This window comes from Lycium barbarum, chromosome 10 (genome assembly GCF_019175385.1).
Source record: "Lycium barbarum isolate Lr01 chromosome 10, ASM1917538v2, whole genome shotgun sequence".
In the NCBI taxonomy this organism is placed as follows: Eukaryota; Viridiplantae; Streptophyta; class Magnoliopsida; order Solanales; family Solanaceae; genus Lycium; species Lycium barbarum.
In genome coordinates this window covers 109911402-109972349 of record NC_083346.1, presented here as the reverse complement: position 1 = coordinate 109972349, position 60948 = coordinate 109911402, and the positions used below count along the sequence as shown (strand labels likewise).

Here is a 60948-nt window from a genome sequence, read left to right as displayed (position 1 = left end):
TCAATTCTAAAAAAAATACTTTCTCCGGATAAAAAAGAATCGACTTAGCCTTTTTTTGTATCAAAAAGTGTGTCCACTTATTAAATCAAGAAATAATTAATCTTATTTTTTCAGATTTGCCCCTATTAAGTTTTATGTGATCAAATCCTAATACCTATTTAATTAAGGATAGTTTAGTCAAATTACCTTTTTTTTTAAGAGTTAGTATTTTTTTAAAGGGTGTGCAAATAGTTAAGTGCACACTCTTTGTGATTCGGAGAGATTATCTAATATTAAATAAAAATAATTGAATAAACTTCGTATTGTATTTATGATTTTTTAACGGCCTGATTTTTATGACACTTATTTTGAAGTTAATAATAATTTCTTATGTTTATTCGTGTAAACTAAGCGAACCAAAAAGTGTTCTTTGCTGTCCCAAAAGGACCTTAAAGTTTCCATCTCTTTAGCTTCAAAAGACAGAGCATCCTATGTTTTAATCACAGCCGTTAGATCTCTGACAGCTACTTTTATGTTTTTCTAGACTTGGAATAAAATCTATGTACATTTCAACTCACTCTAGTTTACTCTTGTCTATTTACTCATATTTAATCACCAAACAGCAACCCCCACCCCCCGTTTTTGCTTGAGGGGTTACTATGATTTTACAAGATTGAAGGTTTACAATGGAAATAATGAGTTCAATGTGTTTATTGCTTCTTCTTCTTTTTTCACTTTTAGTAGCTTCTGCTCTTTCTGCAAATGAAGGTAAGTTCTTTGACTATTTTCTTGCTTCCATTCTTGAGTTTCCAGACTCCCCCTTTCTCTTAGCTCCTTGACAATTGTGTTATTTGGAGAAGCACCTGAGTGGGTGACGATCTGACCATTAATTTCCTGCGAAGACTCAGCACTACCGTAGGATCCGCCACCAAATTCCCTTTTCAGCTTCTCAATAAATTGTATGGCAGCTTCAGAGCTTTTAAAAATCATACCATTTGTATCTATATATGAAATTGAGCCTTCAAGGTCAACCTCTTCATTTAGTTGACCGTCGGCTTCTCCATCTGCTTTCAGTATTTGATTTGAGCTAGTGATTGACTCTGATATGGCAGATAATTGACCAGAGACTTCAACCTCCACTACAACTCCCTCAATGCTTTCTCCGGAATGGTCACCATTGCCATATATAGTTTCAGACACTTTATGCTCAGGTTCTACTTCAACACCCTCTATGTCCAGACTTTTATTACCAATTTCAGGATCTGCTTCCTTGATTTCCTCGGTAGCAGCTACCACATCACTAGTCTGAACGTCTTTGGAATCTTCTTGCTTTTTGTTGATGACACCAATGCCTTCCTTCTCCACGTGATAGACCGTATTATCTCTTGAGTCCATAATCCAGTCTCTTTCGAAATTGAAGGAAGCCATGGCGTCTACTGCTCGAGTCTCAGCTACAAAGCACTTTCCCCAGTCTTCTTCTTCTTCAGCAACTTTCTCAGTTTGAGCCATATTACTCTCTTTGACTCGGCAATATCTTTTTATGTGTCCTATTTTGCCGCACCGATAGCATTTGGGAGGCTTCTTACCGTGATTGTTAGAAGACTCTTCCTTCTTTCCTGGCGAGCTTGAACCACCTGAGGAGCGAGAGTGTAGCCTATCTCTTGCTTTTCCTTTAAAGTTCCTCTTATCGGCTACAAGAGCATTTCCTTCACCTTCTTTGACAGATACACCAGCCAACTGTTTGGCTAATAACTCCTGTGACGATAACAAATTCTCAAATTCCTCCCAGGATGATTGTTGAGCCCATCCTTGAATTGATGTAACAAAAGGAATATATTCTGACTTCAAACCATGAATAATAGTTCTTCTCATCCGTGCTTCAGAGATAGCTTCATCCGGATTTAATAAAGAGATCTCTAAACATAAATTTTTAATCCTCAAAAAGTACTCGGCAATAGAAAGATTACCTTGAGTGGTGTTCGCCAATTCATTCTCCAATATTTGTAGCTGGGCTTCATCTTTCTTGTTGAACAAACGATCAAGGGTCCTCCAAATTTCATGAGCTGATTTGCACCTTATAATATGATCAAACAAGTTGTGTGAGATCGACCTCTTTAGGATGAACTCCGCCTTCGCATTAATCTGCTTCCACTTCTTGTATGCACTGCTATTTTCCGGTCCGTCAGTAGGAGGACTTGTGTAACAACATTCCACAAATCTTCTCCCACAAGGTATGACTCCATATATATCTTCCATACCTTGTAATTGGACTGATGTAACAACTCCATCCCCAGTCCATTAACACGGCCGCTTAAATCCATTTAGAGAAACCAGTTGAATCTACCACTAACCCGATCTTGAAACAAAATCTAGAAGCCAACCTGTGACTATGGCTCTGATACCATGTAGAGAAATATAGCAGAAGAAAAGTAAATCGGGGAAACCTTGTGCTAGCCCAAGATCGTCAAATAAGATCGGAAGATTCAACTAAAGAAGAGGAAGCTTTGGAAAGGAGAACTTTGTAATGGAAGAAGACTCTCTTGAATTAACTTGTATTGGGTTTTTATGGGTTTAACTTGGGTTGGTTACAAATGACTAAGGCCACCCCTATTTATACTTGTGTAGGGATGGTTCTAGAAATACTTCGGATACATTCATTAGAAAAATCTAGTCATCTTTATCTCCTACTACTACTCTAGAATATCTTGATATTATTCTAGATACAAAAGGATCTAGACATTTCCTAATACAATATATATCAAAGATATTACATTACAACTTTCTAGAAACTCTTCTAAATATCTATGATATTTATTCTTCCAAAAAAATAACTTTAATTTTTCACAAATCTATTTAGGTCTTTGTTGAGCTTTAATGGCTATTTTATCATTCTTAAGAATTACGTAACATATTAGCACATGGCATGGTTGTTTGCCTTATAATATTCATGTGCCTATTATTGCTGAAAGTTGGTCAGTGCACATGGACTTTCTCGTCTTATTTGAATCAACTGTCAGGTCATGTCAAGCATATTTTAACCCATTGTTATTAAAATAGTGAGCATAATGTCCTCCTGTGTGGTTTGGGAGCTATTGCACAGGAGCTGGGTTTACCCTGTGCGCACCCGAAGGTTTGGGTAGCGGCTGAGGGTTCCCATGTCATAAAAAAAATAAAAAATAGTGAACATAATGTTATTGTGAATCTTCATTGAGCATCATCAGGAGTCACTTCATTTGGTTTCTGTCTTTTGGCTGAAACTACTGTTTCAAATAATATTAGACATAAAAGTCCCTGAAATAGAAAGGTGGATGTGATTGGCTTATATAGAGGCTTCCTTACTCTCAGTAATTCTGATTTATCATTGATTATTGTCTTAATGATGCCTTATTAGTGGTCTCTATAGCTTAGTTCAGGTGTAACTGAATTCAAACTGTTGATGCTTTGCACTTAGGCACGTGCTACATTGGCCCTAAATATAAGTAGTCATGTTAACTTGCTTTGCACCATAAAAAGGTCCATTTGGTTGGACGTATTTATTCGTACTAACAAAACCATATTCTAGAATGATAATCCAAGCTTCAATGGTGAATCAAACTGAGAATTCCATAAGGGAGAAGATGAGTGAGTGGCTGCTTGGAGAAAGATGAACACACGCATTGTGGAAAATAATAATGCTTCTCAAATGAAAATATCTGATGTACAAAGTATGTATAGCCTAGACTAAGAATGAAAACTAACCGACTAACTGCTAATAACTAACTAACTGCTTGCTTAACTACTAATCTGTAACTAACAAGCGTTGCCTAATACAAATGTGGAACTGACTGGTTTCATTTGAATTATGGCTCTTCTGATGATTATCTGGTGTGTGAATCGGTGATCTAGTTACAATGTAGGGTCTGAGGAGGGTAGTGTACGCAAACCTTGCCCTATCTTGGGAGGTAGAGAGGCTGTTCCGGTAAACCCTCATCAAAATTTTGAGAATGGAGAAACTTCTAATATACTGTTTTATCTTTACTAAGCAAAAGACTATATGGAACTAGAATAATTAGATTAATAGTAGTAAATTTCAAATACCTAATACATAAAGAAAACGGAGCAAAATGGTCTTTGTTACCAAATAAATCACAATTGTGACAAGATATATATAGGAAGAAGTTCAATTTATGGGATAGTCCCATTTGAGTATGCCTTTCAATTTTCGAAGCATCTAAACTGGCCTGAATGAAGTCACAAAAGTTATATCAGACTACTCACATCAAACAGTCCATTTATTAAAACTCTTAATCCTAATTTCATGTCAACTTATCTTACACCATCTCATATTTCAATCTAATAATGGGGCTAACAGAATTTAATTAAATACATATGATACGTACTATGTCTGACTGGTTTCATTTGAATTATGGCTGTTATGATGGTTATCAGGTCTGTGAATTGGTGACCTGGTGTCGAAACTCATGTTATCTTACCATAAATAAAATGTAACGTGTTGTGGCTTTGTGACCATCTGAAATTGTATACTTTACAGAACTTTGTGATTTCTTCTGTTTTTATTTCAATCAGAATTACTGCATTCATTTCTGCTTAACTAGACTCTAATTAATCTTTCTTCTTTCTGTCAGAGGCTTTCGTTGGTGTAAACATTGGCACCGATGTCTCAGACATGCCCAGTCCAACTCAGGTGGTGGCTCTCCTCAAAGCACAGCGAATTCATCATGTCAGGCTATTTGATGCTGACCAAGCTATGCTACTTGCACTTGCTAATACTGGGATCCGCGTCACTGTTTCTGTACCAAATGATCAGCTCTTAGGAATCGGTCAGTCCAATTCCACTGCTGCCAATTGGGTTTCTCGGAATGTCCTCTCTCATGTTCCCGCCACCAACATCACAGCCATCGCCATCGGTTCCGAGGTCCTTACCACGCTTCCCAATGCTGCTCCCGTCTTGGTCTCCGCCATGAAATTTATTCACTCCGCCCTCGTTGCTGCTAATCTCGACTCCAAGATAAAAGTCTCCACCCCACATTCTTCTTCTATCGTCCTCGACTCCTTTCCACCCTCGCAAGCTTTCTTCAACCGCTCATTGGACCCCGTCATGGTTCCATTGCTCAACTTTTTGAAGGACACTGGGTCCCATCTCATGCTCAATGTATATCCATATTATGATTATATGAAATCCGACAGTATGATCCCATTAGACTATGCTCTCTTTCGTCCCCTTCCTCCTAACAAAGAAGCTGTTGATCGTAACACACACCTCCACTACACTAATGTCTTTGATGCCGTTGTTGATGCAGCCTATTTTTCCATGTCCTACTTGAACTTCACTAACATTCCCATTATGGTGACTGAGTCAGGTTGGCCATCCAAGGGTGACTCATCCGAGCCAGACGCCTCTCTTGACAATGCTAACACTTATAATAGTAACTTAATTAAGCATGTTCTTAATAATACCGGGACTCCCAAACATCCTGGGATTGCAGTTAGTACGTATATTTATGAGCTTTACAACGAAGATCTCAGGCCTGGTTCTATTTCAGAGAAGAATTGGGGGCTCTTTGATTCCAGTGGAATGCCAGTTTATACCCTGCACTTGACGGGTTCTGGAATGGTGTTAGCAAATTACAATACGAACCAAACCTATTGTGTTGCAAAAGAAAATGCGGAAAAAAAGATGGTACAAGCTGCTTTGGATTGGGCTTGTGGGCCGGGGAAGGTTGACTGTACTCCTTTGTTGCAAGAAAATCCTTGTTATGAACCCAATACCGTGATTGCTCATGCATCGTATGCTTTTGATGCGTATTATCACAAGATGGGCATGGCTGATGGAACATGCGACTTCAATGGTGTTGCTAGAGTCACTACCTCTGATCCTAGTAAGTTGTCAAAATTGTTTTTTTTTTTTTTTTTTTTTTTGTGAATGCTCATCTTACATGAATTTGCTGACTCAAATATTTGAACCCAAGATCCAACACCACAAGTGTCTTGTCCAATTGGAATGCTTCTGCAAACTTTAATAATCGTCTATGTAAAAGTTGATGCGTATTATCACAAGATGAACTGGTTTTTGGCATAGCGTATGTAAAATTTTCGGCTTGTTTGGCTTCGTAGTGCTTCCAAAATTATGGATGCAAACATGTATTTCTTCTGCATGCAATGCATCAACACAGATAGTGGAGTCTTACGGAACTCAACAGCAAACTTACACAGTTAGGCGGTGTTGGAAAGATTGATGTACAGTGATTTAACTACTTGACTTTTTGCTCGAAATCAGATCACAGTGGTTAATTTAAGCTATTATGAGATACTGATTGGAACTTGTTTTCAAGAGTATATCTGCATATTATATCCCTGGCTGTTGTTTTGCAGACAATGTTGTGATTTGCATGATTATTGATACCTAATGTTTGTTTTCCTGTTGCAGGTAATGGTTCTTGTATATATCCAGGAAGGTATGGATTTACTTTTGTTCCTTTTATCAGCTACTAATTAGTCATTTCTATATTGCCTTTTTTCTGCAATTAATAGTGTCTCATTCCTTGTACCCAAAACTTATTTTTCTTGCTCTACTATTTATGATTTGTTTCTTTTCATTTTTCTTATAGTGGAGGAAGAAACGGAACCTTCAAAAACAGCTCCCCACTTGCTCCATCATCAAATACAACTGCATCTGGCTGTCATTCACAATATTCCAATGATCATATTTTCTTCAGCTCTTTCATTGTTGGTTTGATCATCTTCTGGACGGTAGTTTCCTTGTAGCATAATGTGGATTGCCTTACACAGCATATTTGCTGCATTTATGACACTGTAAACACAGTTTCACTCTTTCCGTGGCTTAACGCTCCCAATTTTGTTCCTCCAATGAGGGTTATAAGGGGTATCATGGAATCTTGATCGGGACAGGAACTGGCATTGAGGTGAGTGCTCTGGATTTGTTCCTATGTGCAATCGCAGCAGAGATAGTTTGTGATGGTTGCTGTAATTATCTTAGGGTAGAATCATTCTTTTCCTTCTGAAGCTTAATTCCTTTGTCTCGAATGACATTCATAATGTTTCTGCATAGAATACTCTTTGTTCGATTTATGTATAATGCAAGATTCCTCTTGCCTTCAATTAGGGTGCTTTCAAATGCTGTTACACTGGCCCTGGTGCTTTGCATGTACTAGTCTTTATGCCTCTGAGGCTCTGAATCTAACCCTTGAACACTATTGGCTTAGGCCAGTCCAGATTTGAACACTATGACTAAAGTATAGTAGTAATTGGGTTCTGAATTTAATTTTGTATATATTTAATAAATTTCTTGACACATATATGAATTTAATTTTGTATATATTTAATAAATTTCTTGACACATATATGTCTAGGCCAAAGCTACTAAGTTTTCATTTTATCTGAGCATTTCCCATAACATGACAAACCTTCTTAAAATCTCCTCTATTTGAAATCAAAGATGTCACTGATCGTTAGAAGACGTACAGTTTTAACAGCTTATCTCCAAGAATATTACTATGATTAACATGACATTTTATCATCATATTGATCATCATCTCCTAGTGACATATGAGATAAGGACAGAGGTTAAGATAAAGGAAAGCAAGCCTAAGCCAAAGAAGAGATCTTCTTGGGGTGGTTCTTTATGATACTATTCAATTTGTGCGAACAAATGACCATATAATATGCATGAGATAAGCCGCTTCAATGGGATCTTTTATCCTGCTCGGAATAACCGTGGACAGGACTTGCTATTGATCCCGAGAATACCTTTGTCAAGTTCCCACATAGCAACAACATACCCAGTATAATCTCACCATATGAGGTCTGGGGAAGGTAGAGTGTACGCCCACCTTTTGACGGGTAGGGAGGTTGTTTCTGATAGAGCCTCGGCTTAAGGAGAGATGAAAAGGCATCAGTAATAAGTCATAAACAGTAATAGCAGCAAGATAATAGGAATATGAAGTAAAAGAAACAATTAGATAGTGCTATAGATAAAAGTTCCCACATAGCATGATCCAATTAAGAGGTTTGTCTTCCAAAGAACTACTAAAATCATCGAAATAATGCATTTCCAGATTTTCCTCTTCTTTAACATTTTTCCTAGTGGTACCACTCAATATAACAGTGGGACTACTTCTTGATTGAGGTTTTTCAAATTATATACTCTTTCGATCCCTTTTTTTACTTATCTCTTTAACACCCCCCCCCCCCCCTCCCCCCCCACCCCAAACAAACAAACCAAAAAGACAAAAGAATGTACAAAATATTTTTTTACCCACAAGGGTGGCTTAGTTGGTTGAGCACGGAGCTTCCATAATGGAGTTTCAATGGTCTATACATTCACTGTTAAGTTTCATTGGTCTAGACATTCACTGACATTTTAGAAAACAATTTTATCGAAAATGAGAAGGGTTGAAGGAGTAGATAAATGGAGGTAAACAAACTAATTAGGTTCTATAATAAGTACAACTTAAGATAATACAATCATTATTAGATAAAAAGCATTACAAAACCATTAACATTAATAAACATGTACAATGACTTTACATATCTGAGCACTCACACTTCACTAACAAATTATAACCCGATAATATGACCAATAGTCATCAAAGGTCGTGTCATCTTTTTTCCATTTTTATCAATTGGATATTTCGTTTTTGACAAAAAAAAAAAAAAAAGTACTTTCATTATTATTCATTGGTAATAAACAAGAGTTTTTCTTGACGCCGTTTTTACCCCATAGAGATATTGAATAGAAAAAGGAGGATCACTGTGACTATAGCCCTTGGTAAGTTTACCAAAGACGAAAATGATTTATTTGATATTATGAATGACTGGTTACGCACTATATTAAACTCTCTCATGATTATTATCTGTTCATTCCTCCTTCAACTGTTGGTGGCATAATCAATCCACGATTTTGCCTCTCCACATTTCCATGCCAACCTGTGCATAAAAAGAAATACTACCAAAAGTTAATCAAAAGACAGAACTTCCATATTAAATTATACCTTTGAGACATATAACATGTTTGACCAAGCTGTTGAGAAGTCAAAAATATTTATTTTAGAGTGTTGAAGTGTTTGGCCAAGTTTTTAGGAAAAAAAAGTAAGTGCTTTCAAATAATAATAGGAACAGTTTTCGGGAAGCTCATAAGGTTGCTTTTTCGGAGAAGTACTTTTGGTACCTAGGCCAAGTACAAATGCCTACTCTAATATTAACAAAAGTGATTTTCGAATTGATTAGCCAAATACGAACTGCTACTCTCCAAACGTATTCTTTTGAAAAATACAGCTGACGAAGAAACACTTTTCAAAATAAACAGATTTTAAAAGTTTCGCCACGTAGAAAAGGGCAGCCCGATGCACTAAGCTCCCGCTATGCGTCTGTCCGGGGGAGGGCCGGACCACAAGGATCTACTGGACGCAGCCTTACCCTACATTTCTGCAAGAGGTTGTTCCACAAGTTTCGCCATGTAGGTTAATACATTTAACCTGACTTTACTTTCCACATTTATCTACTTCCAAAAATTAAAATAAAATAAAATAAGGGAAATGGTGAAATAAAATACTAGACAATTTGAGTTTTTACCAATGGACATATCAACTCCACGATTTTTGAGCTCACGATACTCTTGGCACAAGGCACACGCTTCACAAAAACAATGAACTAAACAATCCCCACAAGGGCTTTCTTTCAACAAGTATTGTTGTCTCATCTTGGAACGATAGAAACAAGAATAACAACATGGACAACCAGTCACACATATTATTATTGCGTATAATGCTCCATTTACTCCACAAGCTGCAACATGAAGGAAAAAATTAGTATAATTATGAAATTGAAGAAGGAAGATTTATAAGCAGAGACGGATTCACAAATTTAAATCATGACGTAAAGAGTTCCACTATGCTATGTGAATGAGTAAGTGGAGATTCTTATAGCTAAAACCTTTAACTTGTTTGGGATTGAAGCGTATTATTGTAATTTAGCATATCAAAAAGGAATGTTTAACATAAATAGATTTTTTATAGGGTAATTTGGACTACATAAATAATCTAAATTAACCCAACACTCAAATGAGCCAAATTTGAAGAAGTCAAGATAGACTGAGTTAAAAAATAGACAAAATAGACAGCCGTTGACCTGCCTAAACTTGGACGGATTATATCATTCAAGAACTTGGTCAACGCACTTACTTTTCGTTCTTTCTATCTTCAAATAAAACTGAGCTCATTATTCAAACAAATTAATATCAACAAAAAAGAAATGAGATATACTTACAATTAGAACCCTTGTCAATAATCTCAGCAACCTGTCCAAAAGTGATGCATGGACACCAGAATGTTATGCAACCTGATCAAACAAAACAAACAATAAAAGAAAAAAGTAAGCAGAGAGAAAGAAATTACCCTGTAATAATTACCCTGTAATTCCAAATTCTCTAATAAAGTAAATCCTAAAAAAATTAATTAGTTAATTAACAAAAAAGAAAAAATTACTTTTGTTGTTCTAATTTATATGACTCACTTTTTTTATCTGTTCCAAAATATAATATCTTTCCGTCCTTCAGTTATTGAGAAATCCTATTTTCTGTCCGTGTGATATATGCACTAACACATTTAACATTCAACTACTTAAAATGTGTTCTTTTAGTCCTATAATGTAGGAGATATGTTTATATATGGATTATTTTTGAAAATATTGCCCTCAATATGGAGCAGTATACATAACACATGAATTATTAAACAGTGAAACAGAAAATAATTCTAAAATTTTGTCAATTAATAAGAAAAGGAATCAAATGTGCACATCTTAAGGAATTGAAGATTAAACATGCTTAGTCAGATATCACAATGACTAAATTAAAATCCATCAATATCTGCCATTTATTCTATCCTACAAAACATACCCCTTTTTTTTTTGGTTAAATTTCATACCCACTAAAAATGTAATAATTTCACAAATCATAAAAACTTACAATTCTTGGGGTCGGACATGCAGTCACATAAGCCAGTTGACCATGGAACGTCATTCTTCTTCTTTCTATACATAGCCGGCTGCGGATCCATGGTCTCTACGTAAAACTGAGTTTTCGAGCTCATTTGAACGCCATCTGGCAGCGGCGTTTCGTCGCCATATGAAGATGAAAATTTCTGGTATTGATCACTTGAACTTGTTGAAGACTTCATGATAAAAAGAAAGGGAGCTGAGTTCTTGTTTTGGTTTTTGGATATAGAAAAGTGATGATATTTTTAGAAGACTTCGACTTATTATATGGTGTTGCCAAATTGTGAGTGGTCTAATAAATAAGTGGTCTAGTCAATTTTGACGACTCACAGTGAGGTTATGATCGTTACTACTAGTAGTAAGAAACTTCCTATTGCGCGTTTGTTTTAAATATTAGTTTAATTTATTTTTTCTCTTTTTGTCGAATTGTTGAGTTAAATTGATATGGTGGGATCGAGGTTATTGATAACGACTAATATGAGTAATGATTGAAAGTTTGCCTTGACTTGGTCATCATCTATGTGTTAGATTCCTATTTGCCTTTATTTTTGGACAAAGGTGCAAATATAGCCTTAATTTTGCGATTTATAACATATATGTCCCTCGTTAAAAAGTGGTGCATATATATTTCTGCCGATTGTTGTTATACAAATGTTGCAAATATATCTCTAGCGCTACGCAAATTGTGTAAATATGCCCTTTGTGCTGACAGAAAAAAATCATTTAGCTTATTTTTTTAATTAAGAAAATGTCACGTGACTTTAGAAAAATAAATTTACCCATTTTTTTAGTAGACTTATTTTTTTCCGAAGAGGATTGAAGATGTTGTTCTACAGAGTTTATGTTTTACAATTCTTGAGTCTAGAATTCTGTATTATGTTGTTTCTCGAGTTGTACCTTTGTTCGCTTTCATAGAAGCATAAATGACAAGACAATTTTTTTTCCTAGTGGGTTGTCTTGTTCGTTTAAAAAAAAAATTTGTTTGACTTTTTTTTTAAAAAAAAAAAAAGTCTGCCCATTTTTATAGACGAATCAGACCCAACACACTAGGAAAAAAAATTACCAAGCGGATTTAAAAAAGTAAGTCTACTAAAAAAATAGGTAGACTAATTTTTTTAAAGCCACGTGGTATTTGTTTTTATTAAAAAACAAGTTAAATGATTTTTTTTTTTAAAATCTGTTAGCAAAAAAAGTATATTTGCTCCATTTGTATAATAACAGGGGTATATATGCACAACTTTTTTAACGAGGGGTCTATCTGCTCTTAATCACAAAGTTGAGGGGTAAATTTGCTCCTTTTACCTTTATTTATTTTTTTGTTTAGTTTTTCATCCGGTGTTCAATAGTAATTTTCATCTAGTGTTCAAAATGACCATGCAAGCTAACTAAATAAAGTTGAGTAAACTTTTGAAAAACAAAATAAAATTGAATGATTATGTTAATCAATTGTCAATTACCAATTATCTAAAATTGAGTCACCATTCAAGTTTCTAACTCTTTTTAAATATTACAGTTTGATTTTTCTCACTTGTTGAATACTTAAAATTGATTGGGGATTACGGTTAGTCATCTCTGACTTAGACTTAACATGTCATGATCGGAAGTTTTCCGATTTGCCTTAGTCATCATCGATGTATTAGCATTTTATATGCCTTTATCTTTTTGTTGGTTTTTTATCGAGAATTTTTGAGGTTCGACTAATTAAAATAGGAACCGAAAAATCCCACTTCGACAAAAATGGTTTTTATTAAAGGCAATTTCATTGCCGAGTTATGGGGTCATTTGGTTTATCGCATTAATAAAATAATTTCAGCAAAATTTTGCATCAGTAGCTGTCAATACAAGGTTGGTCATACAAGCAAGTATAATTGCCGTATTTCTTAACAATACTAAGAGCCCGTTTGGCTTATAAGTTGCTGAAAACAGCTTATAAGTCGTTTTCAGCTTTTTTGAGTGTTTGGCTGGCCAGCTTATAAATCATTTTGTGCTTAAAATAAGCTCAATTTAATTTTTTTGGCTTACAAGCTATTTTCAACTTATAAGCTGATTTCTTTAATCTATGCCAAACGGGCCCTAAGTGTAATTGAAGACAAAATATATTAAGAATCCCTGGAAGTAAGCAATTCTCATATAATAGTCTTTACATTATTATTCACCATAATTATATCTATACTACTCCCTCTGTCCCATATTACTTGGCCACATTATTTTCACTCAGGGGATTCAAAAAAATAACAAAAGCTAAATATTAAAAACTATGTTGCCCTGGGGATCGAACCCAGGACGCTAGAGATAATTTTAAACACCCCGGACCGCTTGAGCTAACCTTTTGCATTTGTTCAAGATGTTCAAAAGTTAATATATGTACATAAACACGAAAAATTTACCCTATATATACACTGTAGTTTTTTACCGAGGGTGTTTAGGTGAATACCCTCACCGCCATGTAAATCCGCCCCTGCATCTTACCCTTAGTATTAAATGTTTTTTAAAATAGTCAATATTGATTAGAACGTATTTATTGGAGAAAGATAACGATAAGGTAATAAAATACATCTCGTATTTATGATTTGTTAAGAGGCGTACAAAAGGGAAAGTGGTCAAGTTATATGGGACGGAGGGAATATTAGTTATCCATCTTATAAAGAATTTCTACGATATAATTTATGCATTGCTAATTTGTGAATCAAAGGGTTATATGGATTAGCTAATACACTATCTTTTTGTATGGGTTTAGCATTATCTGGACACATGAAGGGATCATATCCGCCCCCATTTTCAACGAGGTCTTTTTTATTGTGGCTTTATTAGAAATGGCGTGAATACTTTCTAGTCGTGAAAACTATTTTACAATATATAAAAAAAATTGACCAAGGATATAATCGAAAGATCCATCAAACATTCAGTAAATTCATACCCTAACTCATTGGATTCTAGAGTAGGTGTTAGGGAGAAAGTGAGAACGAAGAAAAATTCTGCAATTTCAATATTCTGGACATTCCCAAAATGTGTAACTCTTCCATACGTCATAACTCAAAAAATTGCGTGGATTTCCCTTCATACGGACCGGTCTTTAATTTTTATCTCTACTTCTCATTTAATGAAAATTTGTGGGCTTAAGTACCCTTTTCGCACTAGAAATTCTGGGTTCGATCTCCAGTAGAGTCGAAAATAATAATAATTTCGCAAGGCATAGGTTTCTATGAACCCATGCCTATTCGGGCGAAGTTACATAGAAACTATGCCTTGTCCGACAAAGGTTTGTGGAAATGAAGTTCTGCTTTAATTTTGCAACTTAGCCTATAGGCATAGGTTCTATGTAGTTTTATAGAAACATTTGTCGTGTCCGGCATAGTTTCTGTGTAACTACATAGCGAACACGCATAATTTCATATGAACTTATGCCTTGCGATTTTTTTATTTTTTTTGACTGAACAGGATTCGAACATAAAATCTTGGTATATTCTTAGTCACTTTTTTAAACGAAGGATAAAAATTAAAGACCAGCAAATTGAGGAACAAAAATTAAAAACCAGCGCCTTTGAAGCCCAATCGGGCAAATTACACTGGTCAACATTGTATGAAATATCTATTAATGATGATGAAGCTAAAAACTAAATTGGGCTTGTTTGGTATGGACTTCTAGCTGCTGCAGAGTCTGGATTGGATTGGGCCAGTCTTTTTCATGACCCTTGGACCAAGAAAATCTGGGTGATTTGAACAAATCACGCGCCGCTATTTAACTTTTGTCTCCTTCTAAGAAATTTGTATAAAATAACACAGCGCTATAGTCGCAAAATGATAAGACTTTCACAAGTCATGTCAGATAGTAATGAATATAATTACAATCTTCATTCTATCTATCTTAAAATTATTCACAAATAATGCCCGATTACAAACTTGTTTTGTTCACAAATCATGCCGTGCATGACTTACAATATTAATTCTACTTATCCTTACATTTATTGCACAAGTCTAGTTGATGTTGTTCAGATTCATAAATAATGCCAGATTAATAAGATTTAATATTATCTTCGTTCTATTAATTTTGTTAAATTATTCGCAATTCGCACGATATTGGCATGCCTTGTTTGTGTTTGCAAGACTGAATTTTAATGATAATTTGTTGTGATGTTCTTATTGTTAATGTAGTTCCCATTTATTCGAAAGATTTTAATAAATATGTAGTCCATTCCTCTTTTCTCAAGTTAGCAAAAAAGAAAAGTTGATCTAAAATGCCTACACAGTGCTCATACTGCAAAAAAAAAAAAAAAAAGTAATAATTGTTTCATACTTTCACGCTATTTACTGTGGTTTCCAAAACAAACCTAACACTTACAGCCCCTTTAAATCCCTACCAATGAAAATTCCCACTTTTATATCAAACGTATAAAAAAGCCTTTGGACAGCTTTCTTTTTTTCAACTACCGAATATTTCATGATATGTTTCTGCAAATCTACAACTCTTCCTCGACCAAAATAATACCCACCATTTAGAAAGATTATTTTGGTGGTTGAAAAGTTGTATGATGAAGCATTTGTTAAATTAAATACTATGAACCCGTTTGGATTAGCTGGAAAAAAAATGGCTTTTAAGCATAAGTACTGAAAGTTATTTTATAAATAAGCAGTTACGTATTTGGATAAAAGTGCTTAAAGGGTTTTTAGAAGTAAGGATAATATTTAAAATTAATAGAAAATATAAAAGATAAAAGGATAAAGTTATTGATCAAACCAAAATGGCTTTTAAGCCCAACAAAAAAGTTGGGGCTGAGCAACTTCTTGGTTTTGACTTATTTTTTAACTTAATTTAAGCTGTTTTCTATTTTTATCAAACACCCAAATAAGTTAAAAATGGGTTATAAGTTGATTTGACCAACTTATAAGCCAATCCAAACGGGCTCTATAGCTCGTGTTTTCAACTTCAAGTTTCGGCCTTGAAGTTCTCTCACGTTTCAAACAAATTTAATAAACTCTTTGATAAAGTTGAATTGTCTCAACAGATTAGACTTTTGCTGCACAACAAAAGGCACTCAATTCATCCATGGAGTGATCACGGTACTCTCAACAAATACAGCCATTGATTTTATTGCAATATATGGGCTTCACTCTATACAGGATAGAACACCACTTGGGGATGGACTTGAGAGACTTAGGGTTAGGGGTCAAATACAGGGGCCTTGGCTACTCATGGGAGATTTTAATACACTGCTAATGGAAGAGGATAGAGTAGGGGGAGCCACTGTACAACATGGGGAAATTAGAGACTTCAAACACTTTCTTGATAATACTGGCCTATCTGAAATGAAGACTGTGGCAGGAGATACACATGGACAAATTCTCATATACATAGCAAAATTGACTGGGCGCTGGTTAATTCACAGTGGCTAATAAACTTTCCCCACATTGGAACTACCATATTAAATCCCGGATTCTCAGATCACTGCCCACTTAGTGTCACTATAAAACCTAACCCTCCTTGCTCCAAAAAATCCTTCAAGTTCATAAACAGCCTAGCAGATCATGATGAGTTTATGAGCAGGGTTTCTAATGCGTGGAATACTCCTCTGCATGGGCAAAATATGCAACTGGTATGGAGGAAACTTAAATTAGTCAAAGCTGAAATGAAAATCCTCAATACTAAGGAGTTTACTAACACTGATAAAAGGATCACGCAGATTAGAGAGGAGTTGGAGGCTGTCCAAACATTGCTGTCTGACCCTCGGCATTCTCCTACATTATATGACACTGAAAAGCACCTAAAGCAACAACTTGACAAATAGAGATTGGTGGAGGAAAGCATTCTCAAACAAAAGGCTAGAGTCCATTGGCTCAAAGTGGGTGATTCTAATGCCAAATATTTCTTTGCATCCATGAGACAAAGGCAGATTCAAAACCAAATCAGAAGACTAATTGACACTAATGGCACTGTCCTTGATACCATTGCTGGAATAGAAGGTGAAATTCTGAACTTTTATCAATCTCTTTTGGGAACTGCTGCTACATACCTGCCTGTTATTGATCCTAGGGTGATGAAAGAGGGGCCCATACTAAATAGGAACCAGCAACTAAGGCTCATTGCTCCAGTTGATCCTGAGGAAGTATTATTGGCCTTAAAGGGAATGGATGATTCCAAGGCGCCAGGCTGTGATGGCTTCAACGCCTGTTTCTTCAAGCGAGCATGGCCTATTATTGGAACTCAAGTTACTGCTGCTGTCATTAAATTCTTTGACACTGGAATTATGTGCTACCATTACCCTGGTTCCAAAAGTCAAAAATCCCTCGACCATTAGAGAGTTCAGGCCCATAGCCTGCTGCACTACACTTTATAAGCTGATATCCAGAATCATAACCAACAGAATGCAAGGACTGATGAATTCTTGTCACGACCCAGCCCCGTGGGCCGCGACTGGTGCCCTATTTGGACACCCCAAACAGACTTACATACCAAATCGTCATATTATAGCTTAACTAAAAGTTAATATTCATCATTTTAATAGACTGAAAACAATTATTACCTGAAGCGGTCGCGCGTACAAAATATCATATCAGAATCAAAAGAGGCGGCGGAATACACATCGCCGATTATATGCACATATACAAACATACAGGCCATTTTGGCCGCATTCAAATCTGGTAGATTGGCGGAATATACATCGCCAGATACATACACGTATACAGACAAATGGGTCGTTTTGGCCACAATAGCAAACGGGACCGCAATAAGACGCAGACCATAAACAAACGAACACACACATGACCCATGACCCACATATATGACTACAGGCCTCTACAAATCATAACGGAATCATATGACGGGACAGGGCCCCGCCGTACCCCAAATGGTCAAATATACAGAAACATATACATCATAAAAGATATGTACCAACGCATGGGCTCTGGATCAAAAGGAGCACTCTGTAATAGTAGAATGGGTGGCCTACACTGGTGGATCACGAACCTCTGTACCTGCGGGCATAAAACGCAGCCCCCGAAGAAAGGGGGTCAGTACGAAAGATGTACGGAGTATGTAAAGCATAAAGTACAGAAATCCAAACCACAACTGAAGTGAAGGGTAAAGAGAGAGAATACCGGATCAATATATCAAAACTTGTACTGAAGACATATGTACATAATGCAAACAGAAATCATGCATAAGGCTCAGGAACGTGGTCACCACTCCGACGCTGGTGCCACAACACAACATACTCCAGAAGGTTTCAAATCTCCGTACAAACCCCGAACATAACATATCATCGCAACGTATCATAACATCAAAACATATCATAAGCCATATCACAACATAACTCCATAAACGGTACCCGGCCCTATGGCGAGGTCTCGGGAACCGTAACACATCATACTGCCGAATATGTCATAATACGCACGATCACAAAACCGGCCCGGGAACCGGCGAACGATATCATAGTAATAGGCACGAGCAGAGTAGTGCGGAAACCATATGCATATACACAATTAAATTCCAAGACTCGACAAATAAATACATATACATATATATATATTGAGATCAGAAAGCTCAAAGTAAGTATCGAGTCTGTCGGAATTAGTATACCAAAGATATGAGCCTTTAAATTTACAAAACTTTCAAAAAATACCTCATAAACCATTTTCTGAAAATTTAGTATCATTCACATTAAGGAGCTTTCAAATAACTTATGGAGCAAATCAAACGGAGCCTTAAATTCATAGGCAAAAGTCTCTTTTTTATATCATACAAAAATAGATCAAGTAAGACAAACGAAGGAAGTCTCGGGACTAGTGGGCCCACCTCAGGTAAAGTCGAGGTGGCGTACGAAATTTACAAACGTTAGACTCTATGGAGTCATCCATGAAAGTTTCAAAGCGATTCGATTACGTATGAGAAAGTTACGAGTGCTTGAGCATTTCTTTCCAACAAACATATGATTCTAATTCAATTTCATTGAATGAAATAGTACTAAAAGTAAACTCGGATTTCTAGGAACAGGATATTCCCCGAGGCTCAAATTCAAACCTAGTACACCTAGGACATGCCAAAAGAAGGAAAGGTAGGGCCTTACATACCTTATTCGCGTCCCACGCTCGTCCGAGCTCAACTCCCGTTTTCACCAAAATCTACAATTGGTTATAATTATCAAATATGAGTTACAAGCTTTTAAGAATTCAAACTTAAGTCCATATTTGTCTACTGAAATTTCGGCAGCATTTCCCCTATAAATTCAACATCCCCGAGAATCATCTCGGCCCAAAATATCAACAACAACAACACGACAATACCAACAACATCAACAATCATCACAAAACACACTATAACATAAATAGTCTTCTTTTCTACATAGTGCAACAACTTCCATTCCAATTTCACAATTCCAAGCTAATATCAACATTTCCATATTCATTTACTAATTTAAGACCATTTAAATACAATTCAGAACCATTTCACATTATTCCACCTGAATTCCTTCATACGCAACAAAACTACCACGACGCATCTTCTACTTTCAAATTCATAATCAACAACAACAATCCATACTTTAACACTTCATTTCCCTAATATCATAAAATCATACTAAATGACATAATCTTCTACAATCAATTTCAATGCCAACTTAGACCATTTAACCTTCATTTACATTATAAGGGTCACAACTAACATATTGAACAAAATTAATTCACTTCCATTTTATCTCCCACACTACACGGCCCCCTACTCCATTTTACAACTTCAACCAAATTATCAAACTTCCATGTCCAATATGGAACTTACAACAACCACAACTAGAATACTACATAAAATTCAACTCATATTGCCTATACAACAACACATATACACGGCTACATACACACATATACACCCACCATACAAACTTCCATATTTCCATAAGTTCTACCCATTTCTACATACTACAACATAAACAAGCCTTCATAACATAATTAAAAGGGATTAATTCTTACCTTTTTCCTCCCAACCTCTTCACTTGTCCAAAGTGTTAAATTGGCGAAACAAGTGGCCTATCTTCCGAAATAGCTACACCACGTTGTAGAGGGTCCTTGAATTAGTGGAAATACCACAAGAAAACAATTTTGGAAACAAAATTTCAAGGACCTAATTTCTTAGGGTCTTGGCCGAATGGCTTAGCTTATTTTTGCTCTTCTTCTTTTGTTCTCTCTTTCTCTAATTTTTCTTGAAACTTCTAAGGGATAAAGCTCCTTAATATAATTTATCACATGGGTTTTTAAGGGGCATGGGCTTGGGCCATGATGATGGCCAGCCACCCCTCCCTCTTTGGGCCCCAATTTTTCTTATTTTATTTGAGCCCAATTTATTATGGGTTTATTTGTAATTCCCGAAACTAATTTCCAAAATTCCAAATTTGCCCTTGGCCTTCCCCGATGTTTCCGCGTCAATATTTTTCATGAGCAACAACATATATATATATCAAATGAAATCAACATATGGCCTTATTCCTCACAAGTCACAATTATTTCGAAATTTTTGACTATGCGAAACACGGGATATAACAATTCTATTATTGATGGCAATCAGACTGCCTTTGTACCTGGCAGAATGATCACTGACAACTCATCCTTAGCCATGAATTGGTGAAGGAGTATGGAAATAAAGGAATCTCTCCTAGATGTATGATGAAAGTAGGCATGCAAAAGGCATACGACTCAATGGAATGGCCTTTCCTGGAACATATACTACACTCCTTGAATTTTCCTTCTAAATTTGTAACCTGGATCTTGGCTTGTGTCAAGACTGTGACATACTCTATTGTGTTGAATGGAAATCCTTTACCACCCTTTGATGCAAAGAAGGGACTTAGACAAGGGGACCCCCTATCCCCTTATCTGTTTGTCATCATTATGGAGTATCTTAGTAGACTGCTAAAGTCAGTGGATCAAGTGAAGCAATTTAAATACCATCCTAAGTGTGCCAGACTGAAAATTGTCCAACTGGGGTTTGCTGACGATTTGCTATTATTCTCAAGAGGGGATCTAACATCCGTCGAGGCAGTGTATAATTGTTTCAAGAAATTTTCAGATGGTTCAGGACTTAATGCAAACTTGAACAAAAGCTGCTTATTCTTTGGAGGGGTAAAGTCGGATGTTCAGGACCAAATATTAAACAGACTGGGTTTCACTAAAGGGGAAATGCCTTTCAGGTACTTGGGAGTACCCCTCAGTACCAAGAGACTGTCCATAGCACAGTGCCAATCTCTACTAGATAAGATGCTGAGCAGAATCACCTCCTGGTCTGCTAGATTACTTTCCTATGCTGGGAGAGTGCAACTAATCAAAAGTGTCCTTACTGCTATACAAACTTTCTGGTCACAGATCTTTATTCTCCTTAAAAAAATATTGGAAATGATCAATGCAATATTAAAGGGGTATCTATGGACTGGAACCACTGACAAAGCAAAGAAAGCTCTCACAGCCTGGGAACAATTATGCAAACCAAAGGCAGCAGGGAGCCTAAACTTCACTGATATTTTGGAGTAGAATAGAGCAGCAATTTCTAAACTCCTATGGAATTTGAGCCATAAAAAGGACAAACTATGGGTTAGATGGGTACATAGCTATTACATCAAAAATTAAGTCATCTGGGAAGTGCTACCTAAACAAGCATCTTGGGTGCTTGGTAAGATACTGAAGAGCAAGAAGTATTTTGTAAAGGTCGGGTATACATATGCAGATTATCTTCATATGCCTAAATTCTCAATTCAACACATCTACAGAACACTATAACCTATATACCCAAAGTCCCGTGGAGAAAGATGATTTGCAACAACTATGGTGTGCCCAAATGGATATTCACATTCTGAGTAGCGGCTATAGGAAGATTATATACCCGCGACAGACTTGCCAAATGGGGAATCACAAATATACTTGACTGCCCACTATGTAATAATGCTCATGAGTCAATTAGACATCTATACTTTCTATGTCCTTTCTCCAACTACGTGTGGACTCAACTGCTAGCTTGGCAAGGGATAAGCAGAGCACCCCAAGACTGGGAAGTGGAACTGGCATGGATATCAAGAAATACTAGGAAATCAGTGGAGGCTGAAATATTTAGAATAGTTGCTGCAGGCTGCATATATCATATATGGAAAGAAAGGAACTATCAAATTTTTAAAGCCAAAACCAGGACTGCTAAACAAGTGATCAAGACTGTGATCCAGGAGGTTTGTTATAGAGGAAATGTCCGAGCTGGGATCGAGCGAAGACTGAGAGCCATGAACTTTTACCCTGTGTAATGCTAGTTAAATGTATAGGTGCGTATTTGGCTGGTTAGAGGTAATGTAGACATCTGGACAGAGGCTGGTATGGTACTATTGTAAATCCAGCTTCTTTTTTTGCTTTGTAATTCTCATATTAGTAATAAAATCCTTTTATTTACCAAAAAAAAAAAATGAATTGTCTCAAATTTTTTCAGATAAATTATTTTAGAGCAAAGGATGAGTGAAGTACTTAGGAGGAAGAATCTTTTTTTAGATGCAAGGAAATAAGGAGTGGTAGAAGTGGATTTAAATGGATCAGATCAAAGTGAGGAATATTGGGCGAGTGATCGTACAGTTGGAAAGGGTTTTGGGCTTCTTAATCGACGGTGTAGATGTGTGTTTGAAAATTTTCACGCGGATCTATGACATGGCTGCGCTTTTTCGTTATATATAATTCCACTAACTCATTGTAAAGAGGAGTATTTGTTTATTTAACCACCTACTCCTTCGGATCTTAGGTGCTACCTTAGGGAGCTTATTTTGACAGCTAGGCCAAATCCGGCTAAAAAGAAAAAGAAAAGGTCAAGGAGAGGGAGCAAGATGTATTTCGAATGGGTAAATACTTACCAGTATTAGGTGTTTTGCACCAAATTATTCTAATTTATTATGATTAAATAATTTAATAAAGTGAAATATATATTAATTAATTATGATTAAGTGATAAAAATATATGTGTAAATACATATCATATTTATTAATTTGATATAAATACACAATACAGATAAGTTTTTACTATCAAAACATAGGTTCCCTGAGAGAAAAACTTTCATTCTGTTCCTTCCATTAGACCACTGATATCTTGTGAGAATCGAGTATAAATGTGGTATAAAAGTATATAAACTTCAACTATATATATAGTTCACAGTGAAAGCAGCAAATGCGTTCATTTAGGGTTGCTAATAGGTTGATTCAGTTCGATTTTAAATGTTATCAATGTAATTTATCGTTATCAATTTATAAATATGCTAAAGTGTTACAAAACCGTTAAGATATTAGTTATCGATTATTATCCCTTAGTCAATTATTGATTGTTAACCGTTTGATTATCAGTTTAACCATTATGAACTAGATATTAAATTATAATTGTTTGTTTTCATATATAATGTCAATACATCAGCTTATCAACATGAACATATACTCGAGATTTGGTGTTTTAAAGACATCAAACATAAAAGTAACTTTATTATCTTCGGACAGCTATATAGGGTACTTGTACAAAGGTAAAGTTTCCAAAAATGCCGAAAATCCTCCATATGGCCACAACCTCCTATAATGTTTGAATCTGACCTTTTTGTGCTCCCAACTAGTAAATTATTACTAGTATCTACGTATAATACAGTTCGTAATTAGAAAGACTTACATAAATAGTCCATTTCTCTTTTCACATATTAGCAAAAATAGAAAAGTTAATCTAAAATGCCTACACAGTGCTCATTCTGTGAAAAAACAGTAATAATTTTTTCACTTTAATTATTGTGGTTTCCAAAAGAAAACTAACACTTCCTTTCCTTCAAATTTGTACCAATGAGAATTTCCACTTTTAAATCAAACATATAAAAAAGCCTTTGGACAGCTTTCCTTTGTTAAACTAATTGGCAAACGCAATTTTTTAAAAAAAAAAAAAGCAAAAGTACTAAAGTAAAAACTCAAGATATTAAAAAGGGATAGAAAAACAGAATCTTTCTGAATTTTTTAAATAAAGTAAAACTTACACAAATAGCTACCTTTTAATAGCTTCTAACTAGTTATTGCTATAAGTTGAAAATTTACAATTCGTAGCTGCTTTTGGCCGTATTTCAGTTGTATCTCGCGTTTTTGAAATAGAGTGAAATATAGCGAAATACAGAGAAATACAAAACACGTTAGAGTAAATTTAGGCTCTATTTTTTTAACATATTTTTTTTGAAAATTTCTGAGAGAAAAAATAGGCTATATTTTTGGAACATAATATTCTTTTCTTTTTTAAATAGTAAGTCAAATTAAATCAACCATATTTCACACAAATCATTGAAGAGTAAAATCAGGCCCTAATTATGGAACAGTTTTTTTAAAAAAAATATTATGGGATTCAATTTAAAACTTCCCATAAATCACGCATAACGGTTGTTCTTCCATAAAAGCTAACGAATCTCTCTCAACTTTTATCACAATCAAAACTTTTTAAATTCAAAAACCACTAAATATCTAAAAACTTCCAAATACAGAAAAATAAACACTGAAATATAATGAAATATGGTTAATTGTTTAAGAAATATAAAGTTGTAGTATGCGTATATATAATGGAATACAATGAAATATAATGAAATATGGTTAATTGTTTAAGAAATATAAAGTTGTAGTATGCGTATATACAATGGAATACAATGAAATATGGTTAATTGTTTAAGAAATATAAAGTTGTTAGAGCTCTTTTTTCACTCCGTCGTCGACCATGGCTTCACTCTGTCATCGACCTTCACTCCGTCATCGACCATGGCTCTTTTTAATAAAGCTTCACTTCGTCGTCGACTATGGCTGCTGCTACTACTGTAGGATTCTTCTGATGTAGGTGATGGAACAGAAGCATATGGAGTTCAAATCTGAAGAACTAGAACCTTAAGGTTTTTTCGAGTTTGGAGATGGAGATGGAGATAATAGTAATAGTGGTGGTGGAGATAGAGACGGGAGGGAGGGGTAAGTGAGTGGAAGGAGAAGAGAGGCTGGAGATAGAGTAAGGGAGGGAGAGAGGCGGCAGTAAGGTCAGGGGAAGGAGAGAGAGGAGGGAGAGAGGCGGCAGTAAGGTCAGGGGAAGGAGAGAGAGCAGAGGGATTTTTTTTATTTTTTTTAGGGTTTGGAGAAGATGATAAATCTTAAATATGTAGTGAGGGAGAATAGAGAGGTACATATATTTCAAAAGTTACTAGACCAGTTATGAAATATAATTTTGGAAAAATAAAACTACGAAAATTAAATAAAAAATAAAATAGTTATTATTCATAAATAAGTCTAACAGGTAGGTATGACAAGTAAATTTTTCTTAAATAAAAGCATCAATTTTGCATTTGCATTTGCATAGGCCCAGTTACAACATAGAGATCACTCACCAGTCACAGAAATTAAACAAAACTACAGGGAGTTAACAAAAACCGGTCTTCACCTTCAGAGCCATAAAACAAACAAATCTTTCTGAAACAGGGACTAAACAAAAGAAAAATTCAAAATATAAATATGGGATAGAAACACAGAATCCTTCTGAATTTCTAAACAAAAGCCTCAATTTTCATTTACAACAACACAAATCAAATCATTCAACAGTCACGCACGCAACTCTCCCTACAAATGATATTAAACAAAACTACAAGTACTAAACATTAAATTTGGGTAAATCAACAAGTTAGCATTTTTGCCATAAAAAGTCCCTATACTACTTTTCCCTCTTCATTTAAGCCCCCTTCAGTTGCAGCCACAGGAGTCTTCACCTTCGGCAGCCTTCCTTTTGCTCCTGGAGCACCACTTGGCAGCACAGCCACCGCTACTTTCCTTTTTAAACTACCAATTAAGGGAAATTTTCAAAAATATACATACTTCTCAAAATATTTACTCCACATAGTCCAATATAGAATTGTAACATTATATATAGGGGAAAATATTATACATAGCATATCAACTTGGAATAAAAGATGTTTATACACAAATATATTAAAAATCGGATGTTTATCCACAAAGCATAAGCCACGTGACATAAATATTTTCAAAAATAGACCTAGAGCAAAATTTTCCCTCAAAAAAGCAAAAGTACAAAAGTAAATTCAAACTATATATTCCTTCTGTATAAATCTATTTCTTTTTTAATTCATATCAAAATAAATGATATTTTTCTTAATTTAAAAATAAATTCACTTTATAAAATAATTTACAACCACACAAATATTTAAAGTTTATTTTGAATCATAAATTTCAAAAATCTTCATTCTTTCTTAAATGTCATGCCTAATAAAATAATTTCATATAAATTAAAACGGCAAGAGTATAAAAAAGGATAGAAAATACAGAATCTTTCTCAATATTTAAATAAAATCCTCAATTTTCATTTACATCCAGCCCAGTTACAACATTACAAATCCCTCAAACCAAGTCCACGCATCTCTTCCTAAAAATAAAATTAAACAAAACTAAAAGGACTAAAACATTAAAATTCGGATTAAACATTAGAATTAGCATTTTGCAATGAAAGTCCTAAAACTATTTCTCCCTCTTCAATTAAGCCCCTACACTTGCAGCAACCTGCGTCTTCACCTTGGGCGGCCTACCTCTACCTCTCCTAACACCACTTGCTTCCTTCACCACCGTCTTCTCCACAACCGGATACTTACGTGGCCTGCCACGTGTCCTCCCACTCCCTCCACTCTTCTTCATAGGCACTTGTATCGGCGCGTGTGGATCACGTTCCTTCGGTGGCCTGCCACGTGGTCTCGGGGGCGGTGGGACGTATCCAGCTGGCAACGGAGCTTTAGGTTTAGGTGGGCGTCCACGACCGCGACGTGGCGGCGCGTTAGGGTTAGGTTTCATGTAGTTGTTTTTGGACATAGTGAGTTGACCAATTTGTTTCATTTTGTTTAAGTGGTGTGCGAGGAGTGTACTGTGTGCTGGTGGGAGTGTACCATATGTTGATTCGATTTGTCTTGCGATTGCGGATTTGTTTGAACCGTTTTCCTCGTTCAATGCTTCTATTGCTCCCATTATCATCTACAATGAAAAACAAAACTCAATATATAATATATGGTTCACCCAAAACAAAAAAAAAAAAAAAAAAAAAACAAGAACTCAAAAATACACCCAAATTTACTTGTCAAATTGATACAAAAATTGCATCAATAAACAGGAAGTTAACATTCCATTTTCAAGCTCAGATTAATGTCCATAATTAGAAAGTGTACCCACTAATATCAACTTCTAAATCTGTAACAACCCTTAAAGACCCAAAAGATATGAAGAACAAAATGGGAAATAAAACAAAAAAAAAAGAAAGAAAAAAACCTCAAAATAATCACTGTATAGTTTTACACCCAAAATTTCCTTAATTAAACCTCAAATTAATCAGCTGAGATTATGTCCATAATTAGAAGTGCACCTACTTACATTAATTTCTAAATCTTAAAAGATAAAAAGAACAAAAGGGGGAGTAAAAATAAAGTAACTGTATAAGATTTACTTACATCAGGGTAAGAAGGGAGAGTTGAAGGAGCTGGTTGAAGCTGATTAGTAACTTGGTTATCACTTACTTCTTCAATACTAGCCATTGTTTTTTTTTTCTTCACAGATTATATATGTCAGATAAACTAAAATTTGAGAGGAAAATTATGAGTGAAGTATACTGTAGAAGAAAGAATTTGTTTTTTGGATGCAAGAAAACTAGGAGTGGAGGAAGTGGATTTAAATGGATCAGATCAAAGGGAAGAGAGAAAAGTTAGGAGCATGGGAAGAGTGATCGTACGGTTGGGGATTGGATTTGGAGTTTTTAAGCGACGGTATAGATATGTGTTTGAAATGTTTCACGCGGATTGATGACATGGCTGTGTTTGTCGTTATGTACATAATAATTTCACAACTTATTTTAACTTTATATATTTGTTTAATCATATACTCCCTTCGTTTCAATTTATATGAACGCATTTGACTGGACACGACATTTAAGAAAGAGGGAAGACTTTTGAAACTTGAGGTTCAAAATAAGCGTTGAAAATTTGTGTGGCTGTAAATCATTCATAAAGTAAATTTGTTTCCAAATTAGGAAAGAGGTCATTCATTTTGGCACGAACTAAAAAGGAAATAGGTTCAAATAATGTATACGTTTCATATTAGTAGAAGTGGAGTATGAAGGCATTTGTGTAATGGGTAAAGTTGTTGGCATGTGACCAGTAGGTCACGGATTCGAGTCATGTGCTAACAGTTTCTTACAGAAATGTAGGGTAAGACTTCGTACAATAGATCCCTGTGGTCCGATCCTTTCGTGGACAACACAAATGGCGGGAGTTTAATGCAACCGACTGCCCTTTATTAATTAGGCTAGAATTTTGAGTTTATGAGTTTTGAATTTTTAAAAATAGATTTATGTCTGGATTAATTAGTTTATATATAGTGATTTTTTAAAATTTATAAAAAAAGGTCTGAGCAAAAATTATTATATCGAACACATAGCTAGAATTGTAGCGCCTATGCACACTAGAAAATTTTCATTCTTAAAGTTCGAACTCAAGACCTCTTATTAAAATGAAGAGATTCTATCATTTCCGTCATGTCCCGGTAATTCTTTAGCTCATGAATCCCTGTACATTAATCTCTTTTTCGTTTTTTATATGATACAATTTTATTTTTAGTTTATTTAAAAGTGGCATGTTTATATTTAAAAGTAAATAACTCTGTATTATTTATCTTTAGTAACACAATTTTATATACAATTAATGTTGATGACATGTAAAAATTGCAAGTATCAAATTATCTTTACACAATTTAGGATGAAACAAGTAATAGGATTTAGCTTACATTTAGTGACAGAGTAAATAAATGTTCCACTATTAAAATTGACTTTGTTGTAACAGATTGTCTGTTTAGGGGGTCATTCGTTATATTACTTGTAAATAAATTTCTTTTACACAATCTTGTCTTGTATAAAAGTTATACTTTTTCATATTACTATTCTAACCCCAGATTCGGAATGAATTTTTGAAATTGGGCAAGGATTTACGATTCTAAGCCCCCGTTTGGCTATAAAAATTATTCATTTTATTCCGATTTTTTTTCATTTTCTTTTTAGAATCATCATTTGGTCATGAAAATTCCGAATATAACTTAATCTAAGTGAAACGAAGCCTAAATCTAAGTGAAAATTCCGAATTTTCACTTATCAAAAAAAATTCACTTTTTTTTACAATTACATTTCACCAAAAACCATAATTTTAAAAACTATGGTCAGACACAACTCCAACTCCAACTCCAAAATTCCAAAAAAAAAATGAATATTTTTTTTTATATCTATGGACAAACGAAGCCTAAATCTAAGTGAAAATGACACGTGTCGAGTTTCCAGGGGCTGTTAGAATAAAGGGTGAAAGAAATGGTGAGGGAAGTGGGATGTTATTGTGTCCCAGCAATCAGCAGATTATCAGTTACTGGATCAGCCATGATAATGCGGGAATGTGGGTCCTATATTCTTCAGAAAAGTGAACTAATTGGACCGCCCAACCGGACCCACAATGAGATGCTGAAGAAGAGTTTAAAACAAAAAAAAAAAAAAGTACTAGTATTATAAATAATTTCAAAATTTTTGTACAACCAAATGCCGTTAAAAAAGCTTTATCTTTGAAGAAATATTTCAAAAAACTTTTAAAAGAAACTCGATCTTTTTTATGACACAATTTTTTATTTAACTAAGCAAAAGAATTAAGGTCCGACAAACATTTAGCTTCAAGACACTAATAGCGACCTTGAAAATAATTGTATTAAACTTTTGAGTCTCGCTTGTCCTGTGAGCAAATTTTCAACCGAAAAATATTGCACAAGGGGGTTATCGTTCTCATTTAATATGTGAAGGGGGTATTGTTTTCTAACCCCTAAATGTTAGGGGAGTAAAGTGGGATTGACTCAGATCAAATCAAGCACACAAGCTAACGGTTTACTTGCACACCCTATTTATAGTTAATCAATAAATACATGACATACTATTTCAAAGGGAAAGGTCAAATTTGTTTGGGAAATATGTGAAAGAGCCAAATTTGCCTTCGGTTAATATTTGAGGTCAAATATGCCCTTATCATTACTAAAAATGGGCTAAAATTTGCCCTTATTTTCAAACGGCGAAAGTTTAGCCACGTGTTCGAGGGTAAATTTGAATCTTTCATATAGTTCAAAGGCAAATTTGACCCTTCTTCCTAATTTTGAGTTTTTAGTTTTTATTTTTATTTTTAGTTCTCCTTTCTTTGTCCCTATCACTACCTCTGCCACCAATCATCCTTTCTTCTTCCTTCCTCCTTTTACCCTTATGCGGCTATACATATGCATTAAATAGTATTATGTATGGCATGTTCAAGTAGTTTAGCACATTTCTTCCGGGTGGTGGAGGGGTGACAAGGAGAGAGAGAAAAGGAAGATGGTGGTGGAGGTGATGTTAACAATGGTGGTGGGGAGAGACAAAGAGGAAGGATGAAGAAATGGTGATTGGTGGTAGAGGTATTGTCGGTGAGAGAGAAAGGAGGAATTAAAAAAAAGGGAAAAGAGTAAAAAATGTGCTTAATCTATGATAAATGACTCAAAAATGCCCTGCTTCCACCTATTGGATAAAAATATCCTTAGGGGTCATTTGGTAGGAGGATAATTTATCCAATGTAGATGGGATTAGGTGGGATAAGATGGATTACTAATATCACCCTTTATGTGGAATTACTAATCCCGCCTTATCCCACCTTTTATCCCATCTACATGGGATTGGATAGGATATCAAAAAAGTTATCCCACCAACCAAACATAGGATTAATTCCAATCCCATTGGATTAATAATTCAGCCCATCCTATCTCTCCTACCAAACGACCCTTTAATGTATTAGAAATGATTAATAAATGCCCTCATTCCTCGGTTTCACCAACTGGTTCAAATTTTCTCCTAATATTATTTTCAGATTTAAGTTGCCCTTTCATTAACGACACAATTATATGACATTTATTTAAATTTTAACTAAACACGCGGCCTTTATTTATTTGTCCACCTAAAATTCTAACCCAACCCAAAATGATCTAACCCAATGCAATACAAAACCTATCTTAAATTAATGCAGCTAAGCAATAAAATTATTTTTTCACCTCCCGCTTTCAATTAATTTCTATACCAACAGTCAAAGAAAAAAGTGGCAAACAAATAAATAATTTTATCGCTTAGTTGTGTTAATTTAAAAGGGGTTTTGTGTTGGGTTGGGTTAGAAGTTTATGTGGATCAATAAATAAAGCCTACGTGTTTCATTATAATCTAATTAAATGTCTTGTAATTTTGTGTAGTTAGTGGAAGACAATTTTAAGAATGAAAATACCGTTAGGGGAAAATATAATCCAATAGTTGGAAGAAGAGCATTTTTTAGCCTCTCTAATATATTGAGAGCATTTTTTAGCCTCTCTAATATATTGAGAGCATTTTTGATCAAATAGGTCGAAGGAGGGCGAAATTTAATCCAATAGGTAGAAGGAGAGCATTTTTAGTTATTTCTAATATGTTAAAGGATTTTTTTCCAAAGTTAAAACTCAAAATTAGGGAGAGGAGTTAAATTTGCTGCTAAATTATGGGAAAGATTCAGATTCATCGTTCGTTTAAATTCGTTAATTACAGGATATGTGGCATTACTGGGTTCTAAGTTAACAGAGAACAAATTTGATCTATTTCACATAGTTTAGGAAAAAATTTGACCCTTTGCCCTTTTTCAAATTTACTCTTATCTCTAAATAGGGAAGAAATGAGAAAGATATGGACATGGTGTTGACCCTGCATGAGCACTCAAAGAGCTCAGCTGCAGGCTACAAGATTCAAAGTGAAAGTGGTCCGTACTATCAACGTCTTTTCTGATCTCTATGGTGTTTATTTTCCAGGAATATTTTTGTATTAGATAAAGTAAATGAATTGATGCCCTATTGGCCTAATCTGCTTTCCCTTTTGGGGGTCCCAAATGTAACATCTATAGAGTTGTATGTCTAGGTCAAAGACCTACCTCGATCTATATATGGAGTTTGAAACCTAAATGACCCCAAAAAAAATGAAATGAACCAAAATATTCAAAAAAAAAAAAAAAAATATCAAAGTACCTCTAACGCAGGAATTTTCTACGTTAAAGGACTTAACCGTAATGGCGCAGTTATGTCCAATAACGCAGTAAATTACTACGTTAAGGAAGGCTGTGAAAGGTTTAATAATGCAGGAAATTCCTATGTTAAACAACTCCACAAAACTAGGGCCAAACCTCCATTTTCCTAACACTTCTCCATTCTGCTCCATTTTCACTCTTTTGCCATACTTTACCCCCTCATAAATCATGTCTCAACACTCCGAATCATTGTCTTATGCTATAGAACGCGATGTATGTTATTGCGGTGTATACTGCCGGCTCAATATTTCAAGGACTCCAGAAAATTCGGGCCGTCGTTTTTTGGCGTTGTAAAATGCCTGAAGTAAGTTTATTTTGTAATTTTTTATAGAGTTTTTGTCACATTGTCTACATTTTCTACCTTACAAAAATAATGTTATTTGTTATTTTATTAGGCAGATGGTGGGTGCACATATTTTCTGTGGGAAGATAAAGTTCCTGCGAATAAAACGGTGGCGGCGAAGTATAAAAAGGCTCCGGTTGATAGAGATACCGCGATTGCACGAAGCAATGTAGATACCGTGAAGTTTGATTTGCAGTGTCAACTTAGGGAAGCTCTAGAAAAAGTTGAACTTCTGGAGTTGTTGCTAAAAGAATCGGAAGAGAAAAAAAAAGTGTTTTCAAGGATAATCTTGGAGATTCTTAACGCGAGACAAATGCTTTGAAAGAGAAAGTGAAATTTTAGAGGATGATTTGTGGTCTCTTGTTATATTTGTAATTTTGAAGTGTTGCATTGTCGGCTAGGTTTATTATTTCCTATGTAGTTTATTTTTATTTTTAGTAGTTTAACTTTTTATATATTAGCATTTTCTATGGTTTTTCTAATGTATATGTAATCGTCACTTTTTATGTAGTAGTTTATTTGTGTTTTCTACAAAAATTTGAATTGTAGCACTTTGTATTTATGTATATCATGTTTGTCAATTCTAACACGCTTAATTAAGTAAATAATAAAATATAAGAATAAATGCAAAACTAAACATACTAAGATTCTTTAAATTAACGACATTATCATAAATTAAAAATATAATTAAAACCACAATATTCTTAATCATCAGAATTGAATTTGTCAATATCGTCCTCAAATAAATATCTTGGGTTTCGTAAGACAAATCTTCTTTTTTTAGATGTTAGTTCTCTACGGGTTGATGATGCTTGTTCTTCAACCAACTTGAGCATGTAAAATCTACAACGTTGTGCTAGCAGTCGGTTGTTCTCTTTCCTAATCCTCCGTACCGCAACCTCGCAAGAATCTTGATCAGTTCGAGACATGCTCAATGAGAATCTTGTTGGGATTGTAGTGTTGAGATTTTTCAAGTCACGAACCAGACATTGTGATTCGGCGAACCGATATGCCTATTCGCGACAAAAACAACAATAATATTCACGTGAATCTGAATATTTCAGTTCGCAAAAATCGTAGTTACGCTCTATTAAAAGGTGGGGCTTTAAATCGTCTAGCACGAATTCACTGTTATCGGTTGAGGAATCACCGGAATAGCTGCTATGATTTGAGTTGTCATCACCACTACTATTCGGATCCTTTGGAAAGAATAACGACCAATCTACATTTCTACTATTCGACATTGAAATTTTAGTAGTTTACTAAGTAGCGAAAGACTACTTATATAGGTATCAAACTCAATAGGTTGTGGGATCATGACTGTGACCCCACCTACTTTATTTAAAACAAAATTAATAAGATCATGGGGAATCAACGTCATCGGACATCTCACAATCCGAGTCCCACTTGGATGTGACATAACCTTTTCGACTATATCCAGCCCTAATGCAACGTATTTGCATTCAGTTGTTCTCTTCGCGAAAATGATTAAGAGAAAAAATTAACTCTTGTGGAGTGTCACGAGGCATTGACGTAGCACGACGTTTTGGGCGTTTAAGTCCAAATGCCCTCAAGTTTTGTTCCAGTGTTGCAGCCTCCCAAGCATGCCAATTCCACTCATATGTCATTGTATTGTTGTAATGTTGATTATATCTCTCGTTCGAGTTATTCGAGTATTCAAAATCTTCACCCAATTCTCATGTCCTACCCATGGCTTCAAATATGTCTCCTGGAGAGAATGATGTAAGACAGACTAATTTTTCAAATTGGTTAAGAACTAACATAATAACCTTATTTTGTGTGGTTGCTAGTTATTTTTCAATTACGTTATATAACACTTGCTAGTAATCATATTGATGTATAGCGCTAATTTTAGATGCGTTATGCATGGTGGATTATGACGTTTCTGAATGACATCATTGGTTGACAACACAATGCACGCGTATGACCACTTTATACACCTTTAGCGCATGGTTGATTTCTGACGTTTTTGACTGACAACACAATGCACGTGTTTGACCACTTTATACACTTTTAGCGCATGGTTGATTTCTGACGTTTCTGAATGACAACACTGATTGACAACACAATGCACGCGTTTAGCCACTTTATACACCTTTACGCATGGTTGATTTCTGACGTTTCTGAACGATAACACTGATTGACAACACAATGCGCACGTTTGACCACTTTATACACCTTTAGCGTAGTAAATTACTGCGTTATGTATAACGTAACAATTTTCTGAGTTATAGAAGCCAATAATTCCACTGATTTTTCAGTAGAAATTATTAGTTTCTATTGCTCATCCGTACTTGATTTGACATAAAGTTGCATGGCGCAATAATTTGTTGTGTTATATGATACCTTTAAACTCATTATATAAAGCGGATTTGGACGAAAGGAAAACACAAAATTTTATCCAATTTATAAATTTCATCCAACTTCTGCATTTGGTACTTTTAAATTAGTCAAAAATAAAGGATGTTCCAACTGTTAGGATTTCTTTATTTTGGGATGTTCCAGCCGTTCTGAAAGTATATCGCAAAATCATAAGTAGGTAAAAGGCATATCTTGAGTGTAGGCGTGCACATGAGGTTGTCTATAACAATTGGAAGGACTCGTTCAAGATGTTGCCGAGATACATGACAGCTCTACAACACTTAATGCTGGTACTGTTGTTGAATGGAAGCTCAAGTCGAAACCTGGTGTGGCCGGTAATATTTTTCAGTTTGTTTTTTGGCCATTCAAACCATGCATTGATAGTTTTGCTCATTGTCGGCTAGTAATATCAATAGATGGCACATATATGTACGAAAAATATGACATCAAGCTACTAATTGCAGTTGGAATGGATGCAAATGGATCTATATTCCCTTTGGCTTTTGCAATTGCAGCTAATGAGAGCATAGAGACTCTGCGTTTAAAAATTAATTACTCCGATTTTCTCTGCACTGTCGGACTATATATTAAAATATAGTTAATTAATACATGTATAAATAATAACGCAAGTATAAAAATATAAACATTAATGTCTATGATATGAAAATGTATTGCTATAAAATTAAGAAACAATTATTAATTGCACAAAAAATGGTAGTATTACGCTGTACATGTGCAAAATAATGATTCTTAAAAAATGACAATAAATTGAGAAAATTCCTAAAATAAGGATAATCATCAATAAATTGTTGAAAAAATGTAAAAATGTGTAAAAATGTATTTCGTGCTCTTTAACGAATCAGGGCCCCCCAAAACGTTAATTTTAAGCACGTCGAGCCAAAATTAGGTGTCAACAACTTGTCCCTCTTCGACCGAAGACGATGAAAGAGTTTTCGGACGAAGACGTTGACATGTAGCCTATTTTGGCTCGACAAAGAATTGTTAGAAGGATATGTATGGAGAAAGAGGCCAGACGTTGGTAGAGCTTTGACAATACTCTCAGTCTATAGATAAGGTTGCAATGAAAAGAAAAATGATAAAACGGGAAGGATTGTTCAGGGCCGAAAACAAATGTTCGCATACCCACGTCGTCTCTTCCAAAATTGCCCCAGTATTGAGCCACGAGATACTGGGAAGGTGCAAGATTGTGTACTTGCTGGGGAAAGAATGATTCTCGCCCTGATGCGACCGAACTCTGCATAGAGCTTCCTACATATTTTGTCAATCACGAGAATCAGGTCAATGTAGTTCGAAAGGTGATAACTAATGGATGTTGTGGCAAATTTTGATCGTCCAATCAAAATTTTGCCCCAGTGTTGTTAGAATGGTCCTAGCAAGTGTAGGATGAAGAACGGTCGTGTTAGGTAACGCCTCTTTTTTTTTTTTTTTTTTTAAGCCGGCATGATGCAATGCGTTTGAAAGGTATGTGAAAATGATAATGCAATGCATGTGCAGTGTTTGCGAGCATTCGCAAAGCAATGATGCAATGTATGTGCAGTGCATCTGCGAGCATACGCAGGGCATTTAAAACAAACAAATGCAGGTACGGTGCAATGCGTCTGCGAGCATACGCAGGAGCATTTGAAAACAATAAAACAATGCAGGTGCAGTACAATGCGGCTGCGAGCATATGCAGGGGCATTTGAAAACAATAAAGAAATGCAGGTGCGGTGCAATGCGGCTGCGAGCATACGCAGGGGCATTAAGAAAACAATAATAAAACAAGGCAGATGCGGTGCGATGTCTTATGCAGAAATTTTCAAAGGGCGGTGCGCGGCCCGTGCAACATATGAAAGGCGGTGCAAATTACAAAGGGCGGTGCATGGCCTATGTAACATATGAAAGGGATGCAAAGGGCGGTGCGCAGCCCATGCATCATATGAAAGGCGGTGCTCAGCCTTATGCAGAAATTACAAAGGGCGGTGCATGGCCCATGTAACATATGAAAGCGATGCGAAGGGCGATGCGCAGCCCGTGCATCATATGAAAGGCGGTACTCAGCCTTATGCAGAAATTACAAAGGGCGGTGCATGGCCCATGTAACATATGAAAGCGATGCGAAGGGCGGTGCGCAGCCCGTGCATCATATGAAAGGCGGTGCTCAGCCTTATGCAGAAATTACAAAAGGCGGTGCATGGCCCATGTAACATATGAAAGCGATGCAAAGGGCGGTGCGCAGCCCATGCATCATATGAAAGGCGGTGCTCAGCCTTATGCAGAAATTACAAAGGGCGGTGCATGGCCCATGTAACATATGAAAGGCGGTGAGCAAGCTTATGCAGAAATTTCAATGGGCGGTGCGCAGCCCATACAACATGAAAGGCGGTGCTCAGCCTTATGCAGAAATTACAAAGGGCGGTGCATGGCCCATGTAATATATGAAAGCGATGCAAAGGGCGGTGAGCAGCCCATGCATCATATGAAAGGCGGTGCTCAGCCTTATGCAGAAATTACAAAGGGCGGTGCATGACCCATGTAACATATGAAAGGCGGTGAGCAACCTTATGCAGAAATTTAAATGGGCGGTGCGCAGCCCATACAACATGAAAGGCGATGCTCAGCCTTATGCAGAAATTACAAAGGGCGGTGCATGACCCATGTAATATATGAAAGGCGGTGCTCAGCCTTATGCAGAAATTACAAAGGGCGGTGCATGACCCATGTAATATATGAAAGCGATACAAAGGGCGGTGCGCAGCCCATGCATCATATGAAAGGCGGTGCACAGCCTTATGCAGAAATTTAAAAGGGCGGTGCATGGCCCAGGCAGTAATAAAAGGCGGTGAGCAATGCAGGTGCAATGCGAGCATACGCAGAGGCATTTGAAAATAATAAAGCAATGCTGGTGTGGAGGGTAACGCCTTTGCTTCGGCGCAAATGAAGTGCAGAAGGTAAGGTCCTTGGGCCATGAAATGGTGCCTTTAGGCGATGAGAATGATGCCTTTAGACTATGATGCCCTCGATGTCCTGTTGTGGGGCTGGACGAGCCAATGCAGTGTCCTACTGTGGGGCCGGATGAGCCCGTGCCTTTTCTCTCAAAATGTGCCATTGGTGGAATTTTTGAGGGCCCCCTCAAAAATTCTGTCCCAGTTTAAACAAACAAAAATTCGCATACTTCCAGCGGAAAGTGATGTGCACTTGTTTTTTTTTTTTTTTTTTTTTTTTTTAAGCTACCCAAAAATGTTCTCCCAATTTCATGCTTCAGCGGAGAAATACGAGGATCTTTCATGGTAAGACCAGATGTCGATACCTCGTAGAGTTAGTAACAACACAACAACATTGAACTATATTTACTGTGCAACGATAAAAAACAAAATTAAGAAAAAAAAAAACAAAATCACGAAAGCAAAATCCAGCAAAATTGTTTTTTTTTTTAATAATAACAATGATTGATATAACATGCCCCGACTTCAGTTGGTACCAACAATTAGTATTGTGCATAAGAATTCACCATTATTTATCGTCCAACAAACAAAAATCGACTTATTGGTAATTCCTATAGCTTCAAGTGGTACCTCAGACATACCTAAAGATCGACAAGATTGGTTCATTTTGCTTCAAACAAGGATTATGAACTATACCTATCCTCATGTTTCAAGTGCTCTCACCAGAAAGAAAGTCCCTTTTCACACATATTCAGTATTTTTGAACTTTGAGACATCTAGAGAAGTACACTCAAACTCAGAAAGATGTTCAATGCTTGCAATTGTAATACCATAAGCTTGGCCGTCATGTAAGTATCCACTAATGAGAGAAACCTTAGCATAGAATCACGTAGGGCTTGTTATGGTGTTGTAATGTAGGCTTGGGAAAAGGGTAGGATATTATTTGGGTAAGGAGTGACTAATCCTTCCCTAAGCGTTGCACTATGTCTGTGCTCAGTATTTGTGTGCTCTGACACTTTGTTTTATTGTCCCTTTCTTTTGTACTTGTGCGACCTCTTTTGCAAGTTAAAGCCTTTTTTTCGTTTTTTTTTTTTTTTTGAGTTTAGGGTTGCATGCCCGAAACTCTGTGGGGATTAAGGGAATTGACATGGGTTGCATGCCCGAGGTCTTGATAGTAATTTCAGGTTGTATGCCTGAGTGTGAAAAAAAAATAAAGGGTTGTATGTTCGAGATTCTGAATGACTAAGTTTTTTTTTTTTTGTGTGTGGGCTCTTTCTTGCTTTGGAGGTCGTTCTTAGCCTTTGTTTTTCTCGGACGGTCGAATCCCTTTTTTTTTTTTTTTTTTGAAGCTTCAGCTCAGATCTGTATTTGCGGTTGCACGTTTTTAGTGCGCTCAGGGAGGTTGGGCCAAGAGAGAGATAGTGCATGTAAGCACTCAGAAACGGTATAGGCTTATGATGTGGTTGTCAAAGAAAAGGCTTTAGGCTCAAAGGGGGAATGCTAGGGATAACGTCATTTGGTAGGCTAGAAAGGCTCAAACGGGTCAAAGAAGGCCTACGATCCTTTTCTATGCTGAGTGTTACTCATAATTTCGCCTCAACAGACATTCAGGCCAAGTTCTAGATCACAATGCAATGCAATTGAACGCTATCTAAAGCTCACCACACAATGCACAGGAAACAATGAAGTTGGTTTTGTTCTTGTCTTACAAGCATGCAATAGAATTTTTCAAGTGTCACTTAAGGTGTGAATGAGAGATATCAAAAGAATCTATGGTTTACCACAAAGTCAGTCCTCTATATCATATTGATTATCACTTGTTTATTTCATATGCACATTCTAACTGTGTCAGTACCAACCAAGTCAAAGATACGAAACTAAAAAATATTTTTGTATTTTTTTTTAAATTTTTGGATAAGGAGTACCGAACCCGAGAAGGGTTGCCTACGTATCTCATCTTAGATGAGAATCAGGTGCGCGTAGTTCGTTCAGAAATGATAGAAAGAAATAAAATATTTTTTGTGATTTTTTCAAAGTAAAGGATTTTTTTTTTTTGAATAATGAATAATGAATAATGAATACCGAACCCAAAAGGGCTGCCTACGTATCTCATCAAAGAAGAGAATCAGGTGTGCGTAGTTCTTGATGATGGGATATAAAATGCATGATTGAAATTTTTTTATTTTTTTTTATTTTTTTATTTTTACAAAATGCAGGGTTCAACACGAGTCAACTAAAATAATTAGATAAAGTGCTAAGGCAGTGCAAAGCAAATAACACAATATTTATTTAAAAACAAAACATGTAACAAATAAAGAGTATGTGAAAAAATGAAAAGAATGTTCGAAATAAAGGATAAAATTCAACCTAGCTAAAAACAACTGCAAAATGAAATGTACAGTAACCTAGGAATTCTAAGAGTTGGTTTTCCTATGACACAAGGCTCCCGAGCGGACTACTCGAGTGAGAAGGCTACGCGGTCCCCGTTACTCGGGCACCCCGCGCATACGCCAACTCTCCTAAAATTTGGATTTTACGAAAAAAATTTGCGGGTGCGCAAAACACACCTCGCGTGTACGTGTGATAGTGTGAGTTTTCCAGAAGTGGAGGAAATATGAACGGCATGCCATTTTATATAAACCGATAACACATATGAATATTAATATAAAACCACCAAAAGATAGCAATCAAAGAGAAACAGTAAAAGCAAGATGCATAATTTACAATAAAGTAAAAATGAGTATGGTAAATAAAACTTGCTAGTAAAAAAGGCAATAATACAATGTATGAAATTAAAAGCAGATATGTACGTAAACAAATAAGGGAACAAGGGAAAGGATATACATGACGAATAAATACAGGCAAGTAAAATAAAGAAAAATTCAAATAAAGACAACATACCTCGAATAACAAATTGAGTCCATATGGTTAGAACCTAAGTGTCCCCAGCAGAGTCGCCATGTTGTTGCACCTTATTTTTACCGAAGGCTAAACAAAGCACAACTTATGGAACTCTGAAAGAATTAATTATGTACAGAGTCGCCACCTAGCATTTAAGGTATACTAGGGTACCTATAAATTATTAATATATGCAGCTTAACATGGTCTACGAAAATAAGTGAGATTCTAGGTAAGGGTTCAAATTATTCCGAAGGGAAGGTGTTAGGCATCCTTCAGAATCCACAAATGTGGTTCCCGGCTGGACCAATTTAACTATTCGAGGGATGTGTAAAAAGGCTTGATTATTACTTACAAAAATTAGTAGAATTTAGACTAAAGAATAACTAATATGACTATTCACATAAATAATCGTGCAATATGTATTTTTTACATATGTGATATAATAATTACTTTTTTAAAAAAAGGTTATGTGCAACTTAGAAACTTGGGTATGTGACAAAGGTATAAAAAGAAAATGGACATGAAATTATTTTGCACTCGAAGTGAGTTAACTAATTTAACTAGTTAAGTATGTACGCCTAATCAATTAATTATGAGAGTACATTCTAAAGCCTAAATATTGAGGCAAATCACCCTATTTATTCACTTAAGCGTGCTAAGCTATTGAATTAAAACTCTAGCGAAACATGATAACTATAAGAATATTAGTTACAAAAATAATAACTGCCTAAAATTAATTTGTCTAAAACACATAAAATTTAAATCACCTAAGCAGATCATAAATAAATACAACCAACCTACACCCTAAAAAGTAAAGTTTCACTATATTTTATGCTTGCATAATTTAAGAATGTAAAAGAAAATATAAACAAAGAATTTAAAAAGCTATTTGAACTTCTTTTGAGTGCCATCTTCAAAAAGTAACTCCGGATACCTGCGTGAGACTTAATAAAAATGTTAGTAAGAAAATAAATAACTATCGGATGAATTAAAGAAATAATGAATAAACTTAAAATAAAACCCCGTCTTTGTACATGGAAGGCCTTGGAAATCGACGGAAATTTCTTCATCGGCCATGTAAGCAGTAAAATTATTCATTGTAAATGCAGGATATAGAACAGTAAGCAACACATAGCTCATCCATAAACCCAGGATTCTAAGTGCAATCTTACAAAATAGATATCTATCCATAGTAAATTCTTATCCCGATCAATCCTTTTGTTTTTGCAATACAGAGGCTTAAAAGTAAGTACCATTGATACCACTGAGATTGAAAAATCTAGAAACAGAAGCTATTAAACTGGCAGTACATAAAGTAAAGTCTGGTCATCTGCCTCCGACCAAAATTTTACACTACTTGCGTCATGCCACAATTTTGTTATGCTCTTTGCTAAATCTCTAGAATCATTTACAGAGAAATTTCTTGTTAGTTCTTCGTTATGCACAAGACCTCGATGTCGTCAGTTTCTTTCTTCATTGAAGAAATAATCACCGGTGGAGATCTACGGTTTTTTAGCTCCGGCGTCGTGAGTTCGCTGGAGCGGGCAGTGGGTGAGGGAGAGAGGGAGACGAAGGGGGGCTGTGCGATGGGAGGAAGATGGTGGTGTAGTTGGTTGCTGGCTGATGAGAGAGAGATGTGGCGGGGTTCGCCGGAGCTCCGAGCTCCGGCGTAGAAGGTGGCGGCGGCTGTGGAAAGAGGAGGGAGGGAGAAAAATGTTTAGGGTTTTGTTTTTTTTAGAAGAGAGAGGGGGAAGCAAAAAATCTGAAAAAAAATTAAGTATGTGTGTGTGTAGTGAAGATGTGTGGAATCCATCATTAAATTAAACCCCCATTTTCTTATAATATAAACAAACACCCCTTTTTATGCCAAAAAATAATGAAGCCATACCCCTTTGTCCCCAACCCATCATCTCAATTAACTCTTTTTTTTTAAAAAAAAGTGATGAGATCTTGACTTGACCAAATTTTACTCTGCGTTTAAAAATTAATTACTCCGATTTTCTCTGCACTGTCGGACTATATATTAAAATATAGTTAATTAATACATGTATAAATAATAACGCAAGTATAAAAATATAAACATTAATGTCTATGATATGAAAATGTATTGCTATAAAATTAAGAAACAATTATTAATTGCACAAAAAATGGTAGTATTACGCTGTACATGTGCAAAATAATGATTCTTAAAAAATGACAATAAATTGAGAAAATTCCTAAAATAAGGATAATCATCAATAAATTGTTGAAAAAATGTAAAAATGTGTAAAAATGTATTTCGTGCTCTTTAACGAATCAGGGGCCCCCAAAACGTTAATTTTAAGCACGTCGAGCCAAAATTAGGTGTCAACATCTGTTTTTGACCTACTTGAGGCAACACATTATAAGGATTGAATGGGTGTACGTGTTCTATCAGACAGACATGCTGGCATATTGAGCAATATGTAGGATTTGCATGGGTGGCAGCCGCCCTTTGTCTACCATCATTATTGTTTAACGCATTTGAAGGCAAATTTTTAGCAGAAACATCGAAGCCCAGCACTGAACAATTGGATGTTGGATGTGGGCGGCTGCAACAGAGAATCAGGAGAAGAAATTTCATATGCGGATTGAGTTAATTAGGCAGGCGGATGAGGGGAGCCTACCACTGGTTGAATAAAATCGATAAAGACAAATGAACATTACACAATTATGAAGGTAGGAGATAGGGAATACTAACAACAAACAGCTCTGAGTCATTCAATGGCTTGTTGAAATCTGCACGGGGACTACCATTACTGCAATGGTGAGAATGACTTTTAGGCAAGTTGTGGAGCAGTTCGTGACTGGATCAAAGGCAGCCAAAGGATTTGCGGCAGACGGTCTGAAATGGATGCCAAAACCAACACAATTATTTGAGTATCGCAAATTTAAGTGCCAGCAACACTCAAGGATGGAGTACAACTATGCAGAGTGTATTTATGAACTTACAACAAGTGTGCACCAAGATCATGGAGGTAACGTTCACACAATTTGCAAGATACCAAGAACATGCACATGTGGCAAGTGGTAATCATACCACATACCATGTTCTCATGCCTTCAAGTGTTTTATCACAATGGGAAAGAATGCCTTATAATACATGGCTTCGGAATATACCGTGGAAAATTATGCAAAACATATGTCGGTCGGTTCTATCCACTTGGTGTTGATAGTTATTGGCCACCTGAGCCATTTTCCATGCTTGCTAACAAAGCATTTATCCGTAAATTGAAACAGAGAGCATACTCCCGTATTTCTAATGAAATGGATGTTCCACTGGGGAGATACACTCGAAAATGCTCTTTTTTCAATTATGTTAGTCATGATAAGCGTAAGTGTCCCTTAGGGGGTGGTGGTGAAAGTACATCTCGCGGTGGAAGTACCTCACGTGGTGAAAGAACCTTTCGTGGTGGCGGCATATCCCGCAGTGGTGGCACATCTCGCACTGGCTAAACATCGAGTCATGGGCATGAATTGATGAATCTATTTTAAGTTTTTTCTTCGATGATGTATTTTAACTAGTTTCGGTTTGTTAGTAATGATGTACTTTAAGTATTTTCATAATATTGATGCAATTTAATTATTTTGAGATTGGTATGAATTCTGCAATTTTGACTATAAATTAATACGCTTAAATCTAAACTCAGAAAAATAAAAAATTTAAAGCTAATTGATAACAAGTTTTCAAACAAAAACTTATTTCGAGCACTTTTTAATCACTAAAACGACAACCCGAAGTTTTGCGTATCCTTGATGTATTGAGCTTACCTTATTAATCGCACAAAAATATATCGAGTTCTATATAAAATATTGAAGTTCCGGAGTCTCGAAGCATGATTAATCTATGGCTAAAGTACAGAAAAAGTGTGAAAATTTAAAAAGAAAGAGAGTAATTAACCAAAAAAAATTAGAATAGCGCAGTAATTTACTGCGGACTTAACTGAGCAGTTACAATTAAGTCCTTTAACGCAATAAATTATTGCATTAAGGGTACTTTGGAATCAATTTTTTTTCTTGAGGTATTTTGATCCACTTTGTCTTTTTTTCTTTTTGGGTCATTTAGGTTCCGGACTCTAAGTGCTTCAAACTTCAGCATATTAGGACCACTAGGCCTTTCTAAAACCTAGGTTTTGTTCTTCAAAGCGATTAATTCTTTTTCAACAGTCTTTATCTATTTTGAAGTGGATTCAGACTTTTAATTTTATGAATTTGATATTTATGGTTCGTTAAGGATATTAGATTCAAATGAACCCATAGGGACGGAGCCAAGTGGGTGGAAGGGTGTTCGAACCCCCTTCAACAAAATATTACACTATATATATACACCCCCACACACATTGTTAAAAAAAAAAAAACATATCTAGTAGATGTTGAACCCCCTTGACTTCTTCACATATTTACTTTTTTATATTTTGAACCCTTATTGAAAATCCTGACTTCGCCAATACCCATTGCCACTTGCCAAACAACTACATCCGCCACACTCCATGTAACAAATCACCCATTAGGACTTCCCTTACTAAATTAGGGCTGTTGTTTCCAATTTGAAGTAGTAATGGTATGATTGATCAGTTGATACTAGGTTTTCGGTATTTAAGGTATTCTGCATGAACATTTCGGGAAAAAAGAAAATGAAATTCTAGTCACTGTGATCAGAGATTTATTTTTAACCATAGCTGAGGGAAGGAAGGGAGAAGGGGAAAATAAATGAATTTGAAAAGCTCAAAACAATTTATGAGTTTTTGTTATACCATAGTGGGGTAACATGCAAGTTCTCAAACCCACAATGACTCAATGAGATGATACTTCTTTTGTGCAATTTAAACAAGGGGCAAGTGCGCAAACAGTCCTTTTGAGGGCCATTTTTTAATGAATAGGCGAGGTTTAAAAAGTTTTTAAAGTTTAGCTGCCTTAATTAGAATTAAATTCAAAATCGCGAGACTGAAATTCAAAATCCCAGGTCAGAAGTTTCAAACTTCAGACATACGTGTCTGAAGATAGGACTGACCATGCAATTGAATTTCAAAGTCTGAGATTTGAACTTCAGACATTTAGGTATGAAGTTAGGCTTAAACAGTTTCCAGCTGTAGACTCGACGACCTTCGAGTCTGAAGTTTGAGAACTTCCAATCCAATATCTTGGTACTCAAAGTCACTCGTGTTAGCGGGAAGTAGCAAATACCAGGTGAATGGTTAGAGTGCACACAAGTAGGTTAGAAAACCACTGCAATAGCAAAATACACAATTAACTTTTGGCTCTTGTGACAGTTAAAAGATGAAATAAGCTCCAGTTAGCTACTACTGATCTGTTCTTACTGATATTGCTCTTCCATTCTATGATTCTGTTGTATTAAGTTGAAATGGAACTTTCATATTGTTTTGAACTGTTGCAGAGTGGGAATTTTCAGCTTCCTATTATTTGAACTTTCAAGACCTGTAAGCCTGTACGAAAGGAATTGAGAAAAAGGGAAGTTACACACTAGGCCGCTCAACCAAGCTGCTAGCCAACATACATATATTTATACATCTGTCTGCTATTTTTTTGGTTGGCAGCTATTAAAGTTAATTATCCTTAAAGGAAAAACAACAAAAGACTGACAAAGATTGTACAAATCCGTACAATTTGTTAGATTTCTCCACCTTTCAGTATGATATACAACAGCTTGGTCACTACCCAGTGTAATCCCACAATAGTGGGGTCTGGGGAGGGTAAGATGTACGCAGCCTTACCCCTACCTGGGTAGGGAGGCTGTTTCCGATTGACCCTCGGCAACCCTCCTCCTTTATCCGGGCTTGGGACCGGCAATGTGAGCGAGCTCACACAGGTATTGGAAACAAAACATGACATAGTCGACAGTCTTTTTGCAAAACATAGTTCTATTTCCTAAGAGTAACTACATATGAGCCTTAAGGTTTTTACATGTTAACTGTCAGTATGATTCATCATACTCATTATCTCTATCTATAAGCAATTTACCTGCTAACAAAATTGAATGTATACACAAAAGAATGAGAAAAATCTTCAACAACAATGCACCTAATCTATCATAGGACGTTTTCCATGAGGGTCCATTCTCTGTCTAGAAAGTGTGGAAGTACTTGCAGTTGCACTAACCGTGTGGCTACCAGACGATGTGTAGCTGAATGTAGAAGGATTGGATGCAGCAGAGGTTCCACCTGTATGAGATGATCCACCCGGTCTGCGAGATCTAATTCTTGAACCGGGATATCCAGGTCGTGTTGGTTCTTTATCAAGAGAACCGGGATTCTTTGATAGCATCACCACTACCTGCTGCATGGTCGGGCGTAGTGGTGGATCGGATTGAGTGCATAATAAGCCAATCTGTACGTACATTGCTATCTCATCAGGTATAGCTGATTGTGCCATTGCGGGGTCCGTAATCTCCCAGCTCCTACCCTTCTTGTAAAGCTTGTATGCCTGCAGCCATAACAAAAATCAGTCATAAACCATACCTGATCTTTGGTCGGGTAGAGGTAAAATGATTGTGTTGTTGCTAATGAGAATTATCATGTATGCACAGGGAATATTGTCTTCTCTTTGTTTTTTGGCAAGATCACCATCTTGTACACAGTTAACTAATCCTGCCCAAAGACACTTTAATTTTTACATGGTTTGTATTACTGTTCTGGGTCAAGCCTGCACCTTTCTCCCACACACTTCCCCTTCAACTATCAATGAGAGATTATGTTTGCACCCCAAACATAAACAAAAAGTATGTTTTCACTCGAGGGTGTGGCTTAGTGGTTAATGAAGTACTACATTGAGAACCATGAGGTCTCGGGTTCAAATTCTAGCGGAGGCAAAAACACTAAGCGATTTCTTCCCATTTGTCCATACTTGGTGGATAGAGTTACCCGGTACTTGTGGGCGGTAGCAACTATTCTGTGAATTTAGTCAAGGTGCGCACAAGCTGGTCCGGACACCACGGGTATAAAAGAAACATAAAAAATATAAATAAATAAATAAATAAAAATAAAAAAAAGGTGGGTAAAAAGTTGATTCTCTGACTTCATGTTGACCAGCGGATAGAGTATGGGCCCAATTTACTTCATTACGCTCTGTTGCATAGAGAATAACTAGAATTAGATCCTGAACTTAACAATAGATTTACCTATTTGAGAATTTTTCCAGAGTTCACAGAAAAGTTGTCTGACCTCCTAGTTGAAAGCATAAAGTAATTTCTAATGCACGCTCTAGTATAGATTTCCTCCTCTATCCAAAGGAAAATCACCAAATCTCTAGCTACCAAGTATCACAACAAATAGGTCACAAAGCCTGAAGAATGATTCATTGATTTTAAATTTTGACCCACTCACCCTGAATCTATGGAAGGTTAACTAGTACCAAAGAAATATTGCTCAATCATACTGATCCATCTGCAAAATCATATGTGAGTTCTACAATATGGCTATATTGTTTTTTTCTGTTACATGTTCAAAGGGAGCTCAAATTGATCCCGAGGACTCTCCTTTTACACTCAACATGAATGAAGGAATTGAGCAGTATTATTTATTCTTCTTGTTATCTGGAAATTTCAACATAAAGAATATTCGAACAATTTATGCGAATCAGATACCTATCTGGAACCAAACGACAATCACAATACCACAGCTGTGAACATACTATCATATCATGGTTTTACTAGCTAACCTACCTCAGATAGTTGTTACAGTAGAAAGCAACAATTTGTAGTTTCAACTCAATTTGTTCGTTTAGGCACAATGTAAAACTATATATATTTTGACCTATAAGGGGAAAATAACACAATTAAGCTCATTGGAGAGAAATGCCCTCGTAGCTCATTAAACTTAACAAGTTTGTAACTATTTTCTAACAAGTAAAACTATCTTTGCATCCTTTATAAAATTTACCAGCAGATCCATATATTTTTGTTGTGTTTAGATATCCCTCATTCATCTACATGTAATAGGAAAATTAGAAGACTAATTAGACAAGGAATATCAAGACTGAAGTACCGCAGCGAAATCAAGTTCTTACCCATTCAATAAGACTTCGAGAATCAGGATCTCTGTTAAAGTTAGAATTCTTCTGGCCACTTATGAGCTCCAGAACTACTACGCCGAAACTGAATACGTCAGCCTTCACCGATAGATGTCCATACATAACATACTCTGGTGCCATATAGCCACTACTTCCAAGTTAAATTATCAAAAAGAGCAGTTAGCAATGTAGAGTGAGTAATATTTGCAAAATTCAACAGTCATCACTAGACACAGGTTATAAGGTTCAATGGGATCATACTTAGTACCAGCTACACGGGTGTTAACATGTGTTTGATCTTCAGGGTAGAGTCGAGCCATTCCAAAATCAGCAATCTTGGGGATCCATTTGTCATCAAGTAGGATGTTGCTAGCTTTGATGTCGCGGTGGATAATGCATTTATGTGAACCTTCATGAAGGTATAGCAACCCTCTAGCCATCCCAATAATTATGTCATGCCGTTGCTTCCAGTTGAGTACATCTCGCTTAGCAGATTCTAATACAAAAAAATTAAGAGTCAGTACTAGCTTCAAAAAGTACTAAAACATCTTTCTTCTGCTCTAAACTTGAAAAGTTTAAGAACATTCACAAAGTATAGAGTTTGTTGTTGCTAGTAGAATTATAGTAAATCCGAGCATAGAATTTCAAATTGCTTCTGACGGCAAGTTCTACACGAGGAAGTTAAGGCCCTCTAATGTTGTCAAATTCTTGAAGTAAGAGGAGTTTCAACAACATAATGTCAAAAATGGAACAGGCAAAAGTTGCATCCAATGATGAGGTTGATGAAACTGGAATGAACACAGTGGGTACGGCATTAATCCGAGCAAAAGCAAAAAAATGTAGGTGATTTCTTTCCAACTGCCTAAGCCTTGGTTAGCTGAGTTACATGATAGATGTACTGAGATAGCAGGATGCAAGTATCTCGTGAAGTAAATGAGGTGCACACATGCTGGCCCAGACACCAAAGTTATCTAAAAGAACAAAGAAGTCAAAAAGAACAGCCACAACTTTGTTCCTGGATGTCAAGAGAAATTTAAAAGTTAACGGCCCATCGCTGGATTTCAAGGTAGATGAAATTAGAGTTTGTTAAGCAACCAAAACACAGGATTACAGAACAAATGAGGGTCTCTAGTGATTTCACAGACTGACACAGAGATCATGAACTAGATTTTGGATAACATAACTGAAAGAACAAATTTCTGGACCCAATTGCAAAGTGAAAATTCTTATCCAATTGAAACCAGAAATCTTAGTATATTTCCAGCAGGGGCAGAGCTAGAAGCCAACATACGGTTCAGCTGAACCCAATAGCTTTAGTTTAAACTCTATATTAGTATTAAGAATTTCACTAAATATGTACAAAAATTAAATTTAGAACCGAGTTACTAACACCTAATAAGACTATCCTAGAACTCAAAACTCATAAAAGTTTAAATCCTAGTTCCGCCTCTTTAATAAACTCACTTCTCAAAAGACTGGCAAAGGCATTTCAATTTAAAACTATATCCAAAAACTAGTAGATCTAAGAAGATAAAACTAATAAAACTTACTGAAAAGGATCTTGTCAAGGCTCTCATTAGCAACATACTCATAAACAATTAGCTTCTCTACACCATGTGCACAGTACCCTAACAAATTCACAACATTTCTATGTTGTACACGTGCCAACAACTTTGCTTCATTCTTGAATTCCTTCATCCCTTGCCTTGAACTATGTGAAAGCTTCTTCACAGCTATTTGCCTTCCATCACTCAATTGCCCCTATAAAAAATGACCCAAATTTTCAACAAATCTTTAGTTTCTGTTCAATACCCAATTCTCAAAAAGACTCAATCTTGTTGAATTTTTTCGAGTTTATGTTCATACACAATTCACAAAAAGACACAAACTTTTTGAATTTCTTCAAGAAATCTTGAGTTTTTGTTCATACCCAACTCACAAAAGGACTCAATCTTTTTGAATGTTTTCAAGAAATGTTGAGTTTCTGTTCATACCCAAGTCACAAGTCCATATAAGGAGAAACCATCAATGAGGGACTTTTTTTATTCTTCAACACCCCACCTCACGCCCTTACTCCTAGGGCTGGACATCTAAAGCGTGGGCAATTTAATTTGGGGCCTAATATCGGGTGAGATAAATTCTGCTCTGATACCATGTTAAAAAATGTATATGAGCCTAATTCAACCCAAAAAGCTAGCTTACGAGAGGAGGATTACCCAAGTCCATATAAGACCACCCATCTCATTAACCACCGATGATGAACTTTTTTCATTCTTCAACAAAAAGAATCAATCTTTTTGAATTTTTTGAAGAAATCTTGAGTTTCTCTTTATACCCAATTCAGAAAAAGACTCAATCTTTATGGATATTTTTTGAAGAAATGTTGAGTTTCTGTTCATACCCAATTCACAAAAAGACTCAATCTTGTTGAATTTTTTCAAGAAATCTTGAGTTTTTATTCATACACAATTCACAAAAAAGACTCAATTTTGTTGAATTTTTTCATGAAAGAGTTTTTGCTCATACCCAATACTAAAAAAGACTCAAACTTGTTGTTCCTTTTTACCTTGAAAACAGGCCCAAATCCACCTTCACCAAGCTTGGTATCTGGGTGGAAATTTTTGGTTGCAGTAACAAGAACGTCAAAGGCAAATTGCCTCTGTTCTTGTGCTGCAATGTTCTGCAAGTCATCTTCATTTCTCCCTTTTTTCATAAGCCAAAATCAGTTTAAAATAATAATAATAATAAAAGAAGAGATAATCAAGATTAAGGGTACTTACTCACAAGAACTTTTGCTTACCTCTGTTGGAGCTTGAGAAGAAAGGTTTCAAAAAGTTTCCAAGAAAATTTTTGGGTTTGGTCATAGCAGGTACGCAAAATAATTTAATCCATTAGAACACTTATAAGGACATTGTACAAACTAAGAAAATAGAAAATTATTAACTTCTCTATACAAATTTTAATTTAAAGTACTAAAATTTTGTTTTAAGGTTGAGGTAATTGGTGGCTTTCTGTACCTATCATCTATCATTTTAATCAATGAGAAACAGCAGAGAAATGCAGCACTGACCACATGCTAAACAAGGAACCGTGTGTATGTGGAATTTTCAAACAAAAACAACGAAAGGGGGTGTGGCGGGGGGGTGGGGGTTGGGTGGGCGAGGTGGGTGGGGTGAGATAAGCTAGAGGTCTAGTATTCATATTTCTTGTACTTACGTATTTGCTGATGTCTGTATTCATATTTCTTGTACTTACGTATTTGCTGATGTCTGTATTCATATTTCTTGTATTATATTCTCTCTGTTTTAATTTATGTGAACCTATTTTCTTTTTAATTCATATCAAAATCAATGAACTCTTTCCTAATTTGGAAAAAAAATTAATTTATGAAATGATTTACAGTCACACAAATATTCAAGATTTATTTTGAACCACAAGTTTTAAAAGTCTTCACTCTTTTTTAAATATCGTGTCTAGTCAAATGGATTCACATAAATTGAAACGGAGAGAGTATGCATTTATACTAGGGCTTGCGGGTGCTTCGCATGTTGCAGCTTAGGACTAGAAGAACCGAGTTATTTCTCATAAGGTCACTCAACTATTCTTCACTTAAACTTTATTTTGTAACTGGAAAGTCAATCAACTATTGTCATTGTAACACAAAGTCACTTAACTTTATTTTGTAACTAAAAAGTTACTCAACTTTCAACTTTGTAACACAAAAATCACTCAACTCATTTTAGTCAACTTTTGCTGACGTGACATTTTTTTAAAAGTTAAATCCTTTTTTAATATACTCACCCATTTTTACCATTTGGTGATCCGCCCCACTAAACGGATCCGCTATCCAAATTTTTATAAAACCACTAAGGACTGAAATTTTACTAGTAATTTTTTACTGGTAACGTGACTGAATTCTCCTCCCTACTCAGGCCTTAAAATTTTGCCTCGAGTTCATCTGGTTACTATGATACTATTGCCAAGCTATTTGCAAGTAGTAACAATTCTTCAAGGAAATTTATACATTCTATTCACAAAATATTATTCAAATCAACCGAGTCTAGTTGTACCTTTGTTCTTCTTTTCATCTATGATGTTCTCAGAATACAATTCCCTTGAGCAAGTAACTTGAATTTTACAAAGAATATCATAAGAAGTTGATAGTGATTGCAGGGAAAGTAAATCCCACATCGATAATCAACGTTTCAATTTACTTAGTTAATGCAAGAGCTAGGAAGTAGTGATTTTGTTCAAAATTACTGTAAAGCTCTACAAAATTTACACTACTGATCAGTTTTCAGACATCTTCATCAAGTCCTACACTAAATTCATTGGATAGCGGATCAGGTTAGTATAGTGGGTCACTAAATGGTAAAAATGGGTGAGTTTATATTAAATAAGGATTTAACTTTTTGTAAAATGTCACGTCAGCAAAAGTTGACTAAAATGAGCCGAATGACTTCTGTGTTATAAAAATGAAAATTGAGTGACTTTTTAGTTACAAAACAAAGTTAAGTGACTTTTGTGTTACAAAGATGAAAGTTGAGTGACTTTCTAATTACAAAATAAGGTTAAGTGACTTTTGTGTTACAATGACGATAGTTGAGTGACTTTTTGAGAAATCAAAATTGTTTGACCAATTGAACTATAATGTGATGCAACAGGCGGGACTCAAAATGTGTCTTTCTTGGATTTTTGTTATGTGAACCTATTACTATTTGGAGAGTCTACGAGGTGGTTCTTTGACCACGTTTTTTTTTATATTTTTTCTAAATTATTTGAACTTTAAATTATCATGACTTATAGTACTTTTTATATAGTTTCTAAATATATAAATTTTATTTTTACAAACTTAAAAAATTTATGATCAAAGTTATAAAGTTTTGACCCTCGCACTCCGAAAAGGTTCATATAAATTGAAACATAATAAATAGTAGATAAGAAATTTATGACATGGAATTCCATAAAATATGTACTCTCCCTCTATTCACTTTTACTTTTTCACCGTTAAAACTAAATTGTCATTTTTCTTGTCCATTTTAACATATCACAAGAGAAAATAATTAATTTTTCTTGTTTTACCACTATACTCTGATTAATATGAATATTATGATAAAATATGCATTTCATTTATTATTTTTTAATGGACATGCAAAGTCTATTATGGACAAGTAAAAATAAACGGAAGAAGTATATATATTTTCTTTGTCAATTCCATAAACTATATTACTCCCTCATTTTTTTATGTAACCATTTTTTAAATATGTTTTAAAAAGAACAATAACCCGCAATTGATATTTCAGGTAGAAAAAGTGAATAAGTGATAGTTGAGGTGTGTTTTTTGCAAACTACCCCCTCCGTTCACTTTTACTTATCCACTTTTGACTATGCACACCTCTTAAGAAATAATAAATGAAGTGTATAATTTACCAATGTACCCATATTAATTGGTGCATGTTTTTATTGGATTTGAAAAATGATTTAAAGTGCGTATTTAATATTATGGGTAAAATAGAAAAAATAAATTGTCTTGTACTGATATGTTAAAAGTGATCGACAAGCAAAAGTGAAAATCTATTTTTGGAATACTGGACAAGTAAAAGTTAACGAAGGGACGTAGTTGGTGATAGTTTAACACCTAATAGTTCAGATAGAAAATTCAAAAAAAGATCATACTTAAGGGGTGTTTTTGACAATTTCTAGAAGTCTTGATAAATAAATCAAGGGTAAAACATGAAAAAGAAAATTATCTAATCTTGATATGTGAAAAATGACAATTAAAATGAAAATTTATTTTATAAATAGTGGACAAATAAAAGTGAAGAGAGGGAGTAGTCAATTTTGGGACCCTCATTTAAGGCATAAAACTAAAATACGAGAAAGCGCACAGATTGCCAATTTCTGGGACTCCGATTTAAGGCAGTCTTAATATATAAAATTTTATAAGCTTAAACATTTCATAATTAACTTAGACATACGTGATTGAAATTATAAATATTGTCTGAGTTTGACATATTGCTCGTGCAAGCAAACTTAAGAAAATTTTTGTCTGAAATTTGGCCAAACGTGACGGAGATTAGCTTGCAAAAGTCTGGTAAGCCAAAGTTTGGACATTTCGCCTAAACGTTTTGTCTGGAGTTTCATTTTTTTTTTTTCTTGAATTTTATGTTTGAAGTTTCGCATCGTAAGGACATGACTTTTTGCCTAAAGTTTTTATCAAGTTCATTGTGTGTCTTCTAGTTATTATTATAGATAATTTACTATAGTTCATGTGACCGGAAGTGTTAAAGTAGATACGCAGGCACATATATAAGTTCCACTATTACCTTATTTTGTAAGAAGGAAGTTTTAATACATTATGAAGCAAGCTTCATGTCCGTCTTTAATTTCTTCCCTCAATCTTGATGCCTTATGATATTATGAATAGCTCAAATTTGTATTCCAACACTGCAGATAATTTCTCTTTTTCTTCCACATTGTTATTAATGGAGGAGTTGTGAAAGTTCTTTCGGTAGCATTAGTCAAAAACCCGTGAGATTTTTATTCACGACCATTAGGATTACAATTGAGACTTTTTGACTTTATATTAATTTGTTCCTTAAAGATACAGGCCAGTGCTGGACTAAAATTGCCAAATTTACATGTGTGGTCATTATTTAATGATCGCTTTACCCTTAGCATTCCTTTATCTAGTTCAATGTCTAAAAGAATGTTAAATCAAAGTTTTTCTATTTGCTTTGTTGCTTGGACCTTTCATCAAAACATACTTCCTCCGTCCCAAAATAAGTGTTGATTTAGCTCATTTCACGCACATTAAAAAAATAAATAAATATGTGATATAGTTTAATAAATTATCCTATTTATTAGATATTTCTTGAGAATTGAACACTATTAAGAGGAAGTAGTTCTTTAATATAAGGATATAGTTGAAAATAATAATTATTATTTTTTGTCTTGAATTCCTAAAGCGACACTTATTTTGGGACAAATATTTTTTTGCTAATTAAGCGGCAGTTATTTTGAGACGGACAGAGTACCTTATAAATTATGTTTGTCTTTGAAAGTTTTTTTTTTTGGTCAAATGACAATAACTGGAATATTTACAATTTTACAATCATTGTCAATACATACTAGTACCTCTTGTCTTGACCCTCCAGATCAATATAAGGGCCACACGGCGTTTGTTTCATTCCTTTGATCATTTTTCTATATTCTTAGTTACATGTTTATGAACAATATGAGTTTTTTTCCCAGAAAATGTTGCCAAGCCGTTATCATCTGTATCAAAACTCGCAGCTTATAGAAATTGTCAAACAATCTAATTGCTCAAAAATTACAGATGATCAGAAAGTCAAATTTTCGGTTCATATAATATACAAGTGACAGGAAATTTTAAAACTCACGGTGTTAAATATTTGTCTACCCATATTTTTATAACAAAATAAAATTTAAACATGCGAACAAAAAAGAAAAGCAATTATTCAGCGCAGAAAAGTTGACCTTGTGGTCATTTGTAATTTATGAGCGATTCATTACATATAATACAGTTACTTTAATGCGACAAAAGATATTTCTCTGACTTTAATATTGCACTAGATTAAATTTAATTACTTTAATGTGGTATTTACTCTTATAGTAGGTAAAGTACAATGACCATACATGAAATTAATTAATTCACACATATTTGTGCGACTATATATATATATCGGAGTAGGGCTGCAATTTCTAGGAAACTTCCCACTGTGTGGAGAGAATATCGAGAATGTAATTTAGTAAATAGTTTTTTTTTTTTAATAGATTAAGCTTTTAGATGCAATTGTCACATACTTCATCACATCACATGCACACTTGACACATCAAAATGAATCAAACCTGTACATGAGGAGGTTCAAACAAAGAAGTTATCGAAAAGAAATGCATGTAATCCAAGACATATTTGCTGATTATTTGGAGCTTCGTACTTCATAGAATAGTGTTTCCTAAACTTTATGGACTTGATCTCGACATACATATGTTAGCCGTAGGAAGTATGATTTCAGACTCAACTCCTTGCTTTAATTACCTCAATGGACCTACATGTTGGGTTCACACTTTACAATATTTCTTCTATATGTGTAACAACATCGAGTAGAAATTTGACCCCGAAACTTGTCTCACTAATAAACTTTTAAATGTCTTATGAGCGTCTCCAATCGAGTACAAGAATTGCTATTTTTTTCCTTTTCTTAGTTTTGTTTTTCAATATTGAACCATTCCTCTTTACTTGTGTTTCATGTATTTTGACAATCTATGTTGATGTCATTTCACATCTTTCTTGCTCGTGAAGTGTGATGCATATCAAGTCTAATCTTTGACAGGGAAATGGAAAATTTTGGTAAGACGAAGCCATTTTTTTATGAAAAATAGTTTTTTGGTGAGCGGAAAATATTTTCTATAAATAAATGTACTAAAGATAAATAAATAATATAAACAAAATAAGGAGTGTTATGATGAAACTTTTGACTACTAGAGATTAATTATAATATCTAAATTTTAGTTCAAGTAAGTATATGAAGTTAAATGTTAAGATAGTTATAAGAAAAATGACTTCTACCCGTAATTTAGAGTGAGAAATCATCTTCCTCCAATGATGAAAATCTTTCTATATATGGAAATGGCTTCCTTCATATAAAAATATCAAAAAATACTTTTTCGTGAAAAATATCTTTTCCTAGATTTCATTTTTTCCCTCATACCAAATACACGTTTTGTTATTAAAGATTTCCAACGGTATTTGTGTTTGTTGTTTCTTTCTTAGACCACGATTCACGAGTAATAAGGCCTAAGAAAATTGTTATGATCATGTGTACATGTTTGTCAACTAACCTTACATGTTCAGATTAAAACACTTTGACAGAACAATTTCACTTGAGTTAGATGAGCACTTTGTTAAGATCAGTTCATATTTCATACAATTATTTGCAGGCTTACTATTTTTGGCCTTTCTCTAGATATTTTTTTCAATCTATTAGTGAAACCCTACGTGCCTAATCTGAGTTCTTTTAACAAAAAGAAAAGAAGAAAAAACACTAAACAAAATAAACCTTTGGCCCTATTTAGACTTTTTAAATACTAGTGCTACATTTTGATTTTCATTATCTTCTATAGTTGCCAAATTATTGGAGGGAAAACCTTACAGGAACCAAGATTTTTTTTTTTTTAATAAAAGTCCACTAGGCTTTTGGCCTAGGGCTAATTTTATAAATTTTATCAAAAAATCCAGAAGTTTGTACAACTCTAGCCAAAAGGCTAATGAAAATACAAAATTTAAACTAATGATCAAATTAAGACTTATAACTTGTCTTAATTTGATATTACAAATTGTTAAAAAAAAAATTACTAATAGAACGAAATTTGAAATAATTGCTCCATAAAGAACTTCTGTTTCTATATCTCACATGCTCTATATTTGGCCTTCTCTATGCACCAAGGCAGTACATTTTCTAACTAATGATCAGTTCTCAGTAGGATGAGCATCCCGGGGTGCTAATACCACCAACTAAGAAACAACCACTAACTAGAAACTGTATGCCCATGTGTACTCAAGAGGCCTGTTGTGTTCCATGTGCTCAATCATTTGGAGCAGTAATTCCACTTCATGTCATTTGTCAAAAGTGCCTCCAACCAGTTGCAATTTATGCTGGTAAAACTTCTCAACATCCTGATTACATTGTGTTTCGCTGCTTGTTGGTATTCCTTCAGTGTGGTTGTTCTGTGGTACCTGTTGAATTAAAATCCTCCATTTATGTTAGTTTGTGTACCTGCAACCATTAGCAAACAGTTAGTGTAAACCAAATCCTTCACATTCTCCTCCCAAAGGATTTGAGTGTGAGGACCTCCTTTTCTCCCACCTTCCCCCTATATTCAGTCTCCTTAACATGATCTAATTCTTAGACAGGGCAGCTGTAATTTGTCACTGTTCACAATTCTTTTACAGTGGCTCTCCATGTCATGAAAGGAATTGAATTGTATGTCCCCTGTGTCCAAAGCTAAATTAGCCAAGTGATCTGCTAATTTGTTTCCTTCCCTATAAATATGCTCTATCACCACCACTTTTTTCTCACTTATTCTCCAAATTTCTTCCACCATAGTAATGATTTGCCAAGGAATTTCCCATGTCCTTTGAATAGAGTTCTTCAGCAAAAGTGAATCTGTCTCTATCCTTATTTGATCCCATTGACTGTCTTTTAAATACCTGAGAGCCTGTAAAATGGCTAGGGCCTCTGCCTCGGTGTTGGTGCTTTGAAGATCCTCTATTTCTCTAGCCTGTACTTGTATCACATCTCCCCTTTCATCCCTTACACAAAAGGCCCATGAACTCCTACCCGGGTTTCCTCTTGAGGCTCCATCAGTATTGACTTTTATCCATCCAATATCTGGAGTTCTCCAAGTCACCGGTGTTACTCTTATCTTTGGAGAATATTTCTATAATGCCTCAACAATCACACTCCAACTATATGGTGCATACCTAAAATTTCTCCTTCTCACCTTCATGAATTGAATCAAAGTATGCATCACCTGGTAAATGAGTTTTGTGATTGACACCTTCCCTTCATGAAGGTTAGTAACAAAAGAAAGAAAGTAGTTGTTCATAAACTTCAATATTCTAGTGAAAATTAGCTCAAAAACCACTTCAAAAAGGAAGGTTGAGGAATAACTAACTCTACAATGGAAAGTATCCATTAACATGTTATGCGGCCGAAAGTAACACATGGCATATTTTATTATCAAATAAATTAAATATGCTTCTTTTTAATTCTCGAAAATAAAAGGTATCTTTTTTTAATTGTTACAGAGATCGACTCGTATCATTGTCAATTCAAAGTATACATCAACCAAAAATTAAGAAAAGAAAGAGAAGGAAAAAAAAAATCTTTGGGAAGTTGCTGAGGATTATTAAATGGAGTCTTACAAATAATTCTGATGGAGAACATATTAAAACACTATCGTAATTAAATAACCTCTTAAGGTACAATAAAACACAATAATTGCTTTTAGTTAAAGTTTTCTTAGAATATTTACAAATCCTTACCTTAGGGACTAATGTAGCCTGTGTGACAGCCTGCCAGATTAAATTATGTTATTTTTGTTTATTTCTTTATTTAAAAATTCAAATTGTGCTTGCAAGATATGGGATTGGCTGGACTTTTCCATGTGCATTAATCTTGCCGGCATATACAATTACAATGTTATTTAATAATTATTGCTAACCTTTATTAAATAATCGGAAGAAATTACAAAATTATTTTACCAAATTACAAGCAGACAAAAGATTTGACAAAAAATGAAGGAAATATGACAGGACATCAAACCATTCTATAACAATCATCCTCAATGATCAAGTTTTTTTAAAGTAAAGTTTTCTTGTTATATTATGTATATGTTTTCAATAACAACATTTCAATAAGAAAATACTTTGACACACGACGCGGTTACAGAAAAGTTTCACATACTTTGACACACGACGCGGTTACAGAAAAGTTTCACACTATTAGAATTGGAACATAGTGGATGTTTTATCTTGTCACTGGGGATATGTACAAAAATAATACAGACATCTTGGTCTCAATATGCATAGGTGGAAAAAATGTGTAGTCAGATGGGAAATGAACCAAAACATAATGTTCCCACCAATCAATTTCTGGTCAAGTATCCCCATCTTGAGGGCCAGTACTGGTACTAGGTATCAGATTACTTGTTACACCAGGTAAAACACAAACCTAAAGAAGCTTGTTTCCTTCTTGTTTTCATACAGTTGTTATTTTATATTTCATACAGGTGGAATGTCACTTTAGTTAGAAGGAAGTTTGTTCTTATGATTTTTGAGTTTTTTCTTAGATCATCTGGTTTTCGAAATTTACTGATTTGATTAATTCAGATTCGCATCATGTAAGATCAATCTAAGGGATGCTCCTTATCAAAATTCTGAGTGTCTAAATCCGAAATCTTTGATTAAGGGTGGAGGGATGTCATCCATCTCATGGTGATTATTAATGATTGAGTTAAGGCTATAAACATTAAACATGTAGACCAACAATACTAACAAGTGAGCGAGATTATAACAGAAATTGGGAAGAAAAAAAATATCCTTCTTGGTATTTGATTGAAATATTGATCTTTCTTTCCTTTTCTTTTGCAAA

At 35.1% G+C, this 60948-nt stretch overlaps 4 protein-coding genes across 8 annotated transcripts; 1 reads left to right on the top strand and 3 right to left on the bottom strand.

Moving 5' to 3' along the window:
• Positions 1-487: 487 nt before the first annotated feature.
• Positions 488-7256, top strand: LOC132614704 (glucan endo-1,3-beta-glucosidase 3-like). 2 transcript variants are annotated; one of them, XM_060329233.1, is made up of 5 exons: positions 766-938; positions 1092-1190; positions 4605-5858; positions 6407-6434; positions 6588-7256. In XM_060329233.1, exons 2-5 carry the CDS (start codon positions 1133-1135, stop codon positions 6742-6744), a joined length of 1497 nt encoding a protein of 498 aa, XP_060185216.1. In that variant the 5' UTR covers positions 766-938; positions 1092-1132; the 3' UTR covers positions 6745-7256. The 2 variants fall into 2 exon arrangements, with proteins under 2 accessions (XP_060185215.1, XP_060185216.1); XM_060329232.1 differs by lacking the exons at positions 766-938; positions 1092-1190 and adding an exon at positions 488-747.
• A 1199-nt stretch (positions 7257-8455) lies between these two features.
• On the bottom strand, positions 8456-11257 carry LOC132615504 (protein PLANT CADMIUM RESISTANCE 2-like). Its single transcript, XM_060330106.1, has 4 exons — positions 10961-11257; positions 10264-10335; positions 9571-9783; positions 8456-8925 (listed from the first exon to the last, which is right to left on the bottom strand). Exons 1-4 carry the CDS (start codon positions 11169-11171, stop codon positions 8849-8851), a joined length of 573 nt encoding a protein of 190 aa, XP_060186089.1. The 5' UTR covers positions 11172-11257; the 3' UTR covers positions 8456-8848.
• Positions 11258-26303: 15046 nt separating this feature from the next.
• On the bottom strand, positions 26304-27680 carry LOC132615209 (HMG-Y-related protein A-like). Its single transcript, XM_060329772.1, has 2 exons — positions 27473-27680; positions 26304-27002 (listed from the first exon to the last, which is right to left on the bottom strand). The coding sequence occupies exons 1-2, from the start codon at positions 27554-27556 to the stop codon at positions 26517-26519; spliced, it is 570 nt and encodes a 189-aa protein (XP_060185755.1). The 5' UTR covers positions 27557-27680; the 3' UTR covers positions 26304-26516.
• Positions 27681-41434: 13754 nt separating this feature from the next.
• Positions 41435-51852, bottom strand: LOC132613864 (cysteine-rich receptor-like protein kinase 43). 4 transcript variants are annotated; one of them, XR_009572123.1, is made up of 8 exons: positions 51570-51852; positions 51336-51472; positions 50320-50530; positions 49031-49265; positions 48767-48920; positions 46862-47185; positions 46063-46188; positions 41435-45970 (listed from the first exon to the last, which is right to left on the bottom strand). XR_009572123.1 is itself a non-coding variant. In XM_060328148.1 (7 exons), the coding sequence occupies exons 1-7, from the start codon at positions 51631-51633 to the stop codon at positions 46174-46176; spliced, it is 1140 nt and encodes a 379-aa protein (XP_060184131.1). In that variant the 5' UTR covers positions 51634-51852; the 3' UTR covers positions 41435-46173. The 4 variants fall into 4 exon arrangements, 3 of the variants coding, with proteins under 3 accessions (XP_060184131.1, XP_060184129.1, XP_060184130.1); XM_060328148.1 differs by having other exon boundaries at positions 41435-46188; XM_060328146.1 differs by lacking the exons at positions 41435-45970; positions 46063-46188 and having other exon boundaries at positions 46606-47185.
• Between the last annotated feature and the right edge of the window lie 9096 nt (positions 51853-60948).

Bases quoted from the DNA above. Each gene is read 5' to 3' on its own strand.
- LOC132613864 (XM_060328146.1), bottom strand. From the start codon at position 51,633: ATGACCAAACCCAAAAATTTTCTTGGAAACTTTTTGAAACCTTTCTTC. The intron at 50,531-51,335 runs GTAAAAAGGAAC...CATTTTTTATAG, and splicing joins GATTTGGGCCTGTTTTCAAG to GGGCAATTGAGTGATGGAAG. The intron at 48,921-49,030 runs GTATGATCCCAT...TTAACTTGGAAG, and splicing joins ACCCGTGTAGCTGGTACTAA to TAGTGGCTATATGGCACCAG.
- LOC132615209 (XM_060329772.1), bottom strand. From the start codon at position 27,556: ATGGCTAGTATTGAAGAAGTAAGTGATAACCAAGTTACTAATCAGCTT. The intron at 27,003-27,472 runs GTAAGTAAATCT...TTTTCATTGTAG, and splicing joins CTCTCCCTTCTTACCCTGAT to ATGATAATGGGAGCAATAGA.
- LOC132614704 (XM_060329232.1), top strand. From the start codon at position 666: ATGGAAATAATGAGTTCAATGTGTTTATTGCTTCTTCTTCTTTTTTCA. The intron at 748-4,604 runs GTAAGTTCTTTG...TCTTTCTGTCAG, and splicing joins TGCTCTTTCTGCAAATGAAG to AGGCTTTCGTTGGTGTAAAC. The intron at 5,859-6,406 runs GTAAGTTGTCAA...TTCCTGTTGCAG, and splicing joins AGTCACTACCTCTGATCCTA to GTAATGGTTCTTGTATATAT.
- LOC132615504 (XM_060330106.1), bottom strand. From the start codon at position 11,171: ATGAAGTCTTCAACAAGTTCAAGTGATCAATACCAGAAATTTTCATCT. The intron at 9,784-10,263 runs GTAAGTATATCT...TTCATGTTGCAG, and splicing joins TATTGACAAGGGTTCTAATT to CTTGTGGAGTAAATGGAGCA. The intron at 8,926-9,570 runs GTAAAAACTCAA...TTTTATGCACAG, and splicing joins TGGAGTTGATATGTCCATTG to GTTGGCATGGAAATGTGGAG.